Below are 68,270 nucleotides of genomic sequence, written 5' to 3'. Positions count from 1 at the left end.
CCCAGGCCCTCTTGGAGGTTGGCTATCGCTTCAAAACAAGCTTAGAGACAGTAAGATATGACCCATATCAGAATTAGAGAAAAACTGAAAATTATTTTGGAAATGCAGATGAAACCAGAGGCGATACACATAAACACAGAGGTAAATATTTTGAGAAAGAGAAAAGGAAGTACGGACACGTGAAAAGATTTCGAGAGAACGTGCCAAATACGGAGAAGGCGTAAAGACCTGGTGGATGTTTCTCGGAGAGAAGGTACAGGGGTCACTAGCACAGAAACACACGATCAGCACTTGGGAAGGGCCAGTGGGAACTGCAGGGAGGGGTCACTTCATGCCCACGAGGATGGTCACACTGAGAGGGGTGAGCAGCCGAGCTGGCGAGGAGGTGAGGCTGGACCCTCGGGCACCGTGATGGGGACGGAGGGGACTGGACCCACGGGACTTGCTGGGGACAAGGGACAGAGTGTGGCCTCCTGGGTAAACAGTCTGGCAGTTCCTCAAACTGTGAAACATGGAGCTCCCGAATGGCCGGCACTTGCGCCCTTTGGCACACACCCAAGAGAACAGAGAGAATTGAAGGCTCTGTCCGCACAAGAACTTGTCCGTGACCGTTGATAGCATTATTTACAACAGCCGAAAGGAGAAGCAGCCCAGATACGCGTCACGCGATAACAAAACGCGGGGTGCCCGTATAATGATGTTCAACTGTAACCAGGACTGAAGCGTGACACGGGGACAGGAGTGGAAGTTAGAAACAGCGCTAGCGGGGCGCCTGCGTGGCGGAGTCGCCCAGCCTCTGGCTCTTGCTTTCAGCTCAGGTCATGACCTCAGGGTCGAGGGATCGAGCCCGCGTGGGACTCTGCGCCCGGTGGGGAGTCTGCTTGAGATCCCTTCTTCCTCTCCCTCTGCTCCTTCCCCCCTTGTGAACTCGCGCTCTCTCTGGGTCTCTCTCAAATCGATAAATAAAATCTTTTAAAAGAAAGAGTCAAAAAAAAAAAAAGCCCACTACGCTAGCTGTGAGAAGCCAGTCGAGCAGGGCCGCGAACTGTACGGCCCATTTATGGGAAATGTCCAGAGTAGGGGAGTCTGTAGACTCAGATGGAGCATTTGGGTGGCCAGGACCTGGGACTGCTAAGGGGTGTGAGGTTTCTTTCGGTTCAGGGGGGATGAAATGTCCTGAGAGTGGATGGAGGCTACGATTCGGTTGCACAACTTTGCAGAGACGCTAGAAACCACCGCACTGTGCAGTTGAAACGGGTGAATTTTGTAATATGCAAACTGTGTCTGCACCAAGGTGTTTAAACAAGAAAGAAAAGGAGCCAAGAGCCATGGAATAGGACTTCCTGGGGAAAAGCCCAAAGCGCTGGCACAGAGCAGACACGGAGCCAAGATCAAGACAGCTTCCCCGGAGCCAACACCTCGGAAGCTAATATATTGAAAGGACGCTTCACGCACTCGGGGAAACTGACCCCGGATGACTAATCCTGAGACATAGTTTTGTAAAATTATTAAATCCTGGGACTCTTAGGCCTTAAAATACATAAGGAAAAGTGTGGAAAACAGGCGCGCAGGGGGATGGGACCGCGACACGTGCGGGCGGAGGACACCGCACACAGGGCCAGGGGCCCGCAGGCTCTGGGGCTGAAAGGACTCCTTCTCGCAACATGACAGGCTCCTCCCAGAAGGCAGACCGGGCTGGGGCTGCCCGCGGCGACTTAGGTCGCTGACCGAGTCACCATCCTGGCCGGGCTGCTGCTCTCCCAGAGGTGGTGGGAGGTGGTGTCTGCGGAGGCCGTGCAGGTGCGCGCGCCGAGGGGTGCTCCCAAGCTCGAGGTCCCGGGACCGCCGGGAGAGGCCTCTGGGGACAGGGAAGCCGCCTCCCTGGCCCAAGGGGCCTTTGGAGGTTCGGGTAGGCCCCTTCCAGGACCGGGCCCTCCGCAGCCCCTCTGAGCGCGTCCCTGCTCACCCGCGCAGGACGGGGAGCTCATTCCTGGCCCTGCGGCCCCTTAGAGGCTTCCTGTCTCGGCCAGGTGAGCTCCGTGGTGAGCAGGCGCCTCCCGCCCGGGGGGCCTCTGCTAAGGGCCCCGCAGTCCTGCCGGAGACCCTTCTGTGCCGGTTCCCCACCCCGACCAGGAAGGAAGGACGCCGGGCTGCCTTTGCACAGCACAAGCTCGGGGCAGAGGGGGTCCTCAAGGTCAACCCCTGAAGACCGCTGAGGGGGGCCTTGGCTCCATGGGGGCTGCACGCGGGGCCTGCCCTGTGGGGTCCGGCCTGCTCAGGGGACCAACAGCCTGTCGTTGCTGCCACGGGCGGCCAGCATTGCTGCTGCCTGCCGGATGGTGTCCCCGGCTAGTGGAGGGGAGGGCAGGGCGGGAAATGTCCTGTCCTGTGGCCCTACTGTGTGCTGGCACCACGAGGACACTCAGAACGCACCAGGCAGGAGCCAGCCACACCCCTGCTTTGCAGGGGGAGACCTGAGGCCCAGGGAGGCGAGGTGGCTCCAGGAGGGCCCGGGCCTTGGGAGCCAGGAGGTGAGCGCCGTGGAGGCCAGACCTGCCATGTGGAGGAAAGGATGGCCCTCAGGTGTCCCCTGCCCTGACCTGAGCACCCACACCAGCCGACGGCCATGGCCGCACCCACCCAGCCTTGGACCCCCCGTGTGCCCTCCTCGTTCTGGGCTTTGAGGCTGAGGCTCCGTCTACCAGCCTGACGTGGGAGGGACGGGGCACCCAAGGGGACTTGGGCTGTGCCAAGCACACCCTCGCAGGCCGTGACCACGGGCAGGTCATGCAGCTCTCGGCTGGCCAATCAGGACCGGTGCTGGGTGACCGCTGGGCCCGGGTCCTCCCTCCACCACGCCGGCAGCCCAGGCATCCCCGAGGGTGCCCGGCACCACCTTCCCTGGAGCTCGGACGCAGGTGCTGGGGGTCCCCCAGCTGCGAGGAGCCTTCACTGGTGCCAGAGCCCCATGACATCGTCACGTCCCCAGTCCATCTGCCGAGGGTGGGGGCCAGTGAAGGGGGGCGGTCAGTGCCTCCAGCCAAGCCCCTCAAGGCGCGGATGGGGAGCTGGCGGGGGGGGGGGGGCGCTGAGCTAGGACCCTCCACCGCCCCCTGTGCCACCAGCCACCTCGGCAGGCCTGGGAGCCCCCGCCCCACCCCTGTCCGTTTGGGAGCGAGGCGCGCCCTCTGGTGTCGACAGGCGGCACCACCCTCCGTTGTCTTGGCTGACTGGTGGTCCCGCATGGGGTGGGGGCAGGGGCGGGTCAGAGGGCCCAGCGGTGGGGGGGCACGCAGGTTGGGGGAGTGAGGTCCAGCGCCCTGACTTGCAGGGGCGCCCGCGATGGAGGGGCCGCTTCTCCCCCGCCCTCCCCTGCCTTTGTGCAGGCGGGTGACGCCACCCCTGGGCCGCTGGCCTGCAGGCACCTGGCTGCTCCCGCCTCTGAGGATGCAAACGGGCTGCTGTGCCCGCGGGATCAAAGCGCCTCTTGTCCCCCAGGGTGCTGAGGTGGACAGAGGGGCTCAGAGCTGACATCTTTGAAACCCCAAGTAGGGGAAGTTGGGCTCTGGACCCTCCCTCCCTCCCTCCCTCCCTCCCTCCCTCCCTCCCTCCCTCTCTCTCTCTCTCTCTCTCTCTCTCTCTCTCTCTTTCTTTCTTTCTTTCTTTCTTCTTTCTTTCTTTCTTTCTTTCTTTCTTTCTTTCTTTCTTTCTTTCTTTCTTTCTTTCTTTCTTTCGATTCTATTTATTTATTCATGAGAGACATGCAGAGAGACGCAGAGACAGAGACAGAGGGGAAGCAGGTTCCTGCGGAGAGCCCAACGCAGGACTCGATCCCAGGACCCCGGGGTCACGCCCTGAGCCCAAGGCAGGTGCTCCACCGCTGAGCCACCCAGGGGCCCCAAGGACACTATCTTTTTCACAATCAGTAATATTTGGAGTGGAAACAGGGATTACGTGGGACCCCCCCATTTCCTCCAGCGATGCATTTCCAATCCCAGTATCCGTTTGCTGCCGAAAAGCTTATCAAAAAGTATAACATAAATCATTTCTCAGTGGTTTTGTGAGCTAACAGCTGTAAAAATGAATCCGGAGAGAACAAAGGGCCTTCCAAAGTGCAGGAGGAAAAGCGACGCTGCGGATCACACAGGTACTTTAGCTGCGGGGTTGGTGACGGTGACCGGCGGGCCTTCCGGGCGCCACGCATCACGTTAGGCGACAGTCCGCGGGCAGAGCGCGCTGCTAGTACAGGTGACGTTGTCTTTCTTGAGTTGATGACGGTGGGCATCGGGAGAGCTGGGTCATGTGGATATATGGAGGAGGTCCAAGGCGACGTGGGTGAAACCCAAACATGCTGATGGAAGATGCGGTGGAGTCGCTGCTGCGTGACCGCGCTGCGCCGGGTTCTAGGACAGCTGGCCAGAGGTCCATCAGCATTTGCACCTGCGGGTGCGGATGGAATGTTCTGGAGTGACAGTGCTGCTCTGTGTCTTGGCCGGGGTGGCTCACACGGTGACTGCTTTGGTTAGAATCCTCGGTAGGGGGACAGGGACGCCTGGGGGGCTCAGCGGGTGAGCATCTGCCTTCGGTGTGGTCCTGGGGTCCTGGGATCGAGTCCCGCGTCGGGCCCCTGCATGGAGCCTGCTTCTCCCTCTGCCTGTGTCTCTGCCTCTCTCTCTCTCTGTCTCTCTCTCACTCAGTGTCTCTTGTGAATAAATAAATAAAATCTTAAAAAAAAAGAATCCACGGTAGGTACCCTAGGATGACGGTCACCCCCTCCCTGCCCGCGTGCCCGAGCCCCTGCACCCCCGAGCTGCTGTCTGTGTGGATTTCCCGGGTCTGGACATTTCATATGAACAGGATCTCATAGCAGGTGGCCCTTTGTGACTGGCTTCTGCCCCTGAGCATCGTGCTTTCGAGGGAGGGTGCCCTGGTCCCTTCCGCGGCCGAGCAATACGCACGTAGCACACATCTTTCCTCAAGAGAAAAAGGAACCGTAAACAAATCCCCAAGTCTAGTTAGTGAAGCATCTGTCTGCTGAGGAGCTCCCAGAGGGTGGGCAGGTGTCTGCAGCTTGTTTGGAAATGTGTTCCACCGTGAGGCAGCTGAGGGGTGGACAGCTGGTGGGGAGAGATCCGGGCACCGCGGGCGGCCCACCCGGCGGGGAGGGCGTGGGGTGCCCGCCTGCTGTGTGGGGAGTGTTTGAAGGGTCCTGGGGAAGGAGCCCCGCGCTGCAGGCACAGGCCGGCTGTCCCCCCTCGCCCCCGACCTCGAGGACCTGCTGCCTGGGCCCCGGGACCCCCGTGAGGGTGGACGGTGACGTGGCTGGACACTCGGGCCGTGGAGACCTGGCGTGACCCCCAGCACGTGGAGCGTGGTTTCGAAGTCATGTGCTCCCTGTGAAAACCCAGACGGCACGGCAACAAGTGTCACTCAAATGTCGCACAAGGCGGGGGTCCGGGGCCTGGCTGTGGATCTCGTGTTCCTTCCTCGTCCAGCCTCGTGAGGGAGAGCGTAGCCTCACACTTTACCTCTGCCGGAAGCGCTTGCGGCCGCACCGCGGTCTGTGGCACCAGAGTCCTCGACACCAAGCTCATCAGGCTCTGGGATCCCACAGTTCCTTGCCCCTGCAACTCGAAGACCTCGGATTCGCGTGGGCACGAGTCATGGCAGCCGAGCTGTCCAGGGCGACGTCTGCGGATGCTTCAGGGACTTTAACCTCAGGTCACAGGTGCGTGGTTCCCCCCACCCCCGCAGCAGCAGCAGCACTGCCCAATGCACGTGCAGGACCCCCAGGTACACGCGCAGGACCCCCGGGTACATGTGCAGACCACTTGGTGCATGCTCAGGACTCCCGGGTGCATGCACAGGACCCCTGGGTGCACATGCAAGACCACCAGGTGCACGTGTTGGACCCCCAGGTGCACACTCAGGACCCCCGGGTGCATGTGCAGAATCCCTGGGTGCATGTGCAGGACCCCTAGCTGCACGTGTAGGACCCCCAGGTGCGTGCTCAGGACCTCCAGGTGCATATGCAGGTCCCCCAGGTGCACACACAGGATCCCCAGGTGCACACCCAGAACCCCCAGGTGCACACACCCAGGACCCCCGGGTGCATGCACAGGACCCCCAGGTGCACATGCAGGATCCCAGGGTACATGCACGGGACCCCCAGGTGCACACTCAGGATCTCTAGGTGCATACGCAGAACCCCTGGGTGCACACACAGGACCCCCGGGTGCACGTGTAGAACCTCCAGTTGCACGCACAGGTCCCCCGGGTGCACGCGCAGGACCCCCAGGTGCACGTGTAGAACCCCCAGGTGCACGTCCAGGACCCCCGGGTGCACGCTGCCGGTCCAGGAGGCCGGGAGGTTAGCACCTTCACACCCACATCTGTGCTGTTGGCCTCGGGCTTTGCTGCGCCGGTCAGGGACCACCGCCGGTGCCACCTCCCCTTTGGGGAACCCACGGAGATTTCCTGGGGGTTCCCTCACCTGTGCTTCTTTGGTTGGCATTGAAAGGAACGCAGTCTTTGTTGAATGCCAAGTCCTGCACACCTACTAACTCGCCTTCTGTGACTCTCCCCTTTCCTTCACTCATTTTCTCTGGCACCTGCTGCGCAAGGTACGTCGGCCTCCCGCCGAGACGCCATCCGGGCAGATTCTCCTTGGCTTTCTGGCAGCTTTTCTCCATATGCTCGGGAGCAAAAGGTTAATAACTGTGATGTGGGCTCCGTGGACGTGTCCGTCTGGCTCCGCTGGGGGCTTGCGATGCTCTCTGCCAACCCTGGAACCTCATTTCCAAATCTGACTTCTGCGAGCCTGCGGGGCTCTGCTCCAGAGGGGTTCCGGGGGACGAAATCGACCATCCCAGACCCGGACCAGTGGACGGAAACACGAAGACCAGGAAGCAACGGGGCACAGAGGGATGGCTGAGCCGACGTGGGGGTCCCCTGGCCCCTCCCGGGAGCCGCGGGGCGGGCAGAGAGGTAGGCTCACGGCTCACAGGTCATCAGCCGGGACTCCTTCTTGGGCTGGGACTCTTGATGTGATGACCGGGGTGCTCGCTGCGGCCGAGCCAGGTGGCACGTGTCCCCCCCGAGACGGCACAGGCCGCCGTGGGCTGGGCCTTGGGGGCCTCCAGAGCACGCGGTATCTGTTGGGGTGGCTCTGACGTTGTGATGGGGGAATCCGTGGGCCACAGCCGTGACGTGCAGCTTTGCCTCTGTGTCACTCAGGGGTCACAGGCTCGGGGATGAGATGCCAGGAGCTCAGAAGCTGTGAGGCTGATCCCCAGGTGTGTTCTGGGGTGGACGGCGGGCCGGTTACCTGTGACGGTTAGCTCGTGTGTGACTGGGCTCCGGGGTCAGTGGGATTCTGGGCATGTCTATGCAGGTGCTTCTGGATGAGATTAACATCGGAACTGGCGGACGGAGGGAAGCCCGGGCCTCCCCACGTGGGTGGGCCTCACCCAATCAGTCGAAGGGCCTGAACTCTCCCTCTGCCTGCCTGTCTTCCATCTGGGACCTCCGTCTTCTCCTGCTTTTGCACTTGGACTCACACCGGGACTTCACCGTCAGCTCCCCCGGTCGTCAGGCCTTCCGACCTGGGAACTCGCTCTTGGCTCTCCTGGTGTCCAGCTTGCCGACTGCCGGCCTCGGGACCTGTCATCCTCTGTAACTGCGGGTAAGTCACTCTGCACACACACACCCTGTATTGGAGAACCCTCCGGAGAACTACTTCTACTCTACCTACACGCGCCACTTGCATTCTGACCCGCTGGTCCCCCTCAGCTCGTCTTCCCGTTCTTTTTTATTTATTTTATTTATTTATTTATTTATTTTTATTTATTTATTTATTTATTTATTTTTTGAGACGCCCAGCCTGGTGCGCAGCACCCGGACCCCATCCCTCTTGAGAAGGACCTCGCGACGACGTGTGTGCAAGTGCAGGGCACGGCTGCTCAGTCACAAGGGTCCCGGGGGCTTCTGCCTCCCGAGAGGCCGACACCCTCCGGACTCGGCAGCGGGTGGAGGGCGATCTTCATCCAAATATGCTCTCCTTAGTTCATCGAGTACTTTTGCCCTGAAATCCTACCTTGTCTGATAATGATACCGCCGCTGGTTCTGCCTTCCTTTAAAAAAAAAAAAAAAACAACAACAAAAACCCCCTTCACCTGGTACATCTCGTTCCTCGGAATGTTTTCAAGCTGTGTCATTTTGTGTTTGGTGTGTCTCTCGTCAACAACACAGCAGGACTTAAAAAATGATCCATGTTGAGAGCTTTTGTTTGTTTTAAAGATTTTATGTATTTATTAGAGAGAGAGGGAGAGAGCGAGCGGAGCAGCAGGGGGAGGGGCAGAGGGAGAGGGAGAAGCAGAGCGCCCGATGCGGGGTTTGATCCCAGGACCCCGGGATCGCGCCCCGAGCCAGAGGCAGGCGCTTAGACTGACTGAGCCACCCAGGCGCCCCGAGAGCTTTTGTCTTTTCCCCGGGAGCTCCCCGCACGGACGCTGATGGCACCGGCCGCGTAGGTGGGTATCCGATCCCAGCCCGAGGCTCCGCGGGCCTCACCGTGGGCCCCCCGACACTGCGGCGAGCGCCCCGCGATGCGTCCCCTCCTGGCGACCATCCTGCAGCCACAGGTTCCTATTCCCAGCTTGGAGAAATGAAGTGAGTTCCCAGGGTCACAGGGCGGGTGAGGGGTAGAGTCGGGACAGACCCCACCTGGCGGGGAGTTCGGCATCCCCAGTGTATTTTACTCGTGGTCAGCCCTACATATTTTTTTTAAAAGATTTTATTTATTTATTCATGAGAGACACACAGAGAGAGGCAGAGACACAGGCAGAGGGAGAAGCAGGCTCCCTGCAGGGACCCTGACGTGGGACTCGATCCCAGGACCCCGGGGTCACGAGCTGAGCCAAAGGCAGGCGCTCAACCGCTCAGCCACCCAGGTGCCACCCCCCTTTTTAAAAAGATGCTATATGGCTTCTTTGTTCATCATGATTTCTTGATTTTCATTTCTCCCCCCACCCCCTTTCTTCAGTTTACACCTCGTCTTTGCTGCTGCGCACACCTGATGGCTTCCTTTTCCCGGAGAGGGTCCGGGGGGCTCGTTTGTCTCCGCATATCGGACAACACGTGTCCCCTTCACGTCTGAACGGTGACCGGCTTGGCCACGGAGCTTCAGAGTCTCCCCCGAGAGCCGGCACCGTCTGTGAGGGAGACACCTACGCCCACCTGACGTCCGGCACGTCACAGCACCTGCCTGTTCCCAGCGGCAGCTTGTCTTTTTCAACTCTGGAGTTGAGAGTTGTCACCCGCACGTGTGGGGTATGTGACCTTTTGTTTCTTTTAACTGTTTCCTGCCTGACGTTCTGTGGTTTGCGACCAGGCCTTTGGTTGGCAGAGCAAGACCTTAAGTCTTTGTTCAGATCAGAAAAATGTTCTGATCTAAAAAATTAAAACATTTATTTTAAATTTTTTTTTTAAATATTTTTTTTCTTTTTAAATTTATTTATTCATGATAGTCACACGGAGAGAGAGAGAGAGGCAGAGACACAGGCAGAGGGAGAAGCAGGCTCCAAGCACCGGGAGCCCGATGTGGGACTCGATCCCGGGTCTCCAGGATCGCGCCCTGGGCCAAAGGCAGGCGCCAAACCGCTGCGCCACCCAGGGATCCCAAAACATTTATTTTAAATGTGTAATTTATTTTATTTTATTTTTTCTTTTTCTGTTATTTTTTGTCTTTTTTGTTATTTTTTAAATATGTAATTTATTTTAAATGTGTAATTTTAAAAATAAGACATTTTAAAGGGTAAAATGTATTTTATTTTAAAACGAAATAATACATACGTGGGGCACCTGGGTGGCTCAGTTAAGCATCTGCCTTTGGCTCGGGTCATGATCTCAGGGTCCTGGGATCAAGCCCCGAGTCGGGCTCCTGCTCAGCGGAGAGTCTGCCTCTCTCTGTCCCTCGGCCTTCCCCCCCGGCTTGTGCGCTCTCTCTCTCTCTCTCAAATGAATAAATAAAGTCTTTAAAAAATTATATGTAAGGTGAGCAACATGATGACCCGATGTGTGTAACCCAGGAAGTGATGACTGTGGTTGAGCTCCTCACGCTGTCACATCGAGGGCACCTGAAGTCTCCTCTTCTGGAATATTCCCAGTACTCAGCACAGGCCCATTAAGTGTAGTCACCAAGCTGTAAAATGAGCTCGGGACAGAATCATGCTACAAGGAAAACTGGTTTTAACAACCTTTCTTCCCTATTTCTCGGTCTCGTCTTCCCGATTTTGTCCTCCTAGCGCGTCTATTGCACAGCTGCTGGACCTTCTCTTGCTGTAGCTTATCTTACTCTTTCCGGAACAGTTTGCCCAGCAACAGGAAATAAGCCTCGAGTGTAAGTGGCCTTAGCCATATGGACACGTGCCACACTACTCTGTGGACACCTGCCACTTATTTACGAAGAAGCCGAAGGACAGTGGCCCCAGCGTGGGTTCAGTGGCTTGTATCCGTGGCTTTTGTATCCTTCTGCCCTGCCATCCTGTGTGTAGACTTGTTGCCTCTTGGTCACAAAGTGGCTGCAGGTCCACGCACACTGTTTGAAGGCAGGAAGCAGGGGACGCCAGTGAGGTGTAGAAGATTCCTTGGGAGCCTTATGTCTTTCATGGGAGAGGGAAGCTCTTGGCCAGGAGCCCCTCGGCAGATGTCTGCACGTCACGTGGCAACCGTTGCTTCCAGAGAGACTGGGGAAATGAACTGCTGACGCTCTTAGGCTCTAGAGTGGGAGGTGGGCAGGGAGAAAGGAACTGGTGACCGTGGGGACAGCGCCTGCAGCCCGTCTCCGCGCTGCCCTCTGTATTAGTAAGTAAAGGACTAGATTGGTCAGAATTGATCGCTAACGGCATCACGGGTACGGCTGCCGCGTGGGCTCCCTCCGGCCCTCCCAGAATCATGGCCTGGCCCTGGGCAGCAAACAGGACCAGGGTCCCGGCAGGTGCACGTAGTTGTTGCTGCCTGTAAGCACAGGGCCTGGGCCCGAAGCAAGGCCTGCCTGGTGCGCCCGCGGCCCCCTCTGTGCCCGGAGCCTGGCTGCCCACAGCACGTGCTCCTGTGTCCTGCAGCCCTCGTGTCGTGTCTCACCGGACGGGGCTCAGGACCTCTGGCCTCCCCAGGGCCCTCCCCTGCTGGAGGAAGCGACTCAGCTCTAAAACCAAAGCTAGTGGAACCTAGGTGAAGGGACGGGAGCGCGGTTCCAGGCAGGGAACAAGTCAGGAAGCTCTGAGGCCCGAGATGTGCCTGCTTCCAGGAGCCTTCAGAGGGGAGGAGGGGACAGTAGGCGGCCAGGCCGGGCCGGGCGGCCTTGCTGTCTCTTTGGAGACCCGGGAGGCTCAGGTGAGCTTTGAGCAGGGTGGTGCCGGGGTCAGGCTGGCATTTGAGGGGACCTGTGCGGGGTGTGTGCTGCAGGAGCAGCAGGTGTGCAGCAGGGCGGATCCGGGGGACCGGCTGGTGGGTGCAGCAGGGAGGCGGCCAAGGGAGTCGGGGTGCAGGGATGAGAGGGACAGGCCTGATGCTGACCCCTTCCTGGAGACGGGAAGACCCCGGGAAGACCCGCCGTCTCCCTGCACCTCTCCGTCCCAGGCACTGGCGGCCCAAGGGAGAGGGGCTGGATGCAGGGGTGGGTCGCTGCAGTCCGTCCTACATCTGTGTGCAAGTCCACAGACCAGGTGCCCCGGGGCCTCAGGGCCCCACCCGTGGTGACAGTCCCGAGGGCCTGGCCCCCTGGGGATGATGGAGGCGCCCGGGGCAGTGACCCCCTGGACTAGGGGGCAGGGGGGCGGGAGGGGAGCGGAGGGGGCTGGTGGGCGCGGTCCCTGCAGGCATCCCGGGCAGCGGGGCGGGGGGGGGGGTTGGCTGAGCAGGGGCCGCTGCCTGGGGTCCCGGTCCCGGTCAGCGACCCCCCCCCGCCCGCCCGCCCGCCCGCCCCACCCCTGCTCTCCATCTCTCCCGCGGGAGGCCGCGCCCACACTGGCCGCGCGAGGGCGCCCGAGCTCCACCCGCCGCCCCGGCCTCCGGGGACCCCCCCCTCCGCCGCTTCCAGCCGCTAAACCGGGCTCTCGGGGGCGCTCCTGGGTCACGCGGGGCGGGGGGGGGGGGGGGGTGCCGGCCCGGCCCGGCCCTCCCTGCGCTCGGAGGGGGGCCTGTGGGGCGGAGCACAGTCCCCCGCGGAGGGAGCGGGCGCACAGGCCTGGAGGGCTTCCCGGATGAGGCTGGCGAGGAGCTGGGGGCGGGGCTGGGGTGCAGGGTGCAGGGGGCCTCGCGGGGGGGGCAGGGGGGAGCCGCAGGCAGAGCTGGGCACGCTCGCCCCTCGTTAGTATTTATTCAGCCCTCGGCCCCGTCATTCAAGAGCCTCATAAATATTAATTTTCAATTAAACATTTATAGGAAGGAGGCTCCTCCTCCCCCTGCAGGAACCTGTTTGAAGCTGGGGCTGGAGGTGGGTGTGGGCAGCGGGGTCTGCAGGGAGGCCCGGAGCAGAGGCCTGCCCTGCCCTGCCCTGACCTCGGGGGGGTCCCTGCTGACCGGTCAGGACACTCGCCAGGTCCCCACGGTCAGGGCTCGGGCGTCCGGCTGCAAAGTCAACATGGTGAGCCGCGGCCCGGAGAGCTCCATCAGTCACGTAGGCACCAGGAAGGGTCACTTGGCACAGAAGGCAGGTGAGGGTCTGCAGGAGAGGCTAAGTAGGCTGACCCCAGGCCCAGGCTGGCGGTGACCTCCCGTGGGCCTGCCGCAGACCCCAGGGGACAGTGGCAGGGGTCCCCAGGCTGCCCTGCGGCCTCCTCCACTCTGGGCTATCATTTTTGCAGCTGTGGTTTGGGGGGGGGGTCGGTGGTGGTCCTCCAGCAGCCTGGGCACACGTGTCCTTGTCTGTGCCCCTCCTGAGCCCCAGGGTGACCCTGTCCACGGGCAGGGGAGGGGCGTGGTGCGGGTTCACCTGTGGCCGGTCTGCAGGGCCGGCTGCAGGGCCCTGCCCCAGGTCCAGGCTGCCCTAACCATCGGGGCCCTGTAATAAGTCTGGGGGCTGAGGACCCCCGGGCCTGCCCTTCTGCGTGGCTGAGGGTTCCTGGGGGTGTCTCAAGTGTGATGCCACCTGACGCCCGGCACAGCGAAGGGTCCCCTCTGCCCGGGTCCTTGCAGACCCTGCGCCGGGGAGGGGACGGAGTGGCGGCCCGGTGCTCACCGGGGTTTCTCTGCTCGCCTGGCGAGCCGCTGGCGGGCCTGTGTCCCGTGGGCTGCTGGGCTCCTTCCCCACACGCGGGCCAGCCCCCGCGGCGCCGCTCACACTTCCTTTTACATTTTCTGCCTCCGGTCCATCTGGAACCAGCTTTTTATAGGGCGTGATGTGGGAACCCAGATGCACCTCCCGGGATCGCGCCGGTCCCCCGGCTCCGCACACGCGCTGCCTTTCTGAGTCCGCGTGTCCCCGGCCTGCTGGGGCAGCTGGCTCTGTCGTCGCCGTGATTCGCGTGTGGTCCTCCCGGCTCTCCCGTCCGTCCCCGCGCGGGGGCAGCCCGCCTCTTGTCTCTGCTCCCTCTGCAGTCAGCTCCGGGCCCGAGGCCTTGGTCCTCCCTCCGGGACTTCACAACGGGGTTTCCAAGTTTCTTGAAAAAGCCTCTGCTGCGACTGCGATCTGTGTGGTGTTCACCTAGAGGGCGGCCTGGGGACAGCTGTCCGCTGAGTCACGCGCGGCGGGCAGTGGCGCGGCGTCCCTGCTGATTTTGTCCCTGGCTGCTCGGTGGCCTCGGGGCTCCCATTTTCCGGGCACAGAGTCACGCTCTCGATTTCTGTGGGTTCGTCTCCTAAGTCCCGATAGCACTAGCAGTTGGTTGATCCGGCTGCTGCCACCAGGACGGTCCCATCGGTGCGCGGTGGCCGCTTCTCGGTCTCGCCTTCCAGTCCCTGCACCCATACTTCGTGGTGGGCGTGCTCGGGCGCTTCCACACTTCTTGTGGTAACCCGTGCGACGGGGGACGCCCTGACTCACTGCAGCCCTTGAGGAGATCGGGTCTGGGATTTCTCTCTTAAGTCTGATACTTCAAGAGGATTTTTTTTTTTTTTTTTTTTTGGAAATAGTTTTTATCAAGTGAAGGCTACTCTGGGAGTTCTCAGAAATTATAAACAGGGGTCCCTTCCTGCGTCTGCAGACACTCCCTGGGGGGTTTTGCCCTTCTGGCCCCTTTAGGGGACCCCGTGAGCCGCAGCAAGGGTCGGATGCAGCGCCGGCCGCCCTCCGGGCCGCGCTGTGGCCGTGGGGACCCACGTTTGCGGGAGGCCATCGCTGCTAAGGCGCACGGTCATTTCACGTACCTCTAGGAGGGAAAACGCGCCGCCGAGACAGCTCTGACGTAGAGCTTCAGCGTGGGGACGTTCTGTTTCGTGTTCCCCCAGGGCCCCTCAGGCGTCTGGCATCACCGCGTGTCCCCGCGGCGCACTCGGTGCCTACGGAAACATGGAAATTAAAGCAAAATAGAGGAGTCGGGCTGTCCCGACGTGCCCTCACTCTCAGGAAGGACTCCTCCGCGTCACTCCGGGACTTGACTCATCCCTGTTCTTGGTTTCTGCACAGAGCTGTCCCCCGTGCCATCAGGAGCGTGGGCAGCGCGGCACCGAGGCTCCGGGTTTCCTTCCCGGCTGCTGTCGCCCATCTGGACCCTTGATGCTGGCGCCTCCCTCCTCCTTCCAGAGCGCTTCAGGGGAAGGCGTCCGGGTGCACTTCTTCCTCAGATGGCCTTTCCGTGTCTTGTGGACAGAAGGCCCGGGCTGTCCTGACCGCGGGGCACGTGCAGGGGGACTGCCAGGGATGGGCAGCCGCTGTGTCCCCGGGGGCGGGGGGGGTGCGCAGATTGTCCTGAGTCCTGTCCCACCCCAGCTGGGGTACTGAGCTCTGTTCTGTACTGACCCCCTGCAGGTGGCACAGACCCCACTGGGTGCGGGGCAGGGTCCCACCCCAGACACTTGCCACGTGTTAGGGACACTGAGCCACTGCTCCTCTGACTCTCTGGCTGCAAACCCAGGGTTCCCGTGCTCCCCCCCAGGGCCCCCCACCACCTGGTTCAGTAATTCCGTGGATAGACTCACAGACCTCATGATGGAAGTGTTGACAGAAAGGCACAGATCAGGGGCGGCCTGAACGCCTGTGGCCTCTCTCTGTGGACTCCGGGACACACTCATGGGCACCCAACCTTTCTCGGGGTCTGATTACGTGGGCATGACGATTGGACGGCTGGCCGAGCTGTCCCCAGCCCTCCCTCAGGGCCGCTCTCTGCCCGCGTGGTCTCCTGGTGGAGACCCACCCCTCCCACGAGCTCTGGTGTGGTCCGGGGTCTCCTGAATAACAAGGACCCCCTGCCCGCGGGGACCCCGGGGCCCGACCACCACCGGCAGACGAACTCTCGTGATCTGCACAGCCGCCTCATGGGTGTGGGAGCGTGGGAGCGGGGATGGCCCCGCGGGGGCGTGGAGGGAGGTGGAGGCACGCCGTTGGGGTCTGGTGACCGCCCTTCATTCAGGGCACCAGCGCTGTTCAAGGCCCAGTGAGAGAATCGGTGTCCTTTCCTGTCCTGTGCTGGTGGGCGAGCTCGCACGGGGAGCTGGCACCCAAGCTGCATCGGGGTGCGGGGTGGGGGCCGTGTGGAGCGGGGAGCAGTCCTGGGTGACTGGCCGTGACGTGTGTCGGACCGAGTGCGTCCCAGAATCACCGGCCAGAAGGGGTCCCGGCTCTGTGTGCGCTGTCCTGTGGGCAGGTCATCTCACAGGCCCCGAGTGGGGGGCGCCTGGGTCCCCGAGCGACCCCCAGGCCCCGTGCGTCTGGCAGAAGCAGGGTGCGTGGTGCAGGTGCAAGGGAACCAGCGTGAGTTGGCTCCTGGGTGAGTCACACGCGGCGACCACACCGGGGCAGTGGTCGCACGAGGGAAACTTGATTTGCAGCAAGTAAGGAGGTCACGGGCAGAAACTTCCGAAGCCGTGACTCCGAGCAAGGGCGGTGGATGCCTCGTATTTAGGGTGAAGAAGCGTATCCAGAAAGGGGAGCCTCGTCATCGCATGTGGAGGTGGCGTGAAGTCGTGCGCGCCTTGACGAAACACGCCTCTCCGTCCGGTGCCTGTTGTGTAAGCGAGGCTTGTGCTCCCCCTTCGGCAGGGACTTGGGTGTCGTAACGAGGGAAAGGTAAGTGTGGTCACCGCGTGGGTCAGTCCATGCACCTGCACAGCCGGAGGCGGGGCTTGAGCTCACGCTGCGCCGGGCCGCCTGGGCGCTGTCCTGCCTGAGGGGCCGCACTGTCCTTTGCCCGAGTCAGGACATGGGCTGGGAAGAAGAGCTCCAGGGAGAACGTGGGGTGAAGGTGGGCGGGTACAAGCAGGTGGGCGGTCAGGCTCAGGTCCTGGGGTCTGGCTGGTGGCCCCGAAGCTGGGCGCCCCGGGGGAGGCACCTGCACACTCTTTCTCTTCCCCGGAGAGAGAATTTCTACAGGGAAGCCTGGGCCTGTGTCCGCGGTGTGATCTGGTGCCCGTGTCGAGGCACCAGGTGGCCTGAACGTTTGCGTCCCCAGATTCACACGTGGAGACCCCGCCGCCCGTGCGATGCTGTTGGGGGTGGGCCCTGGGGGGGGTCAGGGTTAGATGGGCCTGGAGGTGGGGCCCTACGTGGGGTCCGTGCCCTCGTATGGGGGAGACGGGGGTCTGCGTGCCCGTGGCCCTCAGACCTGCAGAAGGAATGTCCGCGTTTAGGCGCCTGGCCTGCCGTGTTGGGGCAGCTGGAGCCGACTGAGACGAGGCCCTTCTCGTCCCTGTGCCCTCTCCATCCTCCTCTCCCCGGATTCCCTGACCACCCAGGATCTGCCTCTGGGCCGGGCACATCCCACTGTGGGGGCAGGCCTCTGCTGTCCCCCTGCCCTGGGCCCTGGTCACCCCAGACCACAGCCCTCGCCCCCTGCCTCCCTCCTCAACAGGAGCTGTCAGAGCAGGCTCTGAGCTCAGGCCTGGAGGCTCCCACTGGCCACTCAGCAGCTTTGTGCCCGGAGTCTCACCAGGGAGGGCTCTGCTGCCCCTCCATAGGCCTAGGTGTGTGGGGGCAGTGGCAAGGATGGCACTGGGCTGCACCCCAGGCCTCTGGCTGGACTGGGCACGGAGTCCTGAAGCCCTCCTGAGGCAACGGCAGCAGGTGCCCGGTGGAGGGAGATGCCTGTGGAGCAGGTCAGCCTCCCTCAGCTGGGGCCACTTGGTGTCTAGGGCTGCCTGAGTATCCCCCGTGCTCTGCAGAGGGCCAGCATCAGGGCAGCTGGGTGAGTGAATGGATGGAAGGTGGGGTGAGGGATGGGGGATGGGAGGGTGGAGGGAGAGAGCAATGCAGGGAAGGAGAGGTGGAAGGATGCCGGGATGGATAGAGGGTAAGGTGATGGAGGGGTAGAGAGATAGAGGGATGGAGGGGACGGGGAATGGAGGAGGAGGGTGGAGGTGGAGGGTAGAGAGCTTGAGTGTGCAAGGGTGGAGGAGGCTGGAGGAATGGGGATGGAATGGAGGAGGTAGGGCGGGGGTGTAGGGTGGAGGAGGAGAGAGTGGAGGGTGGAGCATGGAGGGGTCAAGGGTAGAAGGTGCTCCGCGTATATAACATTAACTCACCCCTAAAATAAGAGGCCCGGGGTGCGATGGTGGCCCTGGTTGTCCCGTGGGCGGGGCAGGAGGCTCAGAGGCGGGGTGCTCCACGGCCCCACAACAAAGGGGTGGGCCTCACAAATGGCCTCAATGGGGCCTGAGTGGGAGCTGGCTGGGCAGCGGCATCCCCAGAAGGCAGCAGCCAGGGTGGGCGGATGGGGACCCCCTGTGGGGGGGCCGGGCTCACTCCCCACAGGCACCAAGCGGCTCATGGGGAGAGCCCCGCCCCCCGCTGGCAGGGTGCCCCCTGGAGCCTGGTGCCTCCTCCGGCGGTGCCTCCCTCCATGTGCAGATCCCGGGGTGCACGGACCTGTGCATGTGCGCTCCTTCCTGCCGGGGGTGGGGGGGCCCAGGCCACGAGCTGCCCCGTTGGGTCTGTGCACCCACCCTGCTTCCCTGCCAGCACCCCCAGGGCTGGGTGGGGGGGGTCCCACAGAGGCACGGGGAGACAGGGGCTGGGGTGACAGATGCTAGGGGCTGAATTGGGTTCCCCAGGATTCTCTGTGGAAGCCTGACTGCCAGCGTGGCTGTATTTGGAGAGGGGTAAGTTGAGGCTGAGGGAGGTCAGAAGGGCGCGGCCTGGGTCCACTCAGCTCACAGCAGGGTCCGGGCGGGCGCTCAGTCCTGGCTGCGGTTGGCTGGATGGCGTGAGAGGAAGGGAGGCCCCCACCCGGTCCCCACCCTCCCGCAGGCCCAGGCCGGGCACCCCAGCGTGGCTCCGTGGCTCGCCGCGCGTGGGGTCTCCGAGCCGGCCCTGCTCGGCCGTCTCCCTCTGTGGGGCTGCCGTGGAGACCTCAGGCCAGGTGCGCCCTGGGGCGGACTGCGGGGGTGCTGCCTCCCTGCTCTCGCGGGGCCCCACGCGACGGGCAGATGGATGTTGGCTATTAGAGGCGCTTCATCAGTGCCAGTGTCCTGCGCGCCCCGACCTGGCCGCCGGGAGGAAGATGGGTGGGCCCGAATGTGCCGAGGACCAGGCGGAGGATTTAAGTGCCCAGCGAGTGACAGCAGGTGCACGGCGGGCCACTGAGGGGGCGACAGCTCAGGCGGCGTCTCCTGCCCCGGCAGGGGGTCAAAGGTGACAGCCGGTGGCCCCCTTAACCGTATCCTCGGCTCACTCTTTCAACGAGGATGCGTGTCTTTTTTCTTTTCTCCTTAAATTGCTCGGTCCTGTCGGCGTGTGTGCTTGCTTCCTCCATGCTCTGCGCCGTCGGAGGTCTCAGGTTGAGGCCGGACGAGCTCATCAATACGTTCCTTTATTTTATTTTATTATTTTTTAAAGATTTTATTTATTTATTCATGAGAGACACAGAGACGGACAGAGAGGCGGAGGGAGAAGCAGGCTCCATGCAGGGAGCCCGACATGGGACTCGATCCCGGGACCCCGGGGTCACGCCCTGCGCTGAAGGCGGCGCTAAACCGCTGAGCCACCCGGGGATCCCCAATACGTTCCTTTATTTGTTTATTTTGTGCGGCAAGAAATCTGCGGCTCCACCAACATTATAAGCACATTCTCTGTTTTTCTTCCAGAAGTTTTGCAGCTTTGCTGTTCACGTTCCGGTCTTTAATGCATCTGGAGTTCAGTGTGCACAGGTGTGGGAATCGGAACCCGGCCCTTGCCACGTGGAGAGCAAGTGTTCCAGTATCATTTGTTAAACACCCCGGCGGTTTGTCGCCGCTCGGGACCGCACTGGCCGCGGGCTGCGTGTGGCCGTTCCGAATCGAACTCATTAACATTGAATAAAATGCAAAACTGAGCTTCGCAGTCCGGTTGGACCGGTCCTATCTCTAAGGCTCCATGGTGGCACGTGACGGGCAAACAATTAGAAAAATGAGCGAGGGACACCCGGGTGGCTCAGCGGTTGGGCATCTGCCTTCAGCTCGGGGCCTGATCCTGGAGACCCGGGATCGAGTCCCGCGTCGGGCTCCCTGCATGGAGCCTGCTTCTCCCTCTGCCTGTGTCTCCGCCTCTCTCTGTGTCTCTCATGAATAAATAAATAAAATCTTAAAAAAGGAAAGAAAAGAAAAGAAAAATGAGCGAGGACAGGACAGATGGGAGGAGCCGGGAAGCGGCTTCCTGGCGCGGGCGCTCGGGGACCTCTGCAGCCGGAGGCCGCGCTCGGGAACGCCGAGCCTGCAGGCCGCGTTGTCTGACCAGACCGCAGCGGGCGGAGAAACCCACGGTCACACACCCCACAGCTTCCAAAGGATTCAACCTCCAGGAGGGATGCGTGGGGAGAGTGAATGCCTGGATGCGCACGGTGACCGCCCGCCGGAGTGGCCGCTGGGCGGACCGAACAGAAGGCAGGTGCTGGGGTGTGTGTCCCTTGGAGTCTTTGTTTCTGAGTCCTGTGCCCCCGCCCACACCCCGCGGGGAAGGACTCTCGGGAGCTGGTCACCGCGGGGTCACGGCCATGAGCACAACCAGACCCTGAGGGCTGTGACCCTCCTGCCAAGTCACCGCAACCCGGGGTGGCCCTGGAGACCCTGACCTGGGAGCCCCGGTTAGAGCGCGTCAGACCCGTCCTCCTCTCCTTCCAGATGCTTCCACGGTGCAAACGCCTTTCCTTTCCTCCGGCCTGTACCCTGGGCGGCAACTCGAGCCTCTGCCTGCCCGACAGCGGTCTCCTCTCGCTGCGTCCGCGCGTCTGCTGCATCTGTCCACTGATTTCGAGGCTTTTAATTTTCATAGTTCTTGGCTAATATTTTAATGATTCATACACGTATTCATTAAATGATTGACACCAGTGCTGTAATTCATATTTTGTAAATACCGCATGTCCCTATCAGCCTAAACGCCTGAGTTCTTATTTCATCCACTTTAGCCAATCCTCTTGGCACGGGGGGCTCGTCGCAGTTGTCTCACGGGGTCTTCGGAGCGCCTCTGTGTTTCGGGATTTTTCTGTTCTTTCTCTTCCTGGCTCTTTCTCCAAGACGCCCTGGTTCCGTCTATTGATTCTTAATTCACTTATTCGTGTTTGAGCGTGCGAGCCATTAACGTGGTCCTCAAGGTCGGCAGCACCCCGGGGAAGGCTTGCTGGGGGCGCGTCCCCAGGCCGGGCCGCGGGCTCATCGTTCTCCTCCCCGACCCTGCCAAGCCCCGTGGGGAACAACGTCCCGCCCTCCTGACTTCTTTCCGTGCCTCTGTTCGCACAGATGAGCAGATCCACGTAGTTCCGGGGAATTTCCTGTTTCCCGCTGACGCAGAAGGCAGCACCATAGGTGCTCTTCTGCTCTTTGCTTTTACGACTCGCACACGTCCCCTGGAGGTCCCGCTGCAGCCCCGGGCTCCTCGGAGCCCTCACCCCTCTTTATGAGCTGCGCGCCCCCACGGTGACTCGTATTTGTTCTGCTGCCGGCTGGGGGTGCGCCCGTGGACCCCGCAGCCGCCAGCACGGGTGCAGCCAGTAGCTGTGTGCAGGTGTATTGGGGGTGGACCCCTGGACATGGGGTGCTGGGCGGGAAGGGGAGTGCATGGTTCTCTGAGATAAACCCCCCGGGGAACCCCTCCAGCAGGACCCGCTTGGCGCCCCACAGCCGCACAGTGCAGGCCGCAGTCACGCCTTCTGGTTTCATCTCTCTGAAGTGCTGTCTCGTGTTCTTGTTTTTATTGTGGTAAAATCCACGTAAGATTTACGATCTTTTTTTAAAAATGTTTTATTTATTTATTCATGAGAAACAGAGAGAGAGGCAGAGACCCAGGCAGAGGGAGAAGCAGGCCCCATGCAGGGGTGACCGTCGCAGGACTCGATCCCGGGTCCCCAGGACCATGCCCTGGACCAAAGGCGGCGCAAAGCGGCCGAGGCCCCCAGGCTGCCCAGGAGTTAGGATCTTAACCACTTTTACGTGCCGCGCTCGGGGGCTTCGTGAAGCACACTCACGCTCTCCTGCAGCCGCCACCACCGTCGGCCTCCAGAACCTTCTCTCCTTCCCCGACCTGAACCTGGGTCCCCTTCTCTCCCAGCCCCCGGCGCCCCCCGGCACCCCCTGTCTATTTTCTGTCGCCGTGGACATGACCCCATCCGGGGCCTTCGCGTCAGTGGAATCACACAGTCCTTGTCCGCGCGCCGGGCTTACGCCACTGAGCAGCACGTCCTCCCGAGTCCTCCCGAGTCCTCCCGCAGTGGCCCGTGTCTGCAGGTCCTGCCTCTCTGAATCCGAGGATCCGATTCTATTTTAGTGTGTGTTGTCTAGTGACCTGCGTTCGAACTCAGCTGTTGGAGACGCCTGTGTGAGGTTGAGCATCGGGCCAAGTTCACCTCCTTTCGGGGGGTTGTCTGTTCAGGTCTTCTCTCCATTTCCTAGCGGGTTGCTTTTCTTCCCCCTGCAATTCTAAAGATTGTTAATAGGTGAGGAATATGAACCCTTTGCCTATGAAAAGACTTGTAAATATGTATATTGGGACCCCCGGGTGGCTCAGCGGTTGAGCGTCTGCCTTCGGACCAAGGTGGATCCTGGAGTCCCGGGATCGAGTCCTGCATTGGGCTCCCTGCATGGAGCCTGCTTCTCCCTCTGCCTGTGGCTCTGCCTCTCTCTCTGTGTCTCTCATAAATAAATAAATAAATAAATAAATAAATAAATAAATCTTAAAAAAAATATTTTTTTAATTTTTATTTATTTATTATAGTCACAGAGAGAGAGAGAGACAGAGAGGCAGAGACATAGGCAGAGGGAGAAGCAGGCTCCATGCACCGGGAGCCCGACGTGGGATTTGATCCCGGGTCTCCAGGATCGCGCCCTGGGCCAAAGGCAGGCGCTAAACCGCTGCGCCACCCAGGGATCCTATATATATATTTTTATACCCGTTTGTCAGTCATCTCTTGACTTTAGAGTATGTTTTGCATGTAAATTTATTGGCCTTTTATTGCATCTGGAATGTGAGTCGTAGTTAGGAATCCTTTCCCTGCACCACAGTTACAAGGATTCACCCCATCTCCTTCCTGCACTGGGATGGGTTGAGTCTTTGGATCCCTGCACCGTCTGGACCTCGGTCGTGTGTGTGGTGTGAGGTAAGGATCCTATTATGTTTCCCACGTGGCTGCCCGGTTGCCTCAGTGCCTCTCAGCACCTCAGCGCCTCAGAAAAAAAGTCTGTCTTTTAGAACAAACCGCAGAGCTTCCAGGGTGGCTACACCATTTTACCTCCCCGCCAGCAATGCTTGTGTGGGGGATGCAGTTTCTCGGCATCATTGTCAGCATTTGGTGTTATCAGAATTTTTAATTTAGCTATTTTGATGGGAATACGGTGGGGCTTTGACTTGCATTTTCCTAACTACTGGTTGTATTGAACATCTTTCATGTTTAGCTACCATCTGCATATCTTCTTCAGTGAACTGTCTATGTCTTTTGCCCGTTTTCTAGTAGGACCATTATTATTATTTTACTGCTTAGTTTTGACAGTTTTCTTTTTCTTTCTTTCTTTCTCTCTCTCTTTCTCTCTCTCTCTCTTTCTTTCTTTCTTTCTTTCTTTCTTTCTTTCTTCTTTCTTCTTTCTTTCTTTTTTTATACAAATTCTAGATACAAGCTTATAGACAAATATAGGGTTGCCTGTATTTTCTTCCTGTCTGCAATTTGTCTTATCATCCTCTTAACTGGGTCTTTTTGCAGAGAAAAAGGCTTAAATTTTGATGAAGTCCAATTTATCAATTTTTTTGGCAGTTTCTATTAAAGCGAAGAATGCCATTACCGTGGCCCAACAATTGCACTCTTTGGCTTTTATGTCAGAGACGAACACTTAAGTTCATGCAAAAATCTGTCCATGAATGCTCACAGCCGCCTTGTTTGTAATAACCCCAAATTAGGGGCGACCCAAATGCTCTTCAGAGGGTGAACGGTTTAACAAACTAGTTCACCCCCACCAGGGAGTACTGCTCAGTAATAAAAGGAAACAAGCTACTGATATACATAATAGCTACGAATCAGGCTGAGTGAAATTCTCAAAAGGTTGCCTACTGTATGAATCCATTTATAGAGCATTTTGGGGTCATGCAGCAGGAGACACAGAGAACAGACTAGTGGTTGTCGGGGGTTAGGGTCTGGAGGTAGAAGGGGTTGGGGGGCTGTAGAGTGAGGAAGCTGGTGGAAGCCCTCTGCACTTTGATCGTGCCGGTGGGTGGGCTTGTGCGTGGAACATGTTAGGACATGCACAGATCTGCCACACACATGCACACGCACGCACGTGCACACACAGCCCATCTCAGTCCCTGTGATCTGAGCTGTCATCTTTCTGATACACTAAATTTTCATATATTCACGTGATTCCTTCTGCACTTCCACTCCATTCCACAAGCAGCTTTATATAGTATGTTTGAAGCTCTGGTAGAGACACTCTTGCCAGTGTTTTCCTGGCACTGTTTGTATATACATATTTTTTTCCCCATATGAACTTCAATATTAACTTGTCTTGCTCTATAAATAACCTTGTTGGGATTTTTTTGAGATTCCAATGAACTTATAAATCAACTGAAAGGGAACTGATGTCTTTGTGGTGAGCCATTTTACCCAAGAACAGGGGATGTCTTTCCACTAGTTTAAGTCTTTCAGGAGCATTTTAAAGTTCTCTTCATGTAGGTTTTGCACATTTTTTTTTTTTTTTTGCTGAGTTTTTCCCTAAGTACTTAATCTTCTTCTTTTTTTTTAGATTTATTTATTTATTCATGAGAGACACAGAGAGGGAGAGGCAGAGACACAGGCAGAGAGAGAAGCAGGCTCCCCGTGGAGAACCCAATATGGGACTTGATCCAGATTCCAGGATCATGCCCTGAGCCAAAGGCAGATGCTCAACCCCTGAGCCACCCGGGCATCCCTAGTTAATCTTCTTTATTGCTATGTAATTGGGGTTTTCTGTCCTATTACATCCTCTAACTGGTTGTGTTTTGTATACATGAAGGCTATGGGTTTCTGTATGTTAATTCTGTATCCTGTCACCTTACTGGAATACTCTCCTGTCTGAGATTAGTTTTACCATGTGTTCTTCAGAAGTGTTCAAAAAATATGGTATATCATCTGTACATTGACATAGTGTTACTTCTTTTCTAATCCTTATGCTTCAATCTGATTTTTCTTGTCTAATTGCATTGGCTAATACCACTGGTACAATACTGAACAGCAGCAGAGATACTGGACATCCTCGCATTGTTCCTAATCTTAGAGGATATTCCTTACTGTTTCTGCATTGAGAGAGATACAGGCTTCAGGACAAGGGTTGTGTATAGATGTCTTCGCCTGGAGTCTTCTCTCCGACTCAGTGCACAGTGTGTATGCTGTGGTATACATTTTTCTTAATACTGAATCAACTTTGCACCCCTGGAGAAACTTCACTTGGCTGTGGTGCATTATTTTCTTTGTGTGGTATTGCATTATTTATTAATACTTTCCTTAGCACTTTTGCATATTTGTAAGTGCTACCACTCTGTAGTTTCCATTTCTTAAAAAGATTTTATTTATTCATGAGAAATTAATAAATAGAGAGAGAGAGAGAGAGAGAGGTAGAGACACAGGCAGAGGGAGAAGCAGGCTCCATGCAGGGAGCCTGATGTGGGACTCGATCCTGGGACTCCAGGATCAGGCCCTGGGCTGGAGGCAGGCGCTCAACCACTGAGCCACCCAGGCGTCCCTATAGTTTCCATTTTTCATATTGTCTGTATAAGATTGAGGTTTCAATGTTACCCTTCCATGTTTTCCTTATTTTTCAGTAATCTGGATCATTTATGAGACACTGGAACTATATATTTGGTCTTTGAAAATTTGGTAGCAGTTTTCTGTGAAACCATCTGGGTCTGGGGCATTTCATGTAGGGAAGTTCTCAATTTCTTCTCCTGAAATTATTCTGTTTGTTTCTTATCTCCAGCTGGGTCAATTTTGGAAATAGGTATTTCTCTAGGAACTTATCTCTTTAATCACATGTATTGGTTTCCTAGGATCTCTAACAAAGTGTTACAAACCAGGGGGGGAGCTTATAACAATGGAAACTGGGATCCTTGGGTGGCTCAGTGGTTGAGCGTCTGCCTTCCGCTCAGGGCGTGATCCAGGAGTCCTGGGATCTAGTCCTGCATGAGACTCCCTGCGGGGAGCCTGCTTCTCCCTCTGCCTGTGTCTCTGCCTCTCTCTCTGTGTCTCCTATGAATAAATAAATAAAGAAAATCTGTAAAAAAACAAAACAATGGAAACTTGTTGTCTCAGTCTGGAGTCTGGGAGTCTGAAACACGATGTCAACCAGACTGTGCTCCCTCTGAAACCCGTATGGAATCCTTCCTTGCCTCTTCTCAGCTTCTGGTGTTGCTGGCGACCTTTGGCATTCCTTGGCTTGTGGATGCATCACTCTCATCTCGCCTATTTTCACGTGGCATCTTCCTACTATGTGTGCGTGCCTCAAATTCCCCTCTTTTTACCAAAACACCAGTCATATTAGATTAGGGGCTCCCTCTCACCAAGCAGTGTTGAGGGGACCACAACTTAACCAATTTTACTGACAACAATTCAGTTTCCAAATAAGGTCACCATCTGAGACACTGGGGGTTAGGGCCTCAACATATCTTTTCTTGGGACAGGAGACACAATTTAACCCATAATATCAGTGTTTTCAAATTTATTTGCAGAGATGTCTGCAAACCAATCCCACGACTTTAAGCTTTCTTTTTTTTTTTTATAAATTTTTTTAAATTTTTATTTATTCATGATAGTCACAGAGAGAGAGCGAGAGAGAGGCAGAGACACAGGAAGAGGGAGAAGCAGGCTCCATGCACTGGGAGCCCGACGTGGGACTCGATCCCCGGTCTCCAGGATCGCGCCCCGGGCCAAAGGCAGGCGCTAAACCGCTGCGCCACCCAGGGATCCCAGACTTTAAGCTTTCTTTTTCTCCAATGGTTGCTTTTCTTGTCATTTCTCATTTTGTTTACTCAAGCTTTCTCCTTTTTCATGATCAGGTTAGTTAGCAGTTTGCCTATTTTGTTAATTAAAAAAAATTAGGCTTTTGATTTATTAATTAGGTCAAGTGCTTTTCTGTTCTTCTACCTCATTAATTTCTACTTTTATCTTTATTATTTCATTCCTTGAGCTTCCCTTTGGTTTACTTGGGGTTATATTTCTGGTTGCACGAGCTGTGAATTTTATTGCTTTTTTAAAAAAATTCTTTCATGTTTATTGATAAAAGTGTTCACAGTTCTGAATTTTCTTTGATCACTGCTTTAAGTATATCCCATGGAGCCAATACTACATATCTTCTCTGTCATCATTTTTTTTTTGAAGTAAGTGATTTCAGTGTGCATTTCTACTTTCACCCAAGAATTGTTTTACAGATTAAAAAAAATTTGTTGCCCCCAATTTTTCATTTTGTCAATAGTTTCTAGTTTTATTATATGATGACCACAGACTGTTGATTGCAATAGTTCTACTTTATGGAACTTACTAATTTTTAGTGACTTAATAGATGATCTGTTTTTGTGAATGCTTCGTGAATGCTCGAGCAGGTGCATCTGGGATCCTCCGGCTTAAAGCTGTGTGTGTGCAAATATTAGCTAAATCCATAAGCTCTGCCAACCGGTGTGCAGGTAGCTCTTCTATATCTTACGTGTCGCTCAAAGCTCCCCTCCAGGAGGAGCATATAGCTCGGCGGGGAGAGCCCAGGTGGCTGATGCCCTCTAGCCAGAAGCACTTTCGAGACCACCTTGCTCCTTTGGGGAGGTCCAACACCTGGCCGGCTTTGCCCCACGTGCAGGCGTTGAAACCTCCCACGGGCTGCTGGCGACCGTGTCTGATGCGCATCTCCCAGTCGGAGGCTATTCCTGACCCATCCTGTGTCCTCACCTTTATCCTTGACGGGTGTCCCCCATAAGGCTCCTGTGGTCCCGAGTTCCCCTCCTGCCTTTGCAGGCCTTGCCCCGTCACGTGCCTTCTAGTTCACTTGGTCCGTCCTGCTCTGGGCGTGAGGTGGCACCTTCTTGGTGGGCGGCGTGCTTCTGCGCCTCCTCGTGAGCGCTGAGTTTTCATCTCATAAAGCCGGTTGCTGTGTTATTTGTTCCACGACTTTTTTACTTTTGTTGAGAATTGTGTCTTTTTTTGTGTGTTAAAACGTCCTTCTTTGCCATGTTTAGTGATTTTGGTCTTTAATTCTGCTTTGGTGTCCCGGGACCACTGCCCTCTTTCTGGGGGCTTCTGTTTGCCTGACATGCCTTTATTCAGTCCTGCTCATTGTAGCTTTTTGACTCACTTTATTTTATGTGTGTCTCTTGTTCACAGCTTATAGCTGGGTGCTGCTCGTGAGCGAAATTGAAATCTTTTTCTTTTCTTTTTAAAATATTTTATTTATTTATTCATAAGAGACACAGAGAGAGGCAGAGACACAGGCAGAGGGAGAAGCAGGCTCCTTGCCGGGAGCCCGACGTGGGACTCGATCCCAGGACCGCGCCCTGCACCAAAGGCAGACACTCAACTGCTGAGCCACCCGGGCGTCTCGACATCTTTTTCTTTTCTTTTCTTTTTTTTTTTTGACATCTTTTTCTTTTAATAGATAAGTCAAGCCCATTAATTGTTTTGATTTTTAAAGATTATTTATTTGAAAAAGACGGAGTGAGAGCAGGAGCAGGGGGGAGGGGCAGAGGCAGAGGGAGAACTCGATCCCAGGACCCCAGGATCATGACCTGAGCCGCAGGCAGACACTCAACTGACAGAGCCACCCAGGCGCTTCCCATTAACATTTACAATATGACTTATGGGCAGCCCGGGTGGCTCAGCGGTTTAGCGTGATCCTCGGGTCCCGGGATCAAGTCCCACGTCGGGCTCCCTGCGTGGAGCCTGCTTCTCCCTCTGCCTGTGTCTCTGCCTCTCTCTCTGTCTCTCTCTCTCTGTCTCTGTCTCTCAAGAATAAATAAATAAAATCTTAAAAAAATATATGACTTATATGTTTGGTATGATACTTGATAATTATATGCATGCGGTAACATTTGCTGTGTGATATGTGTTCTTTGCTCTTTTGTTTTTGTTGTTTTTCTTAAAATATTTGTATTCTTTTTTTTTTAAAGATTTTATTTATTTATTCATGAGAGACACACAGAGAGAAGCAGAGACACAGGCAGAGGGAGAAGCAGGCTCCACGCCGGGAGCCCGATGCGGGACTCGATCCCAGGACTCCAGGATCACGGCCTGGGCTGAAGGCAGGCACCAAACCGCTGAGCCACCCAGGGATCCCTGTATTTTTATTCTTATGATTTTCTCTGTTCCTGTACTTTTTAAATGCTCCTATTTCTGTTTTGTTTTTTTATCCCCCTATTTTTTCATTTGACACTGTACCCTTGGGTTGCTGATTTTTAATGGTAACTGACACCCGCCGACTGCCTTTCCCTCCCTCAAGCGCCCCGTTCCCGCTGTGTCCCAGCCCAGACAGGAGTAGGTTACTTTCCGGCCTCCTCCCCACATTCATCCTTTTGCAAAATCTTTCCCTGTCAAATTTTCAGATGGATGTGACGTTGTTTTAGGAAGAACGTGGGTGAGGTGGTTAGTGGTGGGCGAGGTCCGAGCTGAATTCCTGAGATGTGTCCTTGGTGCAAAATGGTGTTTTATTAAAACCCGAGCACGGGACCGTGGGCGGGAAGAGCTGCTGCCCGGAGCCTGTGGGGGTGGGGGGCTATGTACCTGGTTGTTGGGAGAGGTCAGGACAGTGGGAGGTGGCCAAGCGGAGTTTGGTTCCCTAACCAGGACTCTCCGGACCCCGGGGGCCTGGCCACCGCCCAGCTAAGGTGTTTTCTCCCCCTGCTAGCAAGGGATTCACGGTAGACAGTTGGGAGCTTCCTTCCCGAAGTCCGACTCTAGATAGTACTGTTTTTCCTTGTAAACCCCTAAGACCCTGGGGCCCCGAGGGGGGCTCCTGTCCTGCTGTGGTCTGGACCATTCCCCTAGCCTCAGGGCGGGCAGGAGCCCCTGCGGGGTGGGGGCCCCGAGCCGTGTCCTCAGCCTGCCGTCGCTGCCCCATCACAGGAAGTTGACCTTCTGGTGGATCCCTCAGGAAGGGCTCGTGGTTCGGGACTCCCCGAGCTCCTGTGTGCGTGGTCGTGTTCTCTGGGCACTTGGAGGACACCGTGGACACCAGTCCATTCTGTGTCTCTGCTTGTTTCCCTCATCCTGAGAGCAAGCACAGGGGGTCCGGGTTGGAGGAGGACCCGCCGTGACTCACCCACGGAAGGCCTCCGCGTTGGTCCCTATGACCCATGTCCACGTGGGCATCGTGGGGGGAAAGCCCCGTGAAACGGGAGCTCCGCATCCCTGGAGGGGTCTCAGGGCTCATATAGGATCTGCTGTCCAGACCTGGCCAGGGGGATCCTTCCCGGGCAAACACATTCTCCGCGGGAGAGGACGGGGCCCCCCTGCGCTCAGCCCTCTGGGATGTGGGGCAGGGGCCTGGGCCTTCTCTCCTCCCACGGCACAGGGGCCGGGTGTGGGATCCCCTGTCCTGGGTCTTCACGGTCTCGGACTCCCAGGCTGCTCGCTTCCAGGCCCCTCCTCGGGCTTCCAGGGACTGCTGCTCAGAAAGCCACAGTGTCGCAGGAACACACACACTTCCTCTCCCGAAATAGCAGACGCTCCATCCCGACTTCCTCTCGCTGACGTTCTGGGGCTGTTGCCGCACCGTTGCTTTGCTGTTATTTTCGAGACGTGGGGCCGGTTCCTCTGCTCCTACTTTGTGTTTGCTTTATCTTGGAAACATCTGAGCTTCCTTGGGGGATGTGATGTCTCAGGTTGGTCATTTCAGGGTACCGACCCCGGATGTCCTCGGGGATACGGACTTGAGCACGTCATCCGTGGGGCGTGCTCCTTCTCCCCCGCCCCCTCCCCTCTCTCTGACTCTTTTTATTGCCCTCATTGTCTCTTTTTTCATTCTCTTGGGTGCTCCCCAACTTTCTTCTAAGGCCACTTGCGCATTTATTTTAGAGAGAGCACGCATGAGAGCAAGGTGGGGAGAGCAGAGGGAGAGGGACGGAGAGTCCGAAGCCGAGACCTAGGAGGCTTGGTCCCCCAACCCTGAGAGTCAGACGCGCCCCTGACGGTGGCCCCCCTCAGCCCAGGCGCCCCCCGGCCCCCTCCCCCTTTGAAACATTAAGTCTGTGCCTTCTTGGGTCTCTTGAAACCTGGGTGCATTGCAGACAGACCCCTCCTCCCCGTCCTGTGTGGAGGGTCCTCCGGCCACAGCCGCCCTCTGGGAGGATCTGAATTCGGTTTGGAGCAGGGGCTCACGGTCTCGTGTTGGTCGCTGCTGTTGCTGGCGTGGCCAACGTGCCCCTTATCAGGTGTGTCGGTTTTCACATGCTGTTTTTTTCTTTTTTAAAAGATTTTATTTATTTATTCATGAGAGACACAGAGAGAGGCAGAGACGCAGGCAGAGGGAGAGGCAGGCTGCATGTAGGGAGCCCGACGCAGGACTCGATCCCAGGACCCCGGGGTCACACCCTGGGCCGAAGGCAGATGCTCCACCGCTGAGCCGCCCGGGCGCCCCTCACATGCTGGTTTCGGTGGTGGCTTAGAAGAGACGTAACTTCTTTCCGACGATGCTGTGGCTTCGGGCGGTTTACAGGCCCCTCTCGATGGGGTCGCCAAGGCTGCTTTCCTCAAGTGGCTCTACTTTCTGGTGGGAGTGGGAGGGACCGTGCGTCCTCCGAATCTGTGGTTCCCTCTTTTTTAATGGGACCTGAAACTTCCCCCTTTTACCACTCTTGCCCCCGCCACCTAGTCCCTGAGGGCACACCCGCCTTCTTTCCTGCTCCACGGGGCTTCGAAGCTTTGCCCTTCAGAGACTCCGAGCTAGGTTGCCCGGGACCCGCATGCAGGGTTGGTGCACTGAGGGCCCGGGACGCGCGGCCAGCGCTTGTGCCCTGGGCTGCAGCCCTGCGTGCCCACCCCGCGCCCACCCCGCGCCCTCATCTTCCCTCGTCCCCGAAATCAGTGATTATTCCTGGGCTGCCCTTACTCTCTGCAAAGCGTGTGAGCAGCCGCCCGCTGGGATGTCCTCCCTTTCGTCTGTTCCTTCCTCACGTGCAGTGGTGTTGAAGCCCGGCGTTCCTTGGGGTCTGATCGCGCCCGGGAGTGGCTTTTTGCGCGGTTTTGTTTGTTCTCCTTCTTGTTCTGCGTGGATTCTGGTGGCCGGGCGGCAGGGGCAGGCGGGCCCAGGCGGCTTCCGTTCTCTCTGGTGCCCAGAAATCTGTGCAACTCTGAGTGATTCTTTTTTTTTTTTTAATTTTATTTATTTATTCATGAGAGGCACAGGGAGAGAGAGAGGCAGAGACACAGGCAGACGGAGAAGCAGGCCCCATACAGAGAGCCTGATGTGGGACTCGATCCCGGGTCTCCAGGATCATGCACTGGGCTGAAGGCAGGTGCCAAACTGCTGAGCCACCCGGGCTGCCCTACTGTGAGTGATCTTAAGGCCTTTCTCACGTGCCGAACAATCAGTCCATTTTATTTTCTGGGATTATTCATCTTGCTAGTGAATTTTCCTGCCCTGGCTGCAGGCCCTTCTCTTATTGATGCTCAGAAAGTCTTTCCAGGATGGAGGCTCGAGGCACGCAGACCCTCCCCGGGTTGGCAGGCTGCTACTGAGCTTGCTGATGGAGGCGCTGTTGTCAGCTCTGAGGCAGGGAGGGTGGCTGGGCCTATACGTGCATCCGGGACCCAAGGGATTTGAGAACAGGGCTTTTGGGAGCGGAAGGCAGCCTTGGCCTCAGCCTCGGCCTCGGGGACACTTGGCTGTCTTCCTAGGGCGCCGCGGGGCGGGGGCTCGCAGGGACATAGAGGAAGAAAGTCTGAGCAGCGAGTGCTGTGGGGGGGCCCCTCGCCCGCGGTTCTTCAGATAAAAGGAGGGTGGTGACAAATGTAAATGTGAACGCATAATCTGTGCAGCTTTGCAGAATGTGGGGCCATTTGCATAAATATTGTTTGCAAAAAGCAATTAGCGGTTCATTTACATGCAGCGAAGTAGCAATTTGCACTTTTTTCAGGACAATTTCTTTGCCTGTGTGCACAAATTTGATGCCTTGCAACTGGCCTTCTAATAGTAGGGCATGGTGCTGTTTTATTTTTGGTCCTTCTATTGGTTTCCTGAGATAATAAAGTTTTTCATTTTAAAAAGGAAGTGCCGAATGAAAGCAGAAGTTCTCCACACTTGCATCCCCTGCCCTCATCCCTTTACTCGCCCCCTCACTCCCACCCAGAGCCAGATGTTCCCCAGTTGGAGACTGCTCCCACATCCCTCCTGTGGGGGCCGACAGGGATAGGGAGCGGGGGTCATCTGGCCCCCAGCTCAGGGGGGAGAGCCCTCCCTGGCCTGTGGGGCACTCGGGGTGCAGATATCTGGGCAGATGTACCACCGGCCTGTCCTTCCCTGGTGAGCACCTACTCCTTCTGACTGTACTCGAGCTTCCACACCTGTGCAAACTGTTTTCTTGACTTCTTTTTTTAGAAAAGATTTTATTTATTTATTCATGAGAGACACAGAGAGAGGGAGAGGCACAGGCAGAGGAGAAGCAGGCTCCCTGCGGGGAGCCTGATGTGGGACTCGATCCCACAACCCCAGGATCTTGACCTGAGCTGAAGGCAGATGCTCAACTGCTGAGCAGCCGCCCAGGAGTCCTTATTTTCTTGACTTCTTAAATCAGTGCACGTATGTAAGTGAGCTGTCTCACCTGCACAGTGATGGGGGCCCCTGTTCCCAGCAGGGAGGCTGGATCCGCCTGAACCGGGAGCATCAACGGTGGGGGCTTAGTTCAAAGAGGCAGGGCATGTGCTGGCATCTGGCAGCCCGGGGGGTGCAGAGCCCCCACACCCAGCCTGTGGCAAGGAACGCCACCCAGGCCTGGCCTGCCCGCCCTGCTCTTGCTGAGGAAAGACACAGTGAAGCTGAGTCTTAGCCTAAGCGTTAGCCTTCCTCTTGTTAAAGAAAAATACTTTGCCCTGGACGCTATTAAAAATGGCAAGGCAGACTTTATTGAAGACTATTGCAGTAGAGGGGAGAGCGGGCTTGACCCCGGGTAGGGTCAGACAGTGACAGGCGGGCACCGTAGCCAGTGGGCAGCGGACAGCAGATGAGGGGAGCATTAACAGGAGAAAGGGCCCTGACTGGCCATGAAAGGTGGGGGGTTCTTGAGAAACTGGCTTAGCAGGATTCTTGGCTAAAACTAGACTAGGGAGGCCTCGGTGGCTTAGCACTTGAGCATCTGCCTTTGGCTCAGGGTGTGATCCTGGGGTCCTGGGATCAAGTCTTGCATCGGGCTCCCCACAGGGAGCCTGTTTCTCCTTCTGCCTGTGTCTTTGTCTCTGTCTCTGTGTGTCTCTCATGAATCAATACGTAAAATCTTAAAAAAAAAAAAACAAAACCCTGGACTCAGCTGGCTGAGGAGGAGGCTGACGGAAGTTTGATCAGGGACCATAGCTTGTGGCAAACAAATACAGCAGGTGCCCTCCCCGGGGAAGCACCACCGCAAAGTTGGGGTCAAAGCCAGGAGGCATCACCCAGTTTCCAGGAAAGTCTGCAGGGTGAGAGATGTGAGGCTGCGAGGAGAGAAAGCCAATCAGAACCGAAAGATCCTGCAGGAAGGACGCTAGGGGGTGACTGGCACCCGTGACAGGAGTGAGACAGCCAGGCATTTCAGAGACACAAGGAGAGGTCTACAAATTAAAAAACCCCAGCAACCATGAGGAACAGGTCAAATATGTCTCCACAGAGGGGCTCATGGACGATGGCCACGGTGTGGGGAAGGAATGAGCTGGGAGCGGCACGCAGGGACGGCCGAGGTGTGAGGACAGAGCCAGCGTCCCTGTACCTGTGTGCTGGGATTCCGGGAGGACACTGTAGAGGGACGTGGGGGCCACAGTCCAAGCAGCTTTATGGGCTTTTTCAGGGCAAAACGCAGGCGTCGGCCCTGCCAGGTGCCAAGCAGGATAAATACAAACAAGCAAACGCCACACTTGCTCCCTGACCCATCAGAGTACAACGTGGATCATCCCCGATATGGAGGAAATCCCAACGGCTTCCGACACTGAATGGGTGGCAAGGGGCCAGGGGCCACACTGATGCCGGTTCTTCTCAGTGTTGGGGGTGACACTGAGTACAGCAGGATCTTCCCAGTTCAGAGGTGAAATCCTCAGACAACCTGTTATTCACGTGTGAACAGAAAATGAAGATGTTTAGCTCCCATGGTCCACCGACTCTGAAGCAACCGCTGGAAGACGTTCCCTGGGAGGAAGACAGGGAGCCCAGGGGCTGAGGGCGACAAGCCGTCGTCACCGTGACCTGCTGAGTGCCGTCTGTGGGCTGCTTGTGTCATCTTTAGCGCAGCGCTGCAGGTGGGGCGCCTCACCTCACCTGGCACAGGGACGGGAGCGAACGTGCATGTACGGATTGTGCAAAATGCTTCACGACCTGCAGCTACCATCCCGGGTGGGGGCAACACACTGGGACCTGCCTGATGCTCGACACTGTCGGCAGAACTGGAGCTTAAGTCTGTTTGGTGAATCTGTGGGCAGCCAAGAGCAGACTGGAATGAGGTATAAGTGTTTCAAAGCCACTTAAACAAAAGATGGAATAAGATAAACCTTTTCTCTAAAATAAGGTGGAAAAGGGGAAAGGCAAACAAAATAGAAAATATGGAGTAAGATTTTATTTTATCAGAGGCACTAACACATGCGAATGGGTTAGGCCAACATGTCAAAAGATAGACTTTCAGATCGAACAGAAATAAAGAACAAGTTGTAACTAAAACTTAGGAAAAGCATGAATAAGTAAGCCGGGACGTGAAAGCGTAAAGCACCGAAGAAGTTCTAACAAAAATGCCAACACAAAGTCGGCAGTCCTCGTAAAGTTTACATCATGCAAAATAAAGTTCAAGGCAAAATCTTTAAAAGAGACGAAAGGGGGAGTATTTCCTCTTGGCAGTAGGACAACTCATGAAGAATCCTGGAGGGTTGGGGATCCCTGGGTGGCGCAGTGGTTTGGCGCCTGTCTTTGACCCAGGGCGCGATCCTGGAGTCCCGGGAGCGAGTCCCGCGTCGGACTCCCGGCATGGAGCCTGCTTCTCCCTCTGCCTGTGTCTCTGCCTCTCTCTCTCTCTCTCTATGTCTATCATAAAAAAAAAAAAAAAGAAAAAAAAGAGAAAAAAAAAAAAGAATCCTGGAGGGTCATCAACACAAGCAGAGTGTGAAGCAAAGGGAAATACATAATCTGTAGTCATGGTAGGAGAGCCCCCCTCGACCCACCCGTGGAACCCAAGAGGCAAACGGACTGTAAAAGTGTTACCAAGAGAAAAATGGATAGACGGAAGTCATTTATCAAAATTGAAGGCAGATTATGATTTTTTAACTGAAGAAGCTAGAAAAAGAATAAGCTCAGAGAAGTGAAGTGTTAGCATGAGGGCATCCGTAGAGCCACAGAAGCAGACCCAGCATCCTTGTTGGCTGTGCCCTTCCTGGCATGGTGGAGGGAGACAGAGGGCCCCCCAAATCCCCATTTGGGGTTCATGCACTTCCAGTCTCCTGGGCAGATGGATACTATTGATACTATTGCAAGATGCAGGCACCACCTCCTTTAGCCCGAGCTCAGTGTTATGCCAGTGAGCTCAGTCCCCATCTGAGTCCATGCTCTGCAAGATGCCGTCTGAAGACACTTTGCCACGTGGGATTCCGGACCAGCAGCCAACACCCATTGCTGATTGGTGTCTGGTGTTCTCGTCCTGCCGACGGTCACCCGGTCTCGTCCGGGTGTATAGTAAATTGACACTCTGGTTTACTAGGTCAGCCATCTGAATCTGGTTAGAGTGTGGTTACTGGGTCCACTCATAGTAGGCCCATAAGTAATGCGTTTCTGAGCTGGCCGTGTTGAAGTCCACACCCGGAAGTAGCAAACTCAAAAGACTGTGAATATCATTAGAACCAAAGTGTAGCTGCAAAGATTTTTTTCCTCATTCTTCATCTCTAATCTCTCCACCCAGATGTCCATCCACCTGCTTATTCACACATCCATCCACTCATCCATCCCTACTGCTTTTTTTTAAATTTTATTTTATGATAGTCACACACAGAGAGAGAGAGAGAGAGGCAGAGACACAGGCAGAGGGAGAAGCAGGCTCCATGCACCGGGAGCCTGACGTGGGATTCGATCCCGGGTCTCCAGGATCACGCCTTGGGCCAAAGGGAGGCGCCAAACCGCTGTGCCACCCAGGGATCCCCCCTACTGCTTTTTCAATACATTTATTCATCCTTCATCCTTTCTGCCATTCTCCCATCCACCTGTTATCCATCCATCCATCCATCCATCCATCCATCCATCCATCCAGTCATCCATCCAGTCATCCATCCATCCATCCATCCATCCATCCATCCATCCAGTCATCCATCCATCCATCCATCCAATCATCCAACTAACCAATCAACCATCCATCCATCCACCCATCCATCCTACTGCTCTTTCAGTACATTTGTTCACCCTTTATCCTTCCTGTCATTCTCCCATCCACCTGCCATTCATCTAACCATCCAACCATCCATCCATCCATCTATCCATCCATGAACCCATCCATCCACTCATTCATGCATGCATGCATCCATCATCCATTCATTTACCCATCATCCATCTATTTATCCATCATCCACTGACCAATCCAACCACCCTCTGATCCATTTGTCAAACCACTCTACTGATGCATCAGTTCATTTTTTCATCCCTGTATCTCCCCATCCCTCCACCCATCCTCCACCCATCCACTCTCTCAGCAGCCCACCCTTTGTTTGGCAGCTGTTGGTCAGTTTTTCCCTCAGCCTAGTCCTGTTGCTCTTGGTCACTTCATGGGTTTTGTTCCCAAGAGGATCTTTCCCCTGGCTTCCAAATCCTCCTGTTGCTCTTGGTCACTTCATGGGTGTTGTTCCCAAGAGGATCTTTCCCCTGGCTTCCAAATCCTCCTGCCCACAGAGATCAAAGCCTGGCATCTGTTTCCCAGGAACTCGACCTGGGGGCGGTCTCAGGAAGCAGATGCTAACACAGGATTTTGGCGGGACCAACCACTGCTGGGTTGGTTGGCAGTGTCTCCTGTCTTGGTGCTAGTGGAGAGGTGACAGCCCGGGGCACGTCAGGGACACCTCCACTGTGATGTCTGGGGTGGGGCACCAGGGGAAGGAAATGCACTTGCTGCTGCCCCATATTGAGAGCTTGACAGGTGGAGGGAGGCGGTAAGTGTGGAAGTGTGGGATCAGATGCTGGCGTGGGGGGAGGTGCTGCCAGAGAAACACGACTCACCTCCATTTAAGGCCAAGTGTGACAGCAGAGGGCCTCGTTGGCACAATGAGTGGAAGGCAGAAACAGCCAGGTCCAGACCCCAGCCTTGATTCTTGACCGAGGAGGATACAGGGTTCTCAAGTTTGGCAAGTCCACCCCGCCAGCATTCCATTCTGTAGCAGCTCTGCTTTGGAGGGGAAGCAGTCATTCCCGAGCATCCATGGAACACTGCCCTCTTCCCAGGCTCCTGGCTGAGGTCAAGGCCCTGTCCCAGGGCAGCTGCTTCTGTGACTGGTCAGCATGTGGCTGTGGTGGCCTCATTTGGAGATAAAGATAATCTTCACAGAGGTGATCAAGTCAAAATGAGGTCACGACAAGAACGCTGTGGTGGCCCGAGGCATGCAGGGCCAGTGGAGGCCAGCCCCGAGATTGCATGTTGACCCTCACCCCATCTGGACTTTGTACTTTCTGTTCCCAGCTGCTGGTCACAGCGCCCCTCCCAGAAGCCCTCCCTGCAAGGGCCAGGCTCAGACTGCTTCCCAGGGAGCCTGACCTGGGCACAAGCTCAGAAATCACGGCCCCCAGGTCCTCACAATCCCAGGGCCCACGGAAGTGGCCCCCTCCCCTTCCCATTCTGGGTTAAAGTCAAGTACTCCCTTGGGGATCAGTGTCCTGGGGCTGCCCAAACAAACCCCCCAACACTGGGGAGCTCAAACAACAGACATTTACTCACTCCCATTTCTGGAGGCTGCATGTCTGCGGTTAGGGTATGGGCAGGACTGGTTCTTTCTGAGGCTTCGAGAGAGACTCTCGCAGGATCTCATAAATTCCGGAGTTTGCCGCATCTTTGGTGACCCCCCGCCTGTGTGCTCTTTGCATGTGGATCTGTCTGCAATCCCTCTTTTTGATAAGGACACCAGTCATGGTTGGTTAGGGCCCACCCCGCAACCTCATTTTGCCTTGATCACCTCTGTGAAGATTATCCTTATCTCCTAATGAGGTCACATTTTGAGGTACCCGGGGTTAGGACTTCAACATATCTTCTTTTGGTTCAATCCTTAGCATCTTGCTTGAGGGTGACACAGGGATCCCTGCCCCCCAAGAGAACACAACTTCTGGGAAGGGGTCTGCTAGACTCCCCTGCCGGCAATGGGACCAATGACACGGTAAGTCATAGTCAACTGCTGCTGGGAGGGGAGCGAGCATGCCCTGAGGGACCTTCAGGACCTAAAGAACACGCACCTGCGTGAGATGGGTGATCAGACCGGTGTCCCCAGAAGACAGACAGCTTGTTGTCCACTCCACACTCCAGAGCATCAAGGGAGTGAGTAGTGGACGAGACCCAGGGCAGCCCCTTGGAAACATGGAGTCATGATCCCTTGCTGGAAAGGTCCCATTTCCAGACCTGAGCCAGGCTACAGACCCAGAACCCACTGGCCGAAGGACCAGCTGAAGTTCAGGACGAAAGGCCAGCCACGCTGAGGCACATGTTTGGAGGCTGACTCCCTATCCTTCCCTGAGAGGATCTCAGACATTGCTCAGGCACCTTCACGGGGGAACGGGAAATGCCCACTTGTTTCAAGGATGGTTTGGTACAGGGTTTGAGTCGAAATCAATCCCCAGGGCATCTGGGTGGTTCAGTTGTTGAGCATCTGCCTTTGGTTCAGGTCCTGATCCGGGGTTCTGGGATGGAGTCCCACACTGGCTCCCTGCAGGGAGCCTGCTTTTCTCTCTGCCTCTGTCTGAGTCTAATGAATAAATGAATAAAATCTTAAAAAAAAAAAAAAAGAAAATCAATCCCCAGGGGGCACAGGGTCACCTTGGCCTCCTGGCTATGCTAGGTGCCCAGGTAATAAACAGAGCTCTGGGCTCATGATGGGTCACCTGTTGTCATTTACTGGGTTCTCGAATGTTTAAATAGTTGGAAATGTATACACTTGGCTGGAAGAATCTGTACTTTGTTTCCACGGAGGGAAAGGCCAGTCAAAGCTTCCGGAAGTACCCCCATACAAAACCGATCTCCAATCCTGGAGGGAGTGGCAGAGATGAGAATCATTTTGAAGACCTAGAGGGTGTAGGGGGTGGTCCCCACCATCGCCATCTGAGTCAGCATCTTGGCGCCTGCATGAGCCGGATGTGTTCTACGGGGTGACAGTGGGCCCCCCACAAACACAAGCAAGCAGGAGTCTGAACCACAGCCTCCTTTCTAGATCTGCTGTCTTTGCAGAGCAGAATAATGTGTCCCTCTAGTACGCGACATTCAGCCGTTGATCTGGCAAATGTCATTCCCATCCCACCAGAAGCGGTTTGCTTTTGTGTGGGAGGAACGACAGTGTTCACTCAGTCTCGCCCCAGGGCTGTGCTAACTCTCTTGTCCTCTGTCATAATGTAGCTCAAAGGACCGAACCATCTGGACACACTTCCTACTGTCACAGCGGCCCACTGTGTCAGTGACATCATGCTAATCTGAGTTGAAGGAACAAGAAGTGGCAAGTATGTTGGAGGCCTCGTTAAGGCGCGTGAGCTCTGCAGGGCTCAGGAGGCCACCACACTGGCACCTGCTTAGGAGTTCAGTGGTCCATAGCGTGCTGGGACGTCCTCTGTGAAGGAAAGAACAGATTACTGCATCCTGCACCTGCCATCACCAAGGAGGAGGGAGTGCGATACTTGGAGGCCTCTTGGGGTTCTGAAGCTCGCTGACTCCACATGTGAGCATCCTGAGTGACACGGAAGGGAAGGCTGCCGTCTTTGATTGGGTCACAGAGCCGGAAAAGACCCTGTAGAAATGCTAAGTATGGTACGCGCGTCCCTTGGGACGTACACAGGGGCCGAGCTTCTGCCTGTGGTGTTAGAGGCATTTATGGTGGGAAAGATGCTGTGTGGAGTTTATGATAAAGCCCAATAGGATCGTCACAATGCAGACACTAAGGTTCCAGAGCAAGGCCCTGCGTCTACAGAGGAGAATTGGATCCACTTATGCTACAGCTCCGGCTTGCTGCTGGCTCTGGAGGAGGCGGAGGGCCTAACTGCGAGACATTAGGTGACCACACAGCCAGAATCGACCGACATGACCGGGATTGTCCCTGACCCACCGCATCATAATAGAGTCATGCCCACCCAGCAGCCGTCCACCAGAACAGAGACACGGCACAGCTACATCAGGAATAGTCACAGCAAAAAGTCACAGCGGAGCCGCAGGAGCAGGAGTCTGCTGGACTTAACCTGAGAACACTTACGAGGGGGAAAGGTCTGTGGGACAAAGTAGAGCCCCACCTCTGGTTCCGGCCCTGAAGGCAGAGGTGAGAGGAAATCTTCCCAAAGAGCAGAGCTTTAGAGAAGCTGTTCCCAAACTGGGGGAACTTACTATCTGCCGCAGGTGGATCTGGCCTCGAGGGCTGTAGGGGATGCCAGGGTGTGTTGGTTACAGCCCCTCAGGACAGAGCTACTTACTACTTACTCCTCTAACTGCCAGAAGTGTTGCCTGCTGCCTGCCCAGAGCCACGACTCTCTCTAGAAATTGCCTTCTGCCAAAGCAAGCTGCCTCACCCAGGATAATTCATCCTCTCCAGGGCGGCACCCCTTGACTGGAAAATGGGGGACAATAGATGTTGCCTCAGCTTGGGGCATCTCCAAGCAACCGTCTGACTCTCAGAGCTTCCCACGTTGGTAGCTGAGCCTCTGTTACAGCTTCTCCCTGCACCCAGCTCTGTATCTGGCTTCGCCGCATGTGTTGCTGCACGTACATTTCGGAGTCTCCGAGTCTATTACGGAACTCAACCTAACATGTCAGAGAAAGGACATTGAGTTTTGTATGTTTATCTTATATCTAGTCATTGTACAATATTGCAAATTTGAATTTTTTTGTATTGTGTGTGTGGGTTTTTTTTTTTTTTTTTGAGATTTTATTTATTTATATGAGAGCAGGAGAGCAAGAGAACACAAGCAGGGGGAGCCGGAGCAGGACAGGGAGAAGCAGGCTCCCCGCTGAGCAGGGCTCAACGTGGGGCTCCATCCCAGGACCCTGGGATCATGACCCAAGCCGATGGCAGATGCTTAACTGACTGAGCCACCCAGGTGCCCCTTGAGTGTTCAAGTATATGATCATATTATCCCCCAATAAAAGTGTTTTGCCTTTTTGTTTCTGTAGATATAGTGTATATTTAAATTTCTTGACTTGTTTCATTAGGTAGAATTGCCAAATAAATTGTCAGTTGTAATATTGAAAATGCTCATCTCATCTCTTTTCCTGATTTGAATTTTGATATCTTTTAAAGGTGGTCTTTATCATATTTAGGTAATTTTCTTCCTGGCTTCCACAGTTTTTTTTTTTTTTTTTAATTTTTTTTAATGATTGGCCATTCAATTGTATGAAATGCCTTTTAGGTATCTGTTGAAAAAAGCACTTTGAGTTTTTCTCCTTTATTTGTTGATAAAATAAATTGTTGATAGACTTCATAATCCCAGCTGTTCTTGCTTTTATAATAAATGTTACTAGTGCATTATTTTTTTAAGACTTTATTTATTTATTCATGAGAGACACACAGAGAGGCAGAGACACAGGCAGAGGGAGAAGCAGGCTCCATGCAGTGAACCTGACATGGGACTTGATTCTGGGATCCCGCCCTGGCCCGAAAGTGGCGCTAAACCCCTGAGCCACCCGGGCTGCCCTACTAGTGCATGTTTTTGATTATCCTTCTACATTGAGTTTATCCAACATGCCAATATTTTAAACTTTCTTCTTTCTTTCTTTCTTTCTTTCTTTCTTTCTTTCTTTCTTTCTTTCTTTCTTCTTCTTTCTTCTTTCTTTCTTTCTTTCTTTCTTTCTTTCTTTCTTCTTTCTTTCTTTCTTTCTTTCTTTCTTTTCTTTCTTTTTTCTTTCTTCTTTCTTCTTCTTTCTTTCCTTCTTTCAGATTTTGTTTTTATTTATTTATGAGAAACACAGACAGAGAGAGAGAGAAAACAAGAGCAGCAGAGGGAGAAGCAGGCTCCACACAAGGAGCCTGACATGGGACTCAATCTCCGGTCTCCAGGATCAGGTCCTGGGCTGAAGGCGGTGCTAAACCGCTGAGCCACACAGGCTGCCCTCTTGCTACTTTCTTTGTCTCATTCTTCTAATGAGGCATTAGCATTAATGTAATGCTGACTTTTACAAAGTGAATTGTGGAGTTTTCTTTTTTTTTTCTTTTTCTTTTTTTAATGGACCAGAGTTATTTCAATAACAAGGGAATTCCCTTGACTTTTGAAGGTTAAATAGAACTCATATTTAAAAATGTCAGGGTCAGGGCAGCCTGGGTGGCTTGGCGGTTTAGCGGTTTAGCGCTGCCTTCAGCCCAGGGCCTGATCCTGGAGACCAAGATCGAGTCCCGCATGAGGCTCTCTGCATGGAGTCTGCTTCTCCCTCTGCCTGTGTCTCTGCCTCTCTCTCTCTGTGTCTCTCATGAATAAATAAATAAAATCTTTAAAAAAAATGTCAGGGTAAAAAAAAAAAGTCAGGGTCTTGTGCCTTTTAAAATGGTAGAAATTTAATAATCTTTCCAGTTTATTCTGTAGTTTTCCTATTGGTCGCTTCCTTCTTCATTGGCACGGTCTCTTTAGTTTTGGCCAAACCCTCAAGTTTAACACCCCCAGATATGTTCAAACTTGTCAACCTCCAGGATAATGGATGGATGGGATGTTCACTCTTGCCCAAGTTGTCTATGGGTGTATGGATGCTGAATTTCCTAGGAGGGCTTCCTTTGGTTGAATTGGGGTACTCAATAATAGCAGAAACTGAGCGAATTCTCCAAGAAAAGGGTTGCTGTCACAGACCTATGGGTGGTCTGCGGTGTATGCTTTGAAGTGACTGCAAACTGAAGGTGCAACTTCACAGGAGACTTATTACGATGGCAGCAAGCATAAGAAAAGATGTTCAAGCTCATGATGATAAGGAGAATCCAGGTTTACAATCAATGAGATATTGTCTCCCATGCAAGACTGATAGAATTTTAAAACAACCAATATTTCTCAGTTTTGGAGAAGGTGTCCATGACATGGATATAAGATTAGATTTGTGGAGCATATTTAGAGACCAGTTTGGCAATTTCTGTCAACACTTCACAAGTGCATACCCTATGACACAGCAATTCCTCTTCTAAGAATTTCCTTTATAAGAAATACCTGCCCAAGCATCTATGCATAAGGATGTCCACTCAGCAGTATTCAAAATAGCAGATATTGAAAAATTAAACATCCATTCAAAGAGGAACAGTTCAGCAATGGTGGAATCATCATTATTGTGGAATGTTATGCAGTTATTAAGAAAACTAAAATAGGGCAGCCCAGGTGGCTCAGCGGTTTAGTGCTGCCTCCCTGGGGCGTGATCCTGGGACCCGGGATCGAGTCCCGTGTCGGACTCCCTGCGTGGAGTCTGCTTCTTCCTCTGCTTGTGTTTCTGCCTCTTTCTCTCTTTCTGTGTGTCTCTCATGAATAAATAAATAAATAAAATCTTAAAAAAAAGAAACTAAAATAGATCTGAATTATAGACAGGGGATAACAGCCATGACGTATTGCTAAATACAAGAATCAACCTGCAGGATGGGATGTATAGTATGAAGCATTTGTGTAAATGGTGTATGTGTGTGTGGTTAGGCGCTTAGCAAAATGTCTAGAAATGTGGTTACTCCAGATAGTTGGCAGGGTGGTGTGGGAGAATGAGAAGGACACTTTTATCTTTTTATTTAATTTATATCTATACTGCTTGACTTTAAAAAAAAAAAGGCATGTATTGCTTTGGCAATAAAACAAAAAGGTTTTTTAGTGCTTGCAACAAAATGCTGATGTAATTTTAAACCAGTTGGCAATTTCTTTTGGAAGGAGCAATACTAGAGCTTCTGCACTGGGAATTGGACTAAACTGTGACTTTTTAGTCTTAAGGGAACTAGACAAGGCATTAATTCTATTAATTAATGCATCAGCAGATTCCATCTCAGCAAAGGCTGTCTTAATGAGGTGCTCGGGGCATCCATTATTTATCTTACAAATATCAACTCAGGGCCCTACTTGTGTCAGGCAGTATAACAGATGTACCCTCTGAGGGTGCGGTGCTGGAGAAGCGCAAATAGCTCCCAGACTGCTCCCTCTTCCTTGCGCCCACCCCGACCTCTCCGACCTCCCCGCAGATGAACTCCGTTGACCCCACCTCCTCCACGCTCCAGGACCCCCGCGGAAGAACGTAGCGGCCTGGACTGCAGCCTCACCCCCGCGCAGCGCTGTGGGCATGTTGGACACGGCCCTCCTGGACCCCTCGGCCTCCGGTCCTTCAGGCGCACGGGGGACTGGGGACAGGGCCAGCCCATGGGAGGCCCGCACAGGTAGCTCCTGGTACCGTTAGCGGCGGAGGCGGGGCTCCAAACGCCGGCCTGGCCACGCTCCCGTCCCCGCTTGCGTCCCCACCGCGCGCCTTCTCGGGTGCATCCCTCCCCAGGCGCGCACCCCGCGCCCTGCCCCCGCCCGCCCTCCGGGAGCTGTCCGCGGTGCTGACCGCAGGCGCCGCCCGCGCTCGGCCGCTGCGCACGCGTCCCGGGCGGGGTGCGCGCAGGACCCGCCGGCGCTTCCACTGCGCAGCCTCCCGCGCGGCCCCGGCCCCGCGCCCCGGCCCCATCCCCGCGCCCCGAGACCCAGCCTCGGCCCCATCCCCGCGCCCCGAGCCCCAGCCCCGGCCCCAGCCGCGCGCCCCGAGCCCCAGCCCCGCGCCCCGGCCCCAGCCCCGCGCCCCGCGCCCCAGCCCCGGCCCCAGCCCCGCGCCCCGGCCCCAGCCCCGGCCCCGGCCCCGCGCCCCGCGCCCCAGCCCCGGCCCCGGCCCCGGCCCCAGCCCCAGCCCCGGCCCCAGCCCCAGCCCCGGCCCCGGCCCCGGCCCCGGCCCGGCCAGCCATGGCGCTCAACAATTTCCTCTTCGCGCAGTGCGTGTGCTACTTCCTGGCCTTCCTGTTCAGCTTCGTGGTGGTGGTGCCGCTGTCCGAGAATGGCCACGACTTCCGCGGCCGCTGCCTGCTGTTCACCGAGGGCATGTGGCTGAGCGCCAACCTGACGGTGCAGGAGCGCGAGCGCTTCACGGTGCAGGAGTGGGGCCCGCCGGCCGCCTGCCGCTTCAGCCTGCTGGCCAGCCTCCTGTCGCTGCTGCTCGCCGCCGCGCACGCCTGGCGCACGCTCTTCTTCCTCTGCAAGGGACACGAGGGGTAAGTCGGGGCCTGGGGCCCTTCCCAGCCCGCGGAGCCCCCAGCCTCCTCCCCGCCTCGGAGGAGCGGGACACCCTCCCTCTTCCGGGGAGCTCGCAGGCCCCCAACATATCAACCCTGGGTGCTCAGCGCCTCCGTGCACACTGCCCTTTGTCTGCGCGGAGCCTGGGCACCTTGAGGGTCGCCTGCGCTCCGGACAAGGCCACTACTTGCATCACCTCCCTCCCCCCGGAGAGCAAATGTTGCATCGTCATCTCTGAGCCGGCCTGGGCCCTCCCTGGGCCCTCCCTGGCCTGCCGGCTCAGGCCTACTCCAGGTGCAGGGGAGGGACGGGCCAGGCAGGTGGCTGACAAGGCAAACTGGGGAGTCCTCTCCTCATCCCCACCCCCATCCTCCTGGGAAGGATGAGGATGGTGGGGCCACAGGCTCGGCTGAGGATGCATGACAGACAGGGAGCAGCAAGCAGGTCCAGGAGGCCTCCCTCCTCCCGGCCTCCGTGTGCCTCTTGGCCTTTCCTGCCCTGGCACAGTTCTTGAGAGTGGGATGTGGTTCCCCTGGGGCCCTCAGCCTGTAGCATTCTATGGCCTCCACCCCTGGGACCCCTTGTGGACCCACCACAATCCCTCCTGCCCCTCGCCTGCCTCACATCTGCAGGGGAAATCTAGCCCTTTCCCAGACCCCACCCTGCCCTGGCCCCATCCATCAACCATTGGCAGTTTTCAGGGGCTTTTCTCTTCTTTTGGGGACATGAGAGATAAGCTATTGCTCTGAGGGTCACTGTGGGTAGGAGGTCAGGTGGGGACTCCCCAGAGCCCTCAGCTTGGCTTGGGCCTGGACAGAGGGGCCAGAGAGGAGTGACAGGGGTGGCAAGGTGAAGAGGATGGGACAGCCTACTGTGGGGACTGAAACACCCAGTGGAGGGTGAGGTCCAGCAGCCCACGTGTGTGAGTTTCCCGGGCTGCTCTAGCAAAGTGCCATAAGCTGGGGCTTAAAACAATTTATTCGGCCACAGTTCTGGAGGCCAGAAGAAAAAAATCAAGGTGTCGGCAGGGTGGGTTCCCTCTGGAGGGAGGATCCTTACTAGGCTAGCTGCTGGTAGCGGCCTACAACCCTTGACATCCCTCAGCGTGGGGCTTTGTCACTCCTATCACCGTCTCTGTTTTCATGGCCTCTTCTCTCTCTGTTTCTTTCTCTCTACTTATAAAGACACCAGTCGTTGGATTTAGGGCCCACCCTAAATCCAGTATGACCTATCCTGAGATCTTTAGCTGAATGACACCTGCAAAGACCTCAAGCCCAACTAGGGTCACACACACTGGTAGTGGGGTGAAGCCTCGGATGCATGTTGTCGGGGGCGCAGTTCAGTAGCCTACAGTATGGTTCTGGACTGAGGGTCTGCAGGAAGCCACATGTCAGCCTGAGGTGCCTCCAGGTGCTGTGGGGCTGGGGCTCTGCACAGGGTGAGCCCAGGCCAGTCAGGGGGCCATCCTGCCCTCCCTCAGGCCTCCTCCTTACACAACTTGCTGGATGGCTGGTGTCCCCGGGAGGCATCTGAGATGTCATCCGCACGCATGTTGCCAAGCCTGGGTGTCACCTAGTCAGTGTCTCTGTGCAGATGGGGACAGGGAAACATCTCTGGGTATGAGACAGGGTCTGAGGAAAAGGATGGACGGTCAGCAGGGTAGGGTAGCTGAGGTCCCTTCAGTCCTGGAAGCTGCCTGAGGCCAGTGGGCACAGGCTATGGGGGGAGCATGGTTTGACCATCAGCTCATGCCCATTGCTCCACCTTGTCCCTATAAGACAAATGGCCTCAAGAGACCCCATCTTACAGCTGTATGATGACACTCCCCAGATTTGCTGCCCAATTTGTGGGGAATGGGCAGTCCTGCATGACCAGGATTCCTTTCTTGAAGGCTCTGGGGCTCTTAGCTCTGTCTTTCTCATGCCCAGTCTCTGGGGGTGTTTTGGGGCTCTGGAATCTCGCATTGGTCTGAGCCACAGAGGCTGGGCCATACCTAGAGAGCTGCTTATAGGTCCTCACCAGCTAGACACTGGAACACCTCGAGGTCAGAAAGGTTGGGCCTGCCTTGTGCAGCCACAGGCAGGATGGGAACCTGGAGAAGCCAGTCCCAGCTCAGCTGTTGGTCAGGCCGCACGGAGCAGGCCAGGCGGGCAGGAGGCTGGGCAGGGCCATTGGAGTGAGCTCGTGGGATGGCGAGGGCCCCAGGTGTCCAGCCCACTGGGACGTCAGTCCTGCCGCCAGACTTGGAGCTCTAGAGGGTCCTACCTGCTTAGGGCCAGCGTCCACACTGCTCTGGCGTTGGCTGCTGTGACTGCGGAGACCCGCCAGGAGCCCTGCCCTTCATCTGGGAGGGGCTCACGGCCGGGTCCCCAGGGCCTGGGTAAGACCCTGTCTGTGGTCCCCTCCCTCCTCCTGTGGGGTGTGTCCCTGGGCCAAGTGGGGGCCCGGACAGTTGTGCCCAGGAGCGTGCAGGGCCAAGGGGTTGGGGCAGCTTTTGCAGGAGGCTTCATCCCGGTGACTGAAGGAATCTGTGGCACCTGTGGCTTCCTGGGGTGCTTGTTGGCGGGGGGGCACCGGGGTGACCTGAGGGTGGTCACAGGCCTGGGGGCCTGGGGCGCTTTGCCTGAGCAGAAGCCCTTGGAGAGTGCAGGTGGCAGCAGTTTATGATTGACGGCTGGGGAGCGCTGGGTCAAAACAACCCATCTGCCGGCCCACACATGTCCCCAGCCTGCAAATCGCTCCCAGGGCTTCCCGGACCGGGATAGCTGTCACCATGGAGACGGCACATCCGCCGGCACCCTGAGAGGCTGGAGAGAGATGGCGTTAACCCTGTGTGTGCCGGCCTTCCTGGTTTATTAGTTTTTTTGGCCACTGCCCTGTGGGTCCTTGGGGAGTGGGCAGGGGGGCGCATTGTGGATTCTGGGGGGCGGGGTGACACACTCAATTCTTCAAAACTCTGTGAAGCCCAGGCAGGTTCCACGGAAAGAGACCAGGAACGGACCTGGGCAGTGGGAGGAGGCTGTTGGGGGGATGACCTCAGCCCCCCACCGCCGCTGTCTTATAGGATGGGGTGCCACCTTCCTGTCGTGGCAGGAGAACCCTACATTCTACCTGTTTAATAGGGATATGGCTGGAGTCTCCAGACAGTCAGGTTTCCTGGCTCTTGGAGGTTCTGTTGTAAACCCCCTGAGGGCGGGAGGGGGCAGGTCTCAGAATGGAGGTGGGGGAGTTCCCTGGGGGTGGCCATGCAGGGACCGACAAGCTGCCGGCGTGCCTCTCTAGAGTTCAGTACAGAGCGTGGAGGATGCCAGGGAGCAGGATTTGAGGTGGGGTGGTTGCCTGCCCGGCATGTCCCGTGCACCCTGGCCCTCCTTCCCTCTAGGAAGGCCTGCTGGGGGCAGCAGCTGGTTCGCCCAGGATGTTGGGGACCTGCTGGGCAGGATGCCTGGCGGGACATGGAAGGCTGTGGGCAGGTGGAGGGCACCCAGGGAACCGGCTGTCCCGGCCATCTGGCCTTCTGTGCTCTGCCTGGGGAAGCTCAGTCCTGTCCCCCGGGACCACTCCATTCTCCTTGGTTGGAGTCAAGTGGCCATCTAAAGTCTGGGGGGAGGGACGCCTCACCTGGGTGACTCAGCGGTTGGGGGCCTGCCTTCGGCTCAGGGTGTGACCCCGGGGTCCTGGGATCGAGTCCCACATCGGGCTCCCTGCGTGGGGCCTGCTTCTCCCTCTGCCTGTGTCTCGGCCTCTCTCTTTGTCTCTCAGGAATAAATAAAATCTTAAAACAAAAATGAAGTCGGGGTGTAGACTCTGGGTAACCTCTGCTTTCCTTGGAGCATTAGCTCCTGGGAGTGGACTCCCAGAGCCCTGCCTAACCCCGCTGTCCCGCAGGGGGCACAGCTGGGCCCCAGCCACAGTCTCCAGGTATCTGGTTGCCCGGCCTGCTCCCCCGCTTCTGTGTCCTGTGGCTGCAGGCCCAGCCCCGTGCACACAGCTCCAGGCAGGCCAGGTCAGGGTTGTGGGTGGGTGGAGGCCTGTCCTGGGGAGGGAGCGTGTGCTCAGGAGCCAGCACCCTGGCGGTTATTGCCCGGGCTCCCTTGCCCACATAAGCTCCCTCAGTTTCCACAATGACCCAGTGGGGGGCTCTTGCCACCCAATTTACAAAGGGAGAAATTGGGGCTTGGACAGCAACTTGCTGAGGTCACACAGCTGGCCAAGAGGCGGGCCGGATTTGACACCCTGCTGTGCCTGGACCTCCTCGGAGCTGGGGCGGCCAGAACCTACCCCTTTATAACTATTTATAACCCCCTGACCTCTTATTGGCTTTTGCAGGGCCCAGTGGATTTTGCAGTTTAGGCTTGTCCATCGGGGTCCCAGCTAGAAACAGATGGCTCGCCCACGTGAGGGGAACCTGAGGAGAGCGGTTGGCAGAGACGAGCATGTGGGCCAGCCGTGGGCCCTGCAATGGCCCTGTCACCTCCTCTGGCCGCAGGGTCCACATGGGGAGGGTTATGTGGATGAGGCCGCCTGGAGAGGCGTGCTGACCTTTGGTAGGGGGAGAGCAAGTGGGGCGCCCCCCGGCAGGGCCCTGGGGATGAGCACCTCCCACCTCTCCTTGTACCCCAGGCCCGGGGCCCCCACTGGCTGAGCTCAACCCAATCCAGGGAGAGAGGTCACTGCATGGTCTACTTGGGGCAGCCCCTCCGGTGGAGGATGGAGGGGTGAGGATCTGCAGAGTGTGGGGCCCTCGGGTAATCTGCTGTGGGCAGGGGGCCTGGAGCCCACCCACAAACACTGATCAACTCAGGCAGCACAGATAAGTTCGGGCAGCAAACATGTGCGCCCTCGACCCTGAGCTGTCCTGAGGGTGGCCCCAGTCAGCTCAGGTGGGGGCCTAGGCCGGGTGCTGAGCGCGCTGGCACGGGGTGCTCACCTTTGTCGCCTCTGGTCAAGGCCCCCGGGGCGTCCTTGTGAGTGAGAGTACGAACACGCTGGCTGGCCCCACTCTCCTGGGTGTGATTTTTGGGTGTGATTCTGGGATTGCAGCCTGGTCCCCTCTTGCCTCCCGTTCATGCCCCCAGCCCCTCCTGCCCCTGCGCCTGTGCAGCAGCGTGGCCTGCTGGCGCCTGCTTCCACCTGGGTGCCGCTGACCTCGGTTTATCGCCTGCCCGTGGCTGGGAGGCCTGCGGGGGCCGGGACTGGGGCATGGTTATTTCCCTGTCCTCAAGGCCCAGCACAGGGCGGGCGGATGCTCAGAGAGTGCTTGGCGAGTGAACAGGTGGACAAGGACCGGTGCGTGGATCTGTGCTTCGCGCCGGCCGCGGTTCCGGCCCCTGACAGCAGCCGCACTGCTTTCCTGGCTGGTGTGATCGTGCCCCTCAGACCTGATGGGTTGATGGCAAAGATGTCCACTGCGGCGAGGGTGGCCGGTGCTGCCGCCCCTCCCGAGGACGCCCTCGGGTCCCCCCGCACGCACCCAGGCTCAGCCAGGCCTGACCGAGGCTCCCGTGCAGGACTCTGAGTCTCCAGGGGATGATTCGGAGATGGCGGGGTGGTGGGGTGGGCTGCTGTGTTGCGACCCCAGGCCCCGTGCCGCCAGAGAGCAAACACTGGTGTCCCGTGTAGGCACCCGGGTCCGTGTGGCCTGTCTTCTTGGCCCTGCCTCCGGCGCTCTCCACACCCCCACCCCATCACAGCCGGGCCTTTTAGATGAGAGCAGGGTCACACCACAAGGCCGTGACGCAGGTCCAGGCCAGCAGTGTTGGTGACCATGTGGGCACAGGGCCTCAGGGCAGCCGGGTGGGGCAATGGCCTGGAAAGGGTGTCCTGCTCTTCAGCTTGTGCTGGTCCTAACGTGCTGGAAGCAAACACCACTGGGTTGGGATCTTGGCTCTGCTTCCTCTGTAGGGCAGGGTTGACATGTGCTTCCACTCCAGGCCCTGGGGAGGCTGGGATGGGGCTTTGGGGTGCGGGACAGCGAGGGAGGGGAAGGTGGCCCCGGTGGCCCCGCATGGCCCCATTACCCCATCCAGCCCAGGCCCGAGCTGTCTCCTGGCCCTGCTGGGCTGTTGTGGGGACCCTGGGGTGGTGGCGCACGGTGACTGTCCTCTCCTGTCCTCTCCCGAAGCTCCTTCCTCTATGCCTTCCTGAACCTCCTGGTCAGCGCTTCCGTGGTCTTCCTCGTCTTCATCGCCAGCACCATCGTGAGCGTGGGCTTCACCATGTGGTGTGACGCCATCACTGAGAAGGGCACCGTGCCCCACAGGTGGGCCTGGGCGCTGCCCCACCCCTGCTGCCCCCAGACGTCGTCCTGGTGCAATAAATACATCCTGAAAAAAGAAACATAAATGGATTATGGGGGAGCCTTATACTACAGTATAAAACCCATAAAATAAGTTTCCCCTTAATATTTTTGTTATTTCCTCATGAAAACCAGTGCAGTAGAGGCCACCCCCTGCCTTCTCTGTGAATGGCAAATATAGGAGAATCCTGTTCGAGCCCGAGGTTTCCTGCCTGGGCCCCCACCTGTGCACACCCGGCCAGAGCCTTTCCTGGACCTGCCTCCTTCATGTCAATGCCCCTTCACAAGAGAAGAGGGCCTCGCACACCCGGGGTATGGAGACGGAGGCCCAGTGCGCTCTGATGTGGCCACACAGCAAGGCCCGGGGACCCCACTCTGGGCTGCCTGCAGAGGGGCCTGGGGAGTGCTGAGCCGGGTTTGCTGCTGGAGGGTTGGCAGGCAGCGATAGCAATGGGAGAGGAGCGTGAGCAGCAGCTTTTGGGCCGGAGGGGGTCAGGGATGAGGCCTTTGGGGCCAGGACAGCTGCGTCACTGTTTGGGGCTGCTGCGTGCAGCTCCCTGTGCTCCGTGTCCCAGTGTCACCTGCCACCCCACGTCTTGCTGTTTCAGCTGTGAAGAGCTCCAGGACATCAATTTGGAGCTAAACGTGGACAACTCTGCCTTCTACGACCAGTTTGCCATCGCCCAGGTAGGCGGGGCTGTTCTGGTGGGCGGGGCGTTCTGGTGGGGGGGCTGTTCTGGTGGGGGGCTGCCTGGTGCTCAGGGAAGCAAGCACTTTGGGGAGGGGTCCATTCCTCTGGACGTTCACTGAGCGCAGCCCTCCCCCAGGGGAGGCTGAGGGTGGGGCCAGGCAGAGGAGATACAGCTGAGTGAGCGGTATAGCCAGGAAGGCTTCCCGGAAGGGGGTGGGAGGAGGCCGGATCTCCGAGACTGAAGCAGGGGGTCTTGCAGGTGGCAGTGGAGAGGGGGTGAGGCAGGGGCATCCTGGGAGAGCGGGCACCAGAGCTCGCTGCAGGAGTGAGGTCCGGGGGCTCAGGCAGTGGCTGTAGGCCAGGTGGAAGGAAATGAGGCATCAGATCCTGGATCTGTAGTGCCGGGTCGGGAGCTTGGTGCCAGGTGGGCACCCTCCGAAAATGCTGGGGCGCTCGTGGGTGTTCCCGGGCCGGGGAAGCTGATGCGGTGTCTGAGGAGGGGCTTAGGGGTCCAGCCTGTGATGTGGGGGGACAGCCTGTGTAAGCTGCATTCCCTGCCCTCCGGTACATCTCTGGGGACCCCGCGGGCTGGGATGCAGGAGCGTCAGGGTTTGTTAGTGGTCAGTGAGGGTCTGTTTCTCAAAATCTGCATCTGTGTCCAGGCAGATGACGCTGGTGACGGGTGCCTGGGTGGGACTGGCTCCTTCCAGCGCTGAGCAGGGCTCCCTGGCATCCAGGTCCATTACCGGACCCCAGACCTGCCTCTCAGGGCTCACGGGGGCCAGTGGCCGGTCTGAGGACCCTTCCTTCAGGGGAGGAGCCTCTAGGGGGTTGGACATCCAGTGGGTCCGAAGGTTCTTTGCTGAGAGGAGCTGAAACTGCCAGAGACACCTGCATGAACATTTGGTGGAGACTGCTTCAGCCTCATTTACACCAATTAGATTAGGAAGGCGTGAGCTGGGGCTGGTGACAAATAACCCCCAAGGAGAATCTGTTTGATGTGGCTCAGGCCTGGTTCCGATTAAATCGTTTCTCCTTCAGTGTTTGGTGACGGCAGCTAAAGGTCGGTTTGCTCTAGCGGTGGGGGAGGCCGTGTTTAGACGGGCTCTCTGCGGAGCCGGGGGCCGGGGTCCCCCCGAGCATCGCGCAGCTTGGGGTTCAGAGGGCTGGCCGCCACGTACCAGGAGGGGTGGTGGCGCGAGGCAGGAGGCGCGGCGGACCCCGGAGCTCGCCCCGGTCCTGTCCCTGAAGCGGTCGCGCCTTTGCCCGGGCAGGCGGGTGGGCGCACCGGGCGGCGGATGGCGGGTCCGGCCGGCCTCCTGACCCTACCTCTGCCCTCTGCGTAGTTCGGCCTCTGGGCCTCGTGGCTGGCCTGGCTGGCCATCACCATCCTGGCTTTCCTGAAAGTCTACCACAACTACCGCCAGGAGGACCTGCTAGACAACCTGGTCCATGAGAAGGAGCTGCTGCTGGCCAGGCCGACCCCCCGCGCCTCCTTCCAGGAGGAGAAGAGCGCTGTCATCTAGCTGTGGCCAGGGGAGCCCGGCCCTGGATGCCCCCTCGCCCCGCCCAGGGCCCTCGGGCCAACCCCGGGGACGGTCTGCCCGGCCCTGCCTGCCCCTTGCCTTGCATGTCTCCCCTCGGCTCTGCGCGACGTGAGCGACCCCGCTCACCCAAGCACCCCATTCCCGCCCTGAGTGTGGTGGTGAGTGGGGCGGGCGCCAGCCCTCCCGCGGGGACACACAGAGACTGCGGGACGTCCTCCGGGCTTCCCGCACACGCAGCGCACCTGTCCAGGGGCCACGGGCTGGGCGAGCCTCGGTGCGGGGAGCGCCCACCCCCTTGGATGCCTCTGGCCGCAGGGCTTGCGGCTCGTGCCTCAGCCGGATGCCGTCTCCACACCGGCTTGCCCAGGCGTGAGTCTGTGCCCCATTCTGTGGCAGCAGCCCGTGTCCCCAGGATGACCCCAGCCCGCGATGGCCGGACGCCACTCTTGTCCCTTGCTCCTGAGCAGCGCGTGGGAGCAGGGGGCCCACTGCAGGAACGAGCTCTCTGCCGTGTGTCTCGACCTCCTGGCTCTGCACTTCCCCCACTGCCTCCGCAGGGCCGAGTCCCCGGGTGGCCGGGCCTGGGTCTCGGCATCACAGGGCCAGTCAGGTGGTGGCCGGGTGGCCATCCTGGGAAGTGGCTGTGCTGCCAGAGCTAGGAGCCCGCACCCCGTGCCACAGGACTTGCTGGGGGAGCCACGTGTGCCCCTGCCTGGGAGGAACCTGGGCCCCAGCGTTTGTCTCACAGTGTAGGGGGGTGGGGGGTGGGGACGTGGGCTGGGGGGTCCTACCTCCTAGGGAGGGAGGGACAAGGCAGGTGCCACGGCGCTGTCTGTAAGTGCGTGTGAGGGTGTGTGTGATGTGTGTGTGTGCATGCGTGTGGGTCTGCATGGGGAGGGTGTGTGAGCATCTGAATGTGTTAACTGCACACACGAGTGCAGTTCTTTGTGAGTGCCTATGTACGAGTGTGAGTGTGCATGTGCACATAAGCACGCACACGTACAAGTGTGGGAGCGAGCTGTGTGAGCATGCATGTCCACGGGTGTGAGTGTGAGCATGAGTGGGCATGAGAATGTGAGTGCATGTGAGCCTGAGTGGAAATGTGTGCATGTGCAATGGGAGTATGAGTGTGTATGTGTGAGTGTGTGTGCAGCGGAAGGTGTGAGCAGAGCTCTGTATCTCCACCCACGGGGGTGCCCCCAGTGCCCCGGCACCCCAACGAGGGGATGCCTTCCCATCTGATGTGTGCACAGCACCGAGGCCCCCAGAGGGCACAACCCCATCCACACATCATCCGGAGGGGGAGCTGGGGTAGGGAACTGGGACCAGAGCTCAGTGGTGAGCAACCTGGGGCTGCTTGGCTATGGGTCCCCCCTCACAGGGCTCCCCGACTTCTGCATCCGCACACAGTCCTCCGAGTACTGTCCAGGAGCGGGGCCCCCTTCCCCGGGCTCAGTGAGCCATTCTGCTTTCCCGGGCTCACCGTCCTGCTGCTCCCACCCTCCAGGGAAGGAGAGACCCGGCGCCCCCCGTCCATGCCTCGTGCTGCCAGAGGCCGGTTTGGTCTCCCAGATGGGGGGCACAGGATGTCCGGAGGCCACGGATCTGGGTCTGGACTGAGGCGCTGAGTAGGGCAGGCAGCCTGGGCCAGGGAAGGGGGCCCGCAGGTCGCCTGTGCGGATGCTGCTCGGCTGGTGCCTGTCCGTGGAGATCCGGGCGTGTGGATGAGGCTCCTGGTGTCTCAGAGGCACTCGGCCGAGGACGCCAGGCAGAGCCGCTGGGTCCTTGCGGGACTTGTTTTGGCATAACTGAGGCCCCCAGCAGATCGGGTCTCACCCCAGCCCTCATGCACAGGCTGTGGGGACTCTCCAGTCCCCGAGAGCTCCGGTCTGTTCCCAGCCACCAGCCAGGCCCCGGGAAGGAGGAGCAGGGGCAGGACGTGGGCTTCTGGAGCCGAGGGTCCCCGGCAGGCTGGGGTCTGCCCTGGCAGCTGCCACTCATGGGTTGTTCGGAGCCGGCCTGGGGCAGCCCCTTGCTCAGGCTGGCAGGGACGTCACCTACATGTCACTTGCAGAGCGGGGTGGTCACTGGCACAGGCCTGTCCCAGGCCGGGGGTACCCGGCACCTCCCGACGTCCGTGCCCGGGGCTGCCGGGAAGGGACAGCTGAGCCCCTGGATGCGTAGTGGGACTGAGCTGTGTGCCCTGCAGCGGGCGGGGGACGGGGGCCCCGGGGCAGGACAGGAAAGGCAGGGGCCCCCCCAGGCTTCCTGAGAGGGCCACGGGATCGCCTCTGGGGTGCCTTGCTTCTCCCAGCTGGGGGCGGCCGCGCGGCTTTAATTCTGCTGAGGAAATCCACAGTAGCGAGTCTTCCCCTTAAATGTATGTTTGTCAAAGTCAAAATAAACACAGAGGTCCTGAGCCCGGGGTGTGGACTCGGGCGCCGGCCCCCCCACGTCCCCGCCCCACCCTCGCCTCCCCGCTTCTAGGTTTCCTCCGTTTCTGAGATTTAAAAACCTGCCCGCGTGTGTTCCTGCGGCTTCAGAGACTGGCGGGCTTAGGGGGGCCTTCCCGTGGCGGGGCCCTCCCCCGTGCACGTGTTCTGGGGGCTCCATTCTCGCCCGGCCCGTCTCGGCTCCCCCAGGTGTGAGGACGGACGTCTCGGGGTCGTGGCGCACCTGCTGAGCAGCGTCTCCCCGAAGCCGTGGCTCATAGTCTTGCGGACCCTCCAGAGCTGGGGTGTCGTTGCAGAGACGGGGCATTGGCGGGGCTTCCCCCCGTCGGGACCGGGCTGGACGGGGCCGAGCCTGAGGCCTGTGCCTACCCCACGGTTTGGGCACATGACCCAACCTCTCCCAGCCTGTTTCCCCACCTGGAACAGGGGACAGTAACCTGCCTGTCCTCTTCGGGGGGTGGGATGAGACGAGGGGGGGTCCTGCGGGGACGGCTGGGCGGGTGCCAGAGGTGGCGGTCACCACCGTGGTCACGCTGGAACCAGCTGGTGACCCTGGAGGGTCTGCGAGGGCGGGGACCTGGACCCCCCTCATGGCCCCCTGAAGGCCACCGCTCTTGGAGGCGGGCCCCTCCTCTCCACTGGGCTCCCCAAACCCCGAGCCCTGGAAAGCACCTCCCCAGCCCCGAGGCCCGGAAGGACAGGCTCCCTCTGTGCCCCCACCTCTACTTTAGCTGAGGAAGCGGACTCCCCATGTCCTTCCTTGGGGTAAGAACGCCCGGACCAGTAAGAGAGGTGGCAGTGTGCTTTAATAGAAAGTCAGTGTGTCCCCACTGAGGTCGAGGGGACAGGCGCTCAGGGCATAAGCCCCTGGAGGGGGCGGGACTGGCCGTCCCGTGGGCACTTGTCTGAAGGTTGCTGGGCGGGATGGCGTCTTCCTGGCAGTCCCTCCTGGTGTCTGACCGTGGGCCTCCCTGCTTTGTTCAGGGGTCCCCCTCCACGCAGGGTCTGCAGTTTGTCACCACATGCCTCCCCAGGGCCTTGCAACACCGGTGGGGGCACGCCGTCTGCCTACGGTCATGGGACCCAGAGGGCCTGCAGCTGGTGTGCGGCGCAGCCCGGGGTCCGGGCGCAGACGGCCGTGTTCTGAAGGTCGCGGGGTCCGGGCAGAGCCAGCTCCCTCTCAGCCACTGCCTGGTGGACAGCTGAGGAGGAGGGGGGCAGCACATTCCCCCACCGGGGCATGAGGGGGTCCCGGAGGCCTTGGGGTGCAGGGGAAGGGCCAGAGCTGGGCTCAGCCTGGCACCCCAACACCACCTACAAGAGGAGATGCCAGGCCCTGCCCTGCGTGCAGCTTCAGGAGGGGGGGCGCCACCCCAACAGCCGGACCCGTCTGTCTCCACGGGGTTCTGAGGTCCAGGCCCCGCAAGCCCGGAGCAGCAAAGGCCACTTTCATCTCCGAGGGGTCCCACAGGTACAGGCTCGGTGTCCCTGTCTTCAGGAGGCTCCGCGTGGCCACATCCAGGCCCCGCCCAAGGATATGGAGGAGGGTGCCCACGGGGGTGAGGGAGGGTCTGGGGGGCCCCCGGGGGGGCTGAAGCAGGTGTGGAATTCTAAGAAAACCTCACGGGGGACCCCGACAGGTGCAACAAGAGGGGCTCTGAGTGGAGGGGGTGGGGCCCCTGGAAGCCCCCAGACCTGACCTGGGCTCTCGCCCTCCTGGCCTGCACACCCGAAGCCCTGGGGTGGGGGCGGCCGTCACAGCTGCAGCAGGCAGTGCCAGCAGCTCAGGGCTGTATGCCTCAGGCGCAGGGCGAGGACGAGGAGCCGGGCCCGGAGGTCCTCCAGGGCCAGCGCCACCGGCTGGGCCCGGCCGCAGTACAGCCCGAGCACCAGCACCAGCAGGACGCACACGGACAGGCGCAGGAACAGGGAGCCACGTGGGGGCCGGGGCCGGCTGGGCGCTGGCGGGGAGGGGCACCCGGGTGAGCCCCCTCCCTGCGGGGCTGGGGGTGGCTGCAGGGAGAGCGAGGCTCACCCCGGTGGGGGGCACCTTCGGGGCGGGTGCTTGGGGTGCTCCCGTGGTCCCCACGCGGCCCGGAGCACCCCCATCCCTGCCTGGGGCCTCTGCGGGTGTCAGGTGGCTTCCTGGCCAAAGAGCCCCCCGTTGGCTCTGCCCCGGCAGCCTCCCTTGGGGACGGAGTAACGGGGAGTGACCCCAGAGGGTCTGCCTGTGGAGTGCGTCAGGGACCCTGGCGGAGGGAGTGACCTTGTCAGGGTGGGGAAGGGGGGGCGGCTGGAGCCACGGGGGCGTGTATGGGGAGGGTGCCGGGCACGGCGTGGGGGCGGGGGCGAGGGTTCACACTCACCCTTGGTGGTGGTGCCGGGCTCTCTGCTGGCGATGTCTGGGAACGAGAGCCACGAGTGGGCTTGGGCAGGGAGGGCCCCCGGCCTGGGGGTGCACAGGGGGGTGCACGGGGGCACACACATCCTCAGCCTGCACGGTGCCCTCGGGACCCCACAAAGCACCCTGGGACGGGCCGACTCAGATACACCTGCCCCGCCCGGTTCGTGAGTGGGCAGCCCAGGGTCTGGCAGGCCCGCGTCCTGCCCAGCGCCACCCAGCCCTGCCAGGGGTGGCCCAGCCCCACGGCTTCGGGTTCAGGCTGCCAGGACTCGGGGATCCCAAGAGGCGCTGCTGTCAGAGCCTGTGGGAGCTGGGGTGTGGCGACCCCGTGCTGGCCTGGGGGAGGAGCCTGCAGGGGTCCTGGCGAGCGGCAGGGGCAGGACCCTCCCTCCCATCCACAGTGCCCCGGGGGGCCGCGCACCCCGCCACCTGGGCCCCATGCCCTGTGGTCTGTGCCTCTCGGAAGCTCCCGGGGGAGTGCAGGGCTGTGCGTGGGGGGCAGCGCTGAGCCGGGAGGGACGAGCAGGTGTGAGCAGCCTAGGGATCGGCGGCCGCGGGGAGAGGGGTTGAGGCCCGGCCTGGACCTTTAGGGCAGGCCATCCAGGGAGACCCTAACAGGTGCCGGGCCTGAGTTTTACCCATAACTCGGCAGGGGTCAGTACCCGGCTAGGTGCGCAGAATCTAAGATGCCCCGTGAGCCCCACCCCTCGGTGTCCTCAGCTCTGTCGTCCCCTCCCCGTAGTGCGGGGGCCTGTGACTTGCTGCTTCCCCGCAGAATAAGGTAAAGCGGAAGATGCAAACCCCACTCAGCTGACTTTGAGTCAATCAAAGGGTCTCCAGATTATCTGGGGTGGGCCTGCCCTAATCAGGCAAGCTGTCTAGAACCGGCGGTCTGCGAGTTCTGCAGGCAGCTCTGTGCGCTTGAAAGAGGGCCCCAGGCCTCGGCTGAGAGGCGGCCCGGCCCGCCCCAGATAGCAGCCCTGCGGGACCTGAGCACACGACCAGCTACACCGGGCCTACACCCCTGACCCACGGGGTCGCTGTGATAATAAATGTGGGTTGCTCGAAGCTTCTAAATCTGTGCTAATTTGTTACGTGGCATAGCTAGAGGTTACAGGGAACCTCTTTCCCATGGGAAAGGCCAGAGCAGGAGCCAAGGGGCCAGGGGAGGAGAGGGCAGGTGGCCGTGAGGGGCTTCAGGGCAGCGGGACCCCCAGGACCTGCGGCGGGGGCTGGGAGAATCTGGGAGGGGGCAGTGAAGGATGCAGGTGTGGGAGGAGCCGAGGGGCAGTGCTGGGGGGACGAGTGGGTGGGCGCGGGGGTGCTGCCCACCGGCCTTCCCTCGATCGACAGCGATTTGGGCAGCTCTGGATTCGCTGTTTCCTGCCAGTGGCTGTCGTGTTGACCGTTACTCTGTCCAGACTGACCCCCGGCCCGGGTATTATTGGGGTTTTGTTTGTGAGACAGGACGGGTGGCTGCGGGCCCTCCGGGTGGCCCTCTGGGGGTCCTGGGACGCGTGTCCCCCTGCCCCACCTGGCCCCGGGTCTGCTCCCCGGGTTCCCTTCTTACAGTGCACGGCCACCTCCAGGGGTTCCCGGAACCGCACCCGCCTCGAGGTCCTCTGTGGCTCCACGCCGCGGCGCTCTGTCCGGCTCCGCCTCAGGATGGACGGGGGGCACCTCCTGTCGCCCTCCTGGGGCGGGGGTGGGAGGCAGAGGGAAGCGGCCGAGGTGAGCCCCCAGGGGCTGGAGACGAGGCGCCCCACGGCCAGGATCCCCGCCACCGCCTCTGGGTTTATGCAGAGCGACGCCTGTGGGGGCCCGACGGGCGGGGGTGTGGAGACCCCGTGGACCTGCCCCACCTGCAGCGCCAGCCTGGCAGGGTGACCCTGGGGCTGCTCCCGAGTGCCCGGGGCTGGAACAAGCCGCTGGGGCCATCACACCCGGACGGCAGTGTTCGTGGTGCCGCGGCTGTGGTCAGTGGCCGCACGGGCCTGTGTCTCCCGCCCCCGCTGTGCCCCCACCCACGGTGTCCGTGATAACGATGGTGAGGGTGACGGTAACTGTGACTCTCCACCGAGGGCCATCTTCACGTCCGAGCCGCCTGCACAGAACCTCACCGAATCCCAGCACCCGGCGCCCCTGGCTCTCCTCTGGGCCTGGGTGCCGGGGGCAGGTGGGCCTGAGCCGGGCCATCCGAGGTCAGCGCCTGGCTTGTGCCCCACAGTGGGCCTCTGTCACTCACCGCGGACAAGGCGGGGATCTGAGCCTGAGACCCAGGCTGGGGAGGGACGGAGCCTGGACACAGGTGCCTGCCCAGGGGCTGCCCTCCCACCCACGCTGGAATGTGGGGTGACCAGGCCGCTCTGAGCCTCAGCGTCCCCGTCTGTAAAATGGGGACAAGAGGCTGTTCTGAGTGTGAGTACACCCATGTGGAACGGCTCCTGGCTGGGAGGCCTTGCTGCTGGCCTCCTGGGGGGCAGGAGACCCACTGAGTCCTGGGGTGGCCCTGCTCACAGCTGCCCCCTCCCCCTGGCTGGGCCACCTGTGCCTGTGGCCTGCCCTGGCTGGGCGGCGAGCACACATGCTAGGTGGGGACTCAGGTCTGAAGTCGGGCCCCCCTTTGGCCTGGCCTGCGCCCTTCCCAGCTGTACCCTCACAGGATGTCCTGGCCGTCCTGTCTCCACCCCCTCACCCCCACCCCCCACCCCGGCTGCAAGGTGACCTTGCTAGGGCAGCATCCAGACTTGTTGCTGCCCTGTTCCAGAGCACCCCCCTCCTGCCCCCCTGCCTTGCCCGCCCACGCTCTCCCAGGGGCTCAGACTTCCTGGGCCACCCTCCCTGCAGTCTCACTCGCTGTACCCCTGCCCTGAGCCCTGGCTTTGCACCTTTGAGTGTACCGTCTCCCTCCCCTCCCAGGGCCCTCGCACCCTCTCTGTGAGACCAAACCGGCCCAGGGCCACCAGCCACCAGCCACGAGCCCGCAGCTCCCCACCTGGTGATTCCCTCTCCAGGGGTTCCTGGGGCCGCGCTGCTCAGGGCAAGAACAGGGGCCATGCGTCCTGCCTCTGCTCCCCCTTCCCTGCCCCCAGTGGGCGCCCAGATCGCCGACCCTGGTGCACTTGGCTTTGGGACCCCGGGGTGGAGGCTTGTGCAGACCCCTGCCTCACCCTCCCCGCCCTGGGCATCGGCGAGCCCGGAGCGGCCTCTCCATTCGTCCTGGTCTGATGTCGCGTCTCTGGCGGGGAGTCGGGGCTCAAGGCTCGCCCTGCAGTCCTCATTTATTGGAACATGGTCCTAGGAGAAGCGGAGACTGTATGACTTGTTGGGGCAGCCTGGTCGGAGGAGAGGGAGGGAGAATTCTCCAGTCAGGCCTGTCCTCCTCCCAGCACGGAGCCCCCTGCACCCTCCCCGGCGGCCAGTGTCCCTGTCATCAGCTTTCGGGGCTGCCGTCTTAAGGCACGACCACCACTCAGGAAGTGTGTGTTATGTCACTCTCAGTGTTTTGAGGCCATGATGGGGAGACCCCGGGGTGGGAGGGAGGGGGTCCCGGGCCGGGCCTTGCTGGGGCGCCCCTGGGGCTTGCCCGGACTCTCTGATCTCCGTCTCTCCATCTCCATCCAGCCCTGTGCCAGGCTTGCCTCGCTTACTTAGTGGGTGTGAGGTGGCCCCTCCCCACTTCCGCCCATGGGCCCGTGATTGCTCACGCCCTTCAGTGTCCACGTGGGGACATTGAGGCTGGGGCTTCCCCTCTGCCCCTCCCCCCGGATAATGAGAGGACTTGGGGGGGGCGTGGGGGCCACCTTCCCCTCCTATCCCCAGTCCCAGGCTCCTCCCGGACTCTCTGCTCTGGGTTCCTCGGGGACATCCCTGCTCCTGCCAGCTGTACATGGTGAACATTTGGGTTTTGTGAGGAGCGTTCTGGTCGTATCCTCCAAGGATGTCCACCCCCCGCCCAGGGCTGAGCAGGGCTGCCGGGGAGGCCCCCGCAGTGTCCTCAGCATGGTGCCATCAGGGTCCCCCAGGGGGCGGGCCACTCCGAGGAGTGAGCAGGGCCCTCCCCATGCAGTCTTCCCCGGGGATGTGACACGACAGGGTGGCTGCAGCCCTCGGACCCCGCAGGCGTCCACATCACAGCCGTGCAGAACCCCATAATGATGTCTGCCCTCCACGGCCCGGGCAGCTTCAACTGTTTCTAAAGGGAGCAGTTTTTTCCTTCTCAGCATTGGGTGTTTATTGCAAATAGGGTCAGGGAAGGAGCCGTGGGCCCAGGGAAGGGGACACAGAGGGAGGACGGCTTCTCTTAAGAACTTGCTGGCCTCCCAGGTAAGGAAACAGGCCCAGAGGCTCGCAGAGCAGCACCCAGCTGGGGGCCCTGCAGCACCTTGCCCTCCTGCCCTGCGCTGGGGACAGCAGTGAGTGTGCATGCGTGTGTGTGTGTGTGTGAGCATGAGTGTGCACATGTGTGCACACCTGTGTGAGCATGAATGTGCATATGCATAGATGTGAGCATGCGTGTGCACACGTATGTGCCTGTGTGAGCACGAGAATGTGCATATGCATAGACGTGTGAGCATGAGTGTGCACATATGTGTGCGCATGTGAGAATGAGTGTGCATATGCATAGATGTGTGGGCATGCGTGTGCATATGTGTGTGCACATGAGCATGAGTCTGAGCATTGTGCATGTGCATGTGTGTGAGCATGAGTGTGTGCATGTGTCCATATGTATATATGTGCAAGTATGTGTGTGCACTGTGTGTGCGAGGGTGACTGCACATACACCTTAGCATGTGTGTGCATGCTTGTGCATGCTATTTGTATGCATGTACATGAGTGTGCACATGTAAGTGTGTAGTGTGGGGATGTGTGATCGCACAAGCCTGTGGTGCATGCCCTGTGCACGTGAGCACACGTATGAGTGTGTCTGTATGACTGTGCCTGTGTGCATGTGTGTTTGTGCAGCGTGTGCAGTGTGTCTGTGTGTGTCCTGGCAGTGACCGGGTGGGTCCCACAGCTTCATCGCGTGCCCGTGTGACCGCGCGTGACCTTGGACAGGCCCCCTAGGCTCTCCGTGCCTCGGTCTACTCAGCTGAAAGTGGGATCACAGCAGCCACTTGCTCGTGGGCTTGGTGAGGGCAGCTCGCTGTGCGTGTCGGGGGCTCAGGGGGAGCCCGAGGTGGGGCCGGGCTCCGTCCCTCAGGGAAACAGTGGCTCTGCTGGGGCGCTGAGCCCAGGACCCTCTGCCCATGTGAGGACGTCCCCCCTCCCCGGGGCCTTCTCTGGCCGCGCCTTTGCCTGGGCCTCAGTTTCCCCAGCAGTCGCACAGCAGGAGGCGAGCACTGCTGTTGCTGGCGGGCGAGGGCAGGGCCGTGCGGGGGAGCGGGGAGGCCCCGGGGCCTCTGGCAGCGAGCGTGTAACAGGAGTGTCCGCGGACAGATGGGTGATAACGGGCGGAAAATAGCTCAGGCCTGGGGCCTGCGGAGTGTCACCACCGCCCTGGGCCCCGAGGACACGCCCCGAGGGCCCGCCTCCCCATGACAGTCACCTCCGTGGAGGGGACACTCGCTTCCGCCTGGGGGAGGGACACTGAGCCTGCCGGTCCCTGGAGCCGGAGCCCGGAGCACAGCGCTGCCCAGTGTCATCTCTGGGTGGGGGCCCCCCGGCCGTCCCCGGAGCTCCTGCTCCAGGCCCGCGGGTCAGGGGTGCTGAGTGGGGAGCCCCACGCTCGCCCGCCGTCCTTCAGGGGCACAGAGCTGGCCGAGGCCGTGCATCCACAAGATCCCCGATGGTCTCTGGGGTGTGGCCCGCTGACGCTGAGCCTCTGTCCCCCGGCTCTCCAGCCCAGCCGCGCCCCCCGCCCCCCGGCCCCAGCTCTGTACACGGGGACCACCAGGCTCCCCACCTCCGAGAGCGCAAGCCCCAGGGCCGGGCCGCTGTCCTGCCTTTGCTGTGTGGTGCCACCCGGTGGGGTCGTCGGCTCCGCCCTGGCCAGGCCGACCACGCCTTTGCGCCCTGCTCGCCCCCACGCCCACTGACCACCACCGCCGCTGGCGCGTCTCCATCCTCACCAGGGGTCCCTCGGACACCCCCGAGTAGTGCAGCCCTGCATGGGGAGGGGGCCTTCCTCAGCCCCGACGGTGGCCGGCAGCGGCTTCGGCACCCACGCCCGCCCCCGTCACCCCTCACACCCTGCACCTTGCCTGTTCACCCCCGGGACCCCGGGGCTCAGGGGATGGGGAGCCGCGGGGAGGCGGAGGGTCTCCTCCCGGCCGGCGGCTCTGGAGGCTGAACCAGCAGAGCCACAGCCCGGGATCCTCCCACTCACCTGTCCTGGTGACACCTCCTCCAGGGGGGCCCCGGGCTGGCGCAGGTGGGAGAAGCACGTCAGGGGCTGGAGAGGCTGGAGCTAGGACCCCACGGTCCACACACCACATACGTGCACGGCGCCCCCCATGCACACGCACACACACTCACACACAGACCCCGGCGCACCTGGGCTCCTGCAGGTGCCACACCCCTGCGTGGCCTCGCCCACCTGCCCGGCCCCCAGTCCGCGGGCGATCAGAGCCTCGCAGAGTGGGAACCGGAGCCGTCCGCTCACAGGCCCGCTGGGAAGTTTCCATTACAGCCGCGGGGCCGCGGCCTCGGGTGGCCGTGGAGGAAGCTGTCAGCGCGGGCTCCGTGCCTTGGGCCGTTTGCCTCCCCCTCCCCCAGCAGCCTGGCTGAGTTGGGGGGGCGCTGAGGCCTTCCTGCAGCTGGACGAGGGGACAGGAGGCCATGGGCACCCCCAAGCTGGCCTCCCCTCAGGAGGACCGGGGCGCCGGGGCGGGGGCCGGCCCAGAGCAGGCTGGCAGCTGCCCAGATAACACACGTTTCTGATTTAAGCAAGAGGAGAGCCCCCGGGGACACCCCGGCTGACCGCTCGCTCACGGCTAGCCCAGGCGCCTGCCTGGAGTTGGGAACACGGGGACGGAGCTGTCCTGGCAGCCTCCAAGGACACTCCCCCACATCTCTGGACACGCATCTAGGGCACGGGTCAGGGGGATGGCTGGGTGTCCGCTGGGTGCAGGGGGGCGCCCCAGAGTGCGGCGCGGCCGGCCTTGGCCTCCAGCCCCCAGGCAGGAGGGAGGGAGGAGGTGGACCCTAGCCTAGACCCTGGCCACAGTGAGACCCAGGTGGGTCCCTCACCCCGCGTCCCAGGCCCTCGTGTAGAATGGAGGTTGTTCGCCAACCGCCCAGCACGCTGCGAAGACGGAGAGAATGTGCTGACCCTCCTGGGGGGACCTGCACGCAGTGGGTGCCCGGTAGATGCTGCGTTCTGAGTTGAAAGGGTGACCCAGGTGCGCGGTGGGCCGGTCAGCTCAGGAGAGGGCCACGCTGCGGCTAACGGAGCGCGCCGGCCGTCGGAGTGACCGGGTCCGACTCCAGTGTGCCTGTGCGGACCCACCTCAGCGGGACGCTACCCCCCCCCCCCCCCCCCGGCCTCGGCCCCTGCAAAATGACGGGAATCCTGTCTGTCGGCAGCTTCCGAGGAGACCACACTTGGCTCCGATTTGTAGAGTCGCGCCCCCCAACCTTGTGGGGGCTGGCCGGGTTCCCACTTCACCCGAGGAGGGCCAGGCCTCAGGCAGGAGCACGCACGGACCCTCGGCTGGGGCCAGGCCGCTGAGGAAGGGCGCAGAGTGCCAGGCCCCTGAGGCGTCCCTGCGAGCACCCGCCACCCCCACTTTTCAGACAAGATGTGAGGTTCAGAGGGGCCTGGGTCTTCTGGGGTCACTGACCACGCTGGCTGGCTTGGGAATGTGCCCATTTTAGCACCGAAAGGCCGCACGTCCCTGGTGAATGGGATGGACGCCCTCCCCCTCCAGTCCTTGTCCAGGGCCGCACAGTGTGGCCCGCCCTCTGCCCACCTGTGCCCCTGCCCACCTGCCCACCTGCTCGCCTGCCCGTGGCAGGTTCTCTGCCCGCATCTCTGCTGGGAATCTCCACTCTGGAAGCTTCGTTCCCAAATGGGAAGTGAGTTTCTACCTATGCCCCTGAGCTGGGCTCTCACCTGGCTCCCTCCTGGGTCCACGAAGCCAGGCTCTGTGGCGTCCTCCCCTGAGAGGGGTTCAGTGTGGTCCTGGCCCGATCTTGGCTGCAGCGCCCCCCCTGCCCCCCTGGGGGGGGCGGTCCCTTGCCTGTCCAGTCCCTTGCTGCTCCGGCCTGGAGCTGCTGCCGGGCCGCCCGTGGGGCCAATCTGTGGCCGGCCTGCGTCCCCGCCCCAGGCCCCTCTGCAGGGCTGCAGAGCCTGGCCAGCTGGCAAGAGCTGAGCTATAATTACCTCTCCCCTTTGGCAGAAATAGCAGTGACCCTGCGGATAGGCCGCTGGCCCCGGGCGCAGAAGCGGAGCTACTGGTTTCCCAGGCCCTGAACACAGACAAGAGACGGGGTCAGTGCCCCCTCCCTGCCCTCCTGGGTTCTGGGTCCAGAGCTCTGCGGCCTTGGAAGCCCATGGCTGGAATCAGAGGCAGAGCGGGGGTCGGGGAGGCAGAAGGGTGGGGTGATGTGGGGGCTGTAAGAGGCCCGGTGAGCATTGAGTCCAGCCTGGCTCGACCCTGCCCCAGAGAGGAGCCCCAGGGTGGGGAGAGGCCACCCTGCTTCTCACCCCTGCACCCCCTACATCCTGCTCTGGGGTCTCAGGGTGAAA

General features: G+C 58.9%; 2 protein-coding genes across 18 annotated transcripts; one reads left to right on the top strand and one right to left on the bottom strand.

Moving 5' to 3' along the window:
* Nucleotides 1-39,026: 39,026 nt before the first annotated feature.
* TMEM179 (transmembrane protein 179) lies at nt 39,027-57,141 on the top strand. Of its 5 annotated transcripts, XM_038545890.1 has the most exons (8): nt 39,027-39,116; nt 40,343-41,249; nt 41,423-41,759; nt 45,108-45,299; nt 45,889-46,163; nt 52,310-52,447; nt 53,092-53,170; nt 54,521-57,141. In XM_038545890.1, the coding sequence occupies exons 5-8, from the start codon at nt 45,994-45,996 to the stop codon at nt 54,698-54,700; spliced, it is 567 nt and encodes a 188-aa protein (XP_038401818.1). In that variant the 5' UTR covers nt 39,027-39,116; nt 40,343-41,249; nt 41,423-41,759; nt 45,108-45,299; nt 45,889-45,993; the 3' UTR covers nt 54,701-57,141. The 5 variants fall into 5 exon arrangements, with proteins under 5 accessions (XP_038401818.1, XP_038401819.1, XP_038401817.1 ...); XM_038545891.1 differs by lacking the exon at nt 41,423-41,759; XM_038545889.1 differs by having other exon boundaries at nt 40,343-41,759.
* An 817-nt stretch (nt 57,142-57,958) lies between these two features.
* Nucleotides 57,959-67,885, bottom strand: C8H14orf180 (chromosome 8 C14orf180 homolog). 13 transcript variants are annotated; one of them, XM_038545900.1, is made up of 6 exons: nt 67,635-67,874; nt 65,907-65,942; nt 62,749-62,875; nt 61,149-61,272; nt 59,541-59,576; nt 57,959-59,135 (listed from the first exon to the last, which is right to left on the bottom strand). In XM_038545900.1, the coding sequence occupies exons 3-6, from the start codon at nt 62,857-62,859 to the stop codon at nt 58,930-58,932; spliced, it is 477 nt and encodes a 158-aa protein (XP_038401828.1). In that variant the 5' UTR covers nt 62,860-62,875; nt 65,907-65,942; nt 67,635-67,874; the 3' UTR covers nt 57,959-58,929. The 13 variants fall into 13 exon arrangements, with proteins under 13 accessions (XP_038401828.1, XP_038401829.1, XP_038401821.1 ...); XM_038545901.1 differs by lacking the exon at nt 67,635-67,874 and adding an exon at nt 66,074-67,021; XM_038545893.1 differs by lacking the exon at nt 65,907-65,942 and having other exon boundaries at nt 62,744-62,875; nt 67,516-67,876.
* Nucleotides 67,886-68,270: the final 385 nt, after the last annotated feature.

The sequence above is a fragment of the Canis lupus genome, chromosome 8, assembly GCF_011100685.1.
Source record: "Canis lupus familiaris isolate Mischka breed German Shepherd chromosome 8, alternate assembly UU_Cfam_GSD_1.0, whole genome shotgun sequence".
NCBI lineage: Eukaryota > Metazoa > Chordata > Mammalia > Carnivora > Canidae > Canis > Canis lupus.
The sequence above is the reverse complement of the archived record's forward strand: the minus strand, read 5'-3'. Positions and strand labels throughout refer to the sequence as shown.

What these genes read in the sequence shown, in the direction of transcription:
- TMEM179 (XM_038545888.1), top strand. Translation starts at nt 45,859, where the DNA reads ATGGCGCTCAACAATTTCCTCTTCGCGCAGTGCGTGTGCTACTTCCTG. An exon ending in CTCTGCAAGGGACACGAGGG is followed by an intron (nt 46,164 to 52,309) that starts GTAAGTCGGGGC and finishes CCTCTCCCGAAG; the next exon opens with CTCCTTCCTCTATGCCTTCC. An exon ending in ACCAGTTTGCCATCGCCCAG is followed by an intron (nt 53,171 to 54,520) that starts GTAGGCGGGGCT and finishes CCCTCTGCGTAG; the next exon opens with TTCGGCCTCTGGGCCTCGTG.
- C8H14orf180 (XM_038545893.1), bottom strand. Translation starts at nt 67,551, where the DNA reads ATGCGGGCAGAGAACCTGCCACGGGCAGGCGAGCAG. An exon ending in TGCCACGGGCAGGCGAGCAG is followed by an intron (nt 62,876 to 67,515) that starts GTGGGCAGGTGG and finishes CGCTTCTCCTAG; the next exon opens with GACCATGTTCCAATAAATGA. An exon ending in CCTGGAGGTGGCCGTGCACT is followed by an intron (nt 59,577 to 61,148) that starts GTAAGAAGGGAA and finishes TCTCGTTCCCAG; the next exon opens with ACATCGCCAGCAGAGAGCCC.